Source organism: Nicotiana sylvestris, chromosome 6 (assembly GCF_000393655.2).
Source record: "Nicotiana sylvestris chromosome 6, ASM39365v2, whole genome shotgun sequence".
Classification (NCBI taxonomy): domain Eukaryota; kingdom Viridiplantae; phylum Streptophyta; class Magnoliopsida; order Solanales; family Solanaceae; genus Nicotiana; species Nicotiana sylvestris.
In genome coordinates, this window is record NC_091062.1 from 29,195,651 (window position 1) to 29,267,739 (window position 72,089).

At 37.8% G+C, this 72,089-nt stretch overlaps 3 protein-coding genes across 4 annotated transcripts; all 3 read right to left on the bottom strand.

Moving 5' to 3' along the window:
- Positions 1-11,459: 11,459 nt before the first annotated feature.
- LOC104221908 (G-type lectin S-receptor-like serine/threonine-protein kinase SD2-5) lies at positions 11,460-21,380 on the bottom strand. The gene is made up of 3 exons (XM_070149990.1): positions 20,889-21,380; position 19,910; positions 11,460-13,372 (listed from the first exon to the last, which is right to left on the bottom strand). Exons 1-3 carry the CDS (start codon positions 21,366-21,368, stop codon positions 11,460-11,462), a joined length of 2,394 nt encoding a protein of 797 aa, XP_070006091.1. The 5' UTR covers positions 21,369-21,380.
- A 2,384-nt stretch (positions 21,381-23,764) lies between these two features.
- Positions 23,765-30,598, bottom strand: LOC104240483 (probable sugar phosphate/phosphate translocator At1g06470). 2 transcript variants are annotated; one of them, XM_009795329.2, is made up of 11 exons: positions 29,698-30,598; positions 29,174-29,343; positions 28,301-28,386; positions 27,897-27,946; positions 27,566-27,633; positions 26,153-26,253; positions 26,013-26,025; positions 25,698-25,882; positions 25,411-25,497; positions 25,092-25,186; positions 23,765-24,171 (listed from the first exon to the last, which is right to left on the bottom strand). In XM_009795329.2, exons 1-11 carry the CDS (start codon positions 30,210-30,212, stop codon positions 24,048-24,050), a joined length of 1,494 nt encoding a protein of 497 aa, XP_009793631.1. In that variant the 5' UTR covers positions 30,213-30,598; the 3' UTR covers positions 23,765-24,047. The 2 variants fall into 2 exon arrangements, with proteins under 2 accessions (XP_009793631.1, XP_070006129.1); XM_070150028.1 differs by lacking the exon at positions 23,765-24,171 and adding an exon at positions 24,624-24,969.
- A 1,578-nt stretch (positions 30,599-32,176) lies between these two features.
- LOC138870416 (putative F-box protein At1g53550) lies at positions 32,177-32,836 on the bottom strand. Its single transcript, XM_070148220.1, has one exon. The coding sequence runs from the start codon at positions 32,834-32,836 to the stop codon at positions 32,177-32,179; it is 660 nt and encodes a 219-aa protein (XP_070004321.1).
- Positions 32,837-72,089: the final 39,253 nt, after the last annotated feature.

The following is a 72,089-nucleotide window of genomic DNA, read 5'->3' on the forward strand; positions in this document are numbered from 1 at the left end:
AACTATCAAATATAGTGCACGACATCACCCTTCGTGCTTTTCCTCACATAACTCTCACATCAAGGCACGGAATGACCCTTCGTGCTCAAATAATTAAAGACATGGCACGGAAAGACCCTTCGTGCATAATTATCAAAACATGGCACGGAAAGACCCTTCGTGCATAATCGCTCTTCCTCACCCAGTCATCAGTCACAACCAACCGGGGAAGGGAATATACAACAATATTAAACATCCCGGCAAGGGAGAACAAATCAACAATAAGTCCCGGCAAGGGAAAAATACCACACTTCCTTGTTTAACTCATCTGCTTCTCAACTATCACTTCATAATTATATTAGCAAGTAATTAGCTCAACTGTTTCACATCTTTCGAATTTAAAAGCAACTACGACTCACGGTCATGCTAGACTCTGGTGCATAGATAACCGTCACCATGCCTATACACCGTACTCCACAGTTATCACGTAGCAAATAACATCCAAATCCTAATCCCTCAAGCCAAAGTTAGAACAAACACTTACCTCGAATGCTCCAAACTCAACTCGCGCTTCTAGTATAGCTTTACCTCTTGATTCCACCACCAATCCCCTCAAATCTAGTCATAAGTTACTTAATCACATTAATATTACTAAATGAATCACTCCCCATGCATGAAAATAAATTTTACAAGGTTTTTCCCAAAATGATCAAAAATACCCCCGGACCCACGTGGTCGAAACTCGAGGTTCAGACCAAAACTCGATTACCCATTCCCCCATGAATCCAAATATATGATTTGGTTTTAAATCAGACCCCAAATTGAGGTCCAACTTCTCAATTTGTAGAAAACTAGGTTCTACTCAAAACACCCAATTTCACCCCTGAAAATCTTTGATTTGAAGTTGAAATTATGTTAAAAGATGTTAAGGAAAAAAGAAATTAAGTTAGAAATCATTTACCAATCGTTTTAGAGAAGAAAAGCTATTTGGAAAATCGCCTCTTAGGTTTTGGGTTTTTGAAAAGTGAAAAATGACTGAGATTTTCCGAACTTGTATACCTTTCTGAGGACTTGGCATGGACCGCACAAAAATGTGTTGCGGCCGCGCCGAGTGGGAGAAAAATTGGGGCTTTTCTGAACCCTTCCATCGCGGACCACACTGTTTTGGTGCGCGGCCGCGCTGGTTAACCTGAAACCCTAGCCCTCAGACTAAGCCACGCGGAACACACAGAAAGGCATCGCGGCCGCGCGGCTCCAGCGCGGACCGCGGCCGCACTGGTGTCTGCAACACCTGAACCTGCATTTTCTTAAGTCCAAGACCTCCCGGGCCCCATTCAAAACTCACCCGAGCCCTTGGGGCTCCAAACCAAACATTCATATAATCTCGAAAATACCTTACGGACTTACTCGTGCGATCAAATCGCCAAAATAACATCATATACATAGGATCAAGCCTCATAATACATGATTTTCTTTCAACTTTCATAAAAACTCAAATTCCCCATTTTAAGTCCGAAACACGTCATATGACGTCCGTTTTTAGCCAAACTTTATAGATAGTGCTTAAAACATATTTAAGAGTCGTACCGGGCGTCGGAACCAAAATACGAGTCCGATACCACAGTTTTCTGATCAATTTTCTTCTTCATTTTCCTTAATTAATTTCAGAAAACAATTTCACACAAAAATTCATTTCTCAGGTTTGGGACCTCGGAATTTAATTCCGGGCACACGCCCAAGTCCCATATTTTTCTACGGACCCTCTGGGACTGTCGAATCACAGGTCCAGGTCCGTTTACCCAAAATGTTGACCGAAGTCAATATTATGCTTATTAAATATCAAAATTCATCAAATTTCTCACAAAGAGTGCATATTTAGGTAATTGTTGAACAACACCACTCCCAGAGTATATGAGGGATCAATAACCGAGGGTTTAAAGGCGGGATTAGGGATAACGAAGCCTTGGGTGCGATCTGAAGTGAGCTGTATCAAAAGCCAGCTAGCGTAGCTCGGGAGAGTGCGTCTAGTAAATTGTCGTGATTACTCGGGAGAGATTTACGGTAATAAGAGTGCTCATGATCGGTAGAGAATACTTAGGCGAAATTATAGAAGACATAGCGGGAAGGATTCCGACAATTGGGGAAATCATAACTCTAGACCTCCTTAATCTTGTCTCTAACTCTTAGTATCTTTAGTTGTTAATTTATTATTTTAATTTGTTAATCAATTAGTTAAACACAAGAATCTAAATATCTATAAGTTAGGAATTGTTCAAGCTTGTCTTCTTGGTGATAGTGAACAGCTGTAGCTAAGCCTTAGTTCTCTGTGGGCTTCGACTCCGGACTTGTAAACCGGATTATATTTGCAACGACCGCATTGTCCTTTTTATAAGGCATAGTTGGGCGTGATCAAATTTTGGTGCCGTTGCCGGGGAACTAACGGTGTAGCTGTAGGTGTAAATATTACTAGGTTTCAAGTTTGAACTTTTATTTTTATTTTTTTGTATTTGATTTTTTTTCTTTTATTTTTTCTTTTACTTGTTGATTATAAAAAAAACATGGCATCATGGAATTATGAAAGTTTTGATATTGGTAATTCTACTTTTAATCCTCCTTATGCATATTGTGATGAAAACCACCCTTGGCAAAATTATCAAAATATTTTCGAGAGCGAGTTTTGTGCACCAACTCAATCTTATGTGTGGAATGTGTGTGATATGTGTGGTGGTCAAGATGGTCACTTTCATGGTTGTGCCTATATTTCTTATTTTCCCCCAACCCCTTATTATGATGATTCTATGTTTTCTTGTGAGGATAATAGGAGCAAAGAACCTAGGTATGAGGACCTGAAAGAGATCGAGGATATGTTAAAGTGCCTTACGAAACAATATGATGAGATACAACTGCGGGTACAAAGGCAAGGGGCAACTATTCACAACTTGGAGGCTTAAGCGAATAAATTAATTGAACCTGGTAGAGCGCAACAAGTTGACATTGTGGATAGTAGCCAATATGAGCAAGAACGGGCTGTAGAAATTGCCATATCACTGGAGGATTTAAAAAAATACGAGGATGAGCTAGAGGAGGAGGCTAGAGTAGAACACCAACAATCAATCGAACTAGATTTTGAGGATGCCGATGTCGTAGAGGAGATACTAGAGTCAACCAAGGATATTGAAGATACATATTTAGTTGACTCTATTGTCATTAGTGTTGAGAATGTAGACTGTCCCAATGTTCATGTAGTTGAGCGCATTGGTCCTCACTCCAAGCATTTTTCCACATTGTGTTTAGATGATGATATGAAAATAGAGTCGTCCGAGCCACTTGAGGAGTCAAGGAATGAGGAACAAAGTGCTTACATTCTGGAATTCTTCTTTCCAGAAAGTCGGGATTACACACCTCATCTAAAGGCCAAGAAGTGCAGAATACTACATTATTTTATTGGGCCAGTCAGATTCGTTCCACCGCCCCATGACCATAATCATAAGCTTGAATCAAAACTTGGGGTTCAATTCATAAGCTCGAGGTGGAGGCAAAAAGTGATCCGCGTCGTGCCGCGACGTTAAATCAAGCGCTTGTTGGGAGGCAACCTAACTTTATTGCTTTCTTTTATTTGTTTTTTATTTTTTTAATTGTATTATTTTTGTAGTGTCAATTTTTTATTTTCTAGGAGCATGGAAAGCAAAAGTATTGGAAGGATGCAACAACAAACCAAATGGTTGGAACTAAGTGTGATGTACCCGCATAAAGGACCAAGCTTGGGGGAAGTCTGAGTACCCCATGAGCTGTTAATGCTTCGGCCTTTGGCCTACCAGGGAGTTTCTTTTACCCTCTTATTAGTATGGTGTGCATTGGGGACAATGCACAATTTTAAGTGTGGGGTGAGGAGATTGTCTGGGTGACTTTCTATGCTATTTTAGTTGTGTTAGTTTAATTGAATAATTTTTTTTAAATAGAAAAGATTATACTTTTCCCGACGATGGATCTATTAGACAATTTTCTTGAGGGATTTAAGTCTAAAGAAAAAGTACAAAAAGATTTTCTTTTGTTAGGTAGTGTAATAATTCCCCCTTGGTTTTTCTTTAAACCACAGTTCTTTTCCAAGGGTTTTATTTGAACCGAGTGTAGTTAGTTTATTTTTGGGAGTAGGAGCCATTATGTTGTGTTTTGAAGTGAAGCAATATCTCTTGACTTTGTTATGCCTTGAGAATAGTGAGTACTTTGGTTGTGACGCTTAGGCTCAGTTTTTGACTCTTGTAGAAGTACCTTAAATTGTATGATCTTAACTTTGCTTAACTGCTTTGACTAGAGTGTCTTGATGATCCAATCTTGAGTGAGTCATGTGCCATGTGTGTGTAAGAATTTGTTATATTTTGTGCATTGCATTTGATGCCTAGAACTTGTCCCGTGTGTTTGCAAAGCGAAATAGTAGTTTTATTCAGTCTAGGAAGTGATATAGGCATTTCTTTGTTGAGCCAAATATGTAAATTTTACCCACCTAATTGTTATGTATCGTAGTTAACCCCTTTGAACCTGTAATCTTGTTTCTTTGGCAACCACATTACAAGCCTTACCCATTTGTTTGAACTAACCATCTATTGAACCATTGAAACCTTTCATGAGCACTTGAATTGTTTATAAACTTTGTAAAAGTTAAAGTGTGGGGTGGTTGGTTTGGCTTTTGAGTGGAACTAATGAAATAAGGATAAAGGGTGCACTGATTTGAAAAGCAAGAGCCTCTTGAATTGAAAAAGAAAAAAAAGTTGTATTGCTGTAAAAAAAATATATTCTTTGATAGTGGTGACTCTTGATATAATTGGGCTTAAATAATTTGGGAGTTGATGTATATTGATGTGAAGGTGGAGTTTGGCTTGACATAAGTATGGGGTTTGAATGTTAAAGTATATGTATTAAAGTGCTTAGGGAGGTGTAGTTACTCTTATATCTAAATGTATCCTACCCGTCCCGTAGCCTACATTACAACCAAATAAAGTCCTAATTGATCCTAGATTGAATGAGCTCCATTAGTAGAGTAGTACACTACGGGCAAGCTTATGGTGCATCTTTTGTGGCATATGAATGTTATTTCTGAGAGTGAGTGAATTCTTTCTATCTTGAGTTCCTAAGTGTTCTTAAATTTTATTGTGTGGAACTACTCTCTTTTGTTGTGTGAGGGCACTTGATTCATGAAGGAAAGGTAATGTCAGTGACCTCTATGTTAGAGTAAGTAGGTGAATTGTGAATAATGCGTGGTACTTATGAGTCAAATCTTGAGGTGAAGATGTTATGCTTTTGTGCTTAGCCTATTTTAAATACTCTTGGTGTGATGAGTTAGGAGAATTTGTTTAAAAAGGTCGTGTCTATAAAAAAAAGTGTAGTTTGATTGCTCGAGGACGAGCAATGGTTTAAGTGTGGGGTAATGATGATAGGCTATAATTACGTATTTTAGTCAATTATTACACTCTAATTTACTGCACTTTAGTTGAGTTTGCGCTTTAATCGCTAGTGTTTTGCACTAATTGTGTGTTTTATGCCTTGTATGTGTGATTCCGAGCTATATAGATGTTATGGAATAAATTTAAGTGGTTTGGAGCTTTGAAGTCTTAGTAAGAGCTCAAGGAATTAAGCCGGTATCACGTTCGGGGATCAACGGATGATAAAACAACAAAACGAAAACTCGAAGAGGCATATTGCGCACTGTCTAGTAAAATAGACATAACTTTTTGCTCAGAACTCCATTTGGGCTCCATAATATATGGTTGGAAAGATAACTAAAGGGCTACAACTTTCATGTTTATGTTTTTCCAAATTCCAAACGGAACAGGGTAAAAAACCGCGGTTACGGTAGGACCGCGGTAGAACCACGGCAGAAGGCAGTCGCGGACAAATGAAGAACCTGAGAGGGTGTTTGGCCGCAGTTCCGGCGTAACCGCGGCAGGATGCGTAAATTTCAGGGACCAAAGTGCAAAACACGGGATTTTAAGCCTTAAACCCTATTTTAAACCAAGGAGGCCGGACAAGAAAAGGAATTGGACATATTTTTGACATAGGTTTGACCTAAGGAGGCAGAGACACAATAGGAGCAAGGCTTGGGAATTCTTCTACAAGTTTTTTCTTTCCTCTTCCTATTTTTCATTGTTGGTTATGACTTTTAGTATTGTAGTTTTACATACTATTATGAATAGCTAATTTGTTATCTAGAGTTTTGATAGAACCTTTTGTAGGATAAATTCTTGTTATGTTTTTATATAATTGAGCCGTAGTATAATCTCTATTTGTTCAACTACGTTCTTATTGTAGTTAATTGAAGAGCTCTCAATTAGCTGTGCCTATTTAGTATGCATAACTCGGGAGAGAGTGCATATTTAGGTAATTGTTGAACAACACCACTCCCAGAGTATATGAGGGATCAATAACCGAGGGTTTAAAGGCGGGATTAGGGATAACGAAGCCTTGGGTGCGATCTGAAGTGAGCTGTATCAAAAGCCAGCTAGCGTAGCTCGGGAGAGTGCGTCTAGTAAATTGTCGTGATTACTCGGGAGAGATTTACGGTAATAAGAGTGCTCATGATCGGTCGAGAATACTTAGGCGAAATTATAGAAGACATAGCGGGAATGATTCCGACAATTGGGAAAATCATAACTCTAAACCTCCTTAATCTTGTCTCTAACTCTTAGTATCTTTAGTTGTTAATTTATTATTTTAATTTGTTAATCAATTAGTTAAACACAAGAATCTAAATATCTATAAGTTAGGAATTGTTCAAGCTTGTCTTCTTGGTGATAGTGAATAGCTGTAGCTAAGCCTTAGTTCTCTGTGGGATTCGACTCCGGACTTGTAAACCGGATTATATTTGCAACGACCGCATTGTCCTTTTTATAAGGCATAGTTGGGCATGATCACTAAGCAATGTAGAGAAGCCAAACCTAAATAAAAGTTGCTTAAATAAAGATTTTTAAGGAAAGACTATCGTAGTAAATCAATTTTAAGGCATCTGAAATCTTAATTTTTAAAAAAAGTATGTGTAAATCAATATGTAAGAGCGAGTGCGCTCAAGAAATGACACAGATCTTCATTTTTTAGCTTTGGGCTTTTTGAATTTTTAACCTTCGTTTATTTTTTTTATTAAACACCAAGCTTTAATTTTTCTTGTCTTTTTCCTTTGTCCTCTTATTAATAATATTATTCCCTTTAACATAATATAGATGTAAGATACAAAATATTTATTTAATTAATTTTTTCTTAAAAAAGAATATATACCATAACTGAATTATACACAAAATTTAATTAAAAATATCTATTAATGTATATTGTTCACAAATAAGGTCAAATACAAAGCTTGTACTAAATAAAAATTATTATTTCAAAATAAAATTAATGTATAAGATACAAAATGAAATTAACAAAATTTAATTAATTCTTTCTTAAAAAAGGATACCTACCATAACTGAATTATACACAAAATTTAATTAAAAATACCTATAGTAATGTATATGATACCTATAGTAATGTGTATTGTTCACAAATAAGGTCAGATACAAAGCTTGCACTAAATAAAAAATTATTATTTCAACTTAAAATAAATGTGTAATATACAAAACAAAATTAACGAAATTTTAATTAATTCTTTCTCAAAAAAAGATACTTATCATAACTGAATTATACATAAATTTAATTAAAAATACCTATAGTAATTTATATTGTCCACAAATAAGGTCAAATATAAAGCTTGTACTAAATAAAGAATTATTATTTTAATTTAAAATTAATGTGTAAGATACAATGATTCTTTCTCAAAAAAGGATTCATACCATTACTGAATTATACACAAAATCTATATTATAGATACCTATAGTTATAATATATTGGTTTGCTTAATGAAAATTGCATCCTTTTTTTGGTGTACGTCTTTGGTCATTAAAAAGAGAACATTTTTATTTTTAGTTTAAATCTTAAAATAATTGGCTTTGATTAATTAAAGAATGAAATTCAACTTACAGAAAATCTTGGACTACTATTTCCATTAAATATGTTTCCATTTATTATTTAAATTTTTTATGTTGTTTTTAAATTGCCAAATGGCTTCATTTTAGCTTGCCACTTGGCTTAACCACATGCTTCACTACTCTCCTTTTAATATAATTAGTATTAGTACCCGCGCGATGCGCGGACAAAAAACATGTCAAATTGTGATGTAAGTTGTTTGAATCATGTGCGAATAACCTTAAAATATAAACCTTTGAGATAAAAATTATATAACATTAGATATTAATTATGAAGAAAGATATGAAATTATTGTTTAAATTTCGTAGTGGACAACCTATTTTTTTAATATATATTTGTAGTAGCATAACCCTTATTTTTAGTACTTGCATTTCGTTTTGCTATCAATATTAAAGAATACTAAACATGTCATGTTATGATCTGTCTTGTTTGAGCACATTAGATAATATTATTTTAATAAAATTCTTACTACCACTTTGTTTTTATCTAAAAGTCAAATATGTCTTATTTATCAGATCATTTTTATACAAATTCTTTTTTTTTGGTTCTTTCCTTATAGTTATTGTATTATTTATTATTTAATATTATTATACTATTATATAATTTTCTATTAGCTTAATAATTAAATTAATGTGTTGCTTATTATCCTTTAATAGTTTTTAATAAATATAATATTTTATTCTTGAAATTTGATATATTTTTACGCTTGTAACCTCTTATTCGGAATTTAATAAAAACATTTCTCAAAAATTTTAAATTATTTAAAATTTAATAATATTTTAATGTATTGTATATTTATTTTATTTTATTTTCTAAACTTATGAATTATAAATGTCCTTACATTATCTCTAATTTATTTTGTTCAATTTTTTTAATTTTTGATTTTAACTATTAGACTTGAGTTATGTGGACTTATATTATAACTTTTCTTAGTATAATATAAAAAACTTTCTCATCTCAAATTTAAATAAGTTTTACCCTTATTCCTATGATAAAAATCTGAATTTTTATTTTTTCTCTATTTATTCTTTATTTTTGATTTTATATTATTCAATACCTAATATTATTACATTGTCATGTGAATTTTTATTAGCCTGTTTGAATTTAGTATCTATTTTTACTACACTCATTCTAATATAATATAGATAAACATTTAAAAACTTTCTCATCTCAAATTCAAATAATTTTTATAATTCTATTTTCTTAATTGGACTATATTTCAAAATATTATGTTATGCTTTCAAATTTAAACTAACTGAACTTAATTCAAATATAATCATAGAAAAATATTTTCTTAATTGTTCGAACACATTATATCTAAATGTTTTAGTAATATTTATGTATAAAATATTCGTTTGCACGAGTTATCAGTACTAATATGAATTTATTATTCTTGTTATTAAAATATCTTTTGTTAATTATTTAATTTTTCTCTTACCTTGTAAATAATTTGTATACTTTATGTAAGATCTTATTTTGCTGCTTGAAATTATTTAATTTTTAAACTCAATAAATCTTTAATATCTTAAGTAAATTTTACTTTTATTTTATATTTTAACTTACTCCAAAGTATAAATAGTTATAGGTTATCTCAATTTACGTCTTTATATATTTTTATTTTTTTATTATAGTTTTTAATTAATTTTTCACCTCCATATTTCTAGCTAATATAGAAAAAAATCTATGAGTAGATCAATATATAAATATAAATATAGATATAGATATAGATACAAATATACATATAAATTTAATTATAGATATATAGATAGATTTGTCTAAGATCTATTTAGATTATGTATAAGATTCATTAAACTACTTCCATAATTATGTTTCTATATATAATTTTTAGTTATTAATGTTGTCCTAAAATTGCCAAGTGGCTTTATTTTAGCTTGCCACTTGGCGTAACCACAATGCATACTACTCTCCTTTTAATATAATATAGATTTATTAATTATTCGAACACATTTTATTTAAATATTTTAGTAATATTTACGTATAAAATATTCGTTTGCACGATTTATCAGTATTAATATGAATTTATTATTCTTGTTATTAAAATATCTTTTGTTAATTATTTAATTTTTCTCTTACCTTATAAATAATTTGTATACTTTATGTAAGATCTTATTTTGCTGCTTGAAATTATTTAATTTTTAAACTCAATAAATCCTTAATATCTTAAGTAAATTTTAGTTTTATTTTATATTTTAACTTACTCCAAAGTATAAATAGTTATAGGTTATCTCAATTTACGTCTTTATATATTTTTATTTTTTTCTATTATAGTTTTTAATTAATTTTCACCTCCATATTTCTAGCTAATATAGAAAAAAATCTATGAGTATATCAATATATAAATATAAATATATATATATATATAGAGAGAGATAGATAGATAGATAGATAGATAGATAGATAGATAGATAGATAGATAGATAGATACAAATATACATATAAATTTAATTATAGATATATAGATTAGATTTGTCTAAGATCTATTTAGATTATGTATAAGATTCATTAAACTACTTCCATTAATTATGTTTCTATATATAATTTTTAGTTATTAATGTTGTACTAAAATTGCCAAGTGGCTTTATTTTAGCTTGCCACTTGGCTTAATCACAACGCATACTACTCTCCTTTTAATATAATATAGATAGATATAGAAAATATGTCCTTGCATTGGAGCTCATAAACCTTAGGTCTTTATATATACGTCAATATATGTGTGAATATAAAGGTTAGGTCTTTCTACTTGCATTGCATTGCATTCAATTGAGTTGCGCAATAAAGTGTTTGATTGATTTTATTTTGTAGATGGATGATTCCTGTATTTCAAACTGGAATAATTGTTTGGTGGTAATTAATGCAAGTAGAAAGTCTATGGAAGTACACATTGTAGTAGGTAATGTGTGGGTTAGGCGCACATCAAGTGTTTAAACCTTGCCGCAGACAATCAGTGGCGGGGCCACCTTATCCAAAGGGGTGTCAATTAACACCCCTTCGTATGGAAAATTACATTATGTAGTTCAGTGATTTTTATTTTATATATATATATATTATATGTTGACTTCCCTTGACTTTTTCGTGTATTTAGTTATTTATATCTTGACACCCCCTAATAAAAATTCTGGCTCCGTCACTGTAGACAATAGCCTTGGATTTAAGGGGTAAAGTGTAACCATGGTCCACCGAGTTTGAACCATGCGCTACTAGCCCTCGTGGATTTCTGGCTCAGCAAAGAAAATATTTCCTATCATTTTGAGTGAGAGCAGAGAGGAAGTTGCAAGTACAAATATAGTCTTCTTCCTGACACTTGATATATATATTGAATAAATATGCATGACTAGTGCAAGAAAACAAACTAGTACAACTTTATGATATGGCGAAGAAACTTAAACAGCAGCCAGCATGCTGCACTTTATAGTAGAGCTTGAAATTAGCAATGTTTAAGAACAAATTTCCTCTCACCTTGGGCCTGATAGGATTGAGGGAAGTAATGGAGCAGAATCTATTATATTGATATCTGATACGGTTTGTGGCACAAGGAAGTTGTAGTCCAGACTCTTTTCAACATCCACCGCGCCCTCAATGACCATGACAACTGTTGACATTGATGGTCTCTTGGTGTAATCGCGTTGTAGACACCACGCAGCAACTTGCATTGTATCTACTACTTCTTCCTTATAAAGCTGCATATCTTCACTGCGCTTATCAATCAGATCCATTAATCGCCCTTCCTCTGCCTTTCTCTTGAGAAGACTCATCAATAGCCTTTGCTCCTCGGGCTCAGATGGCTCGAAATTTTTCCTTCCACACAAGATCTCCAAGACTACTACGCCAAAGCTATAGACATCTACCTTTTCTGTTATAACTGCACTAAGCCATTCAGGAGCTAGATAGCCAGGAGTACCTCTCATGGTAGTCACAACTTTGCTCTGAGTCCGATCAATTAGCTTGGAAAGTCCGAAGTCAGAGAGCTTAGCATCATACTTCTCATCTAATAGAATGTTTTGAGGCTTAATATCCAAATGTAGAATTTTTTGCCTGCATTCATCGTGGAGGTAGGCTAATCCTTTGTCTATGTCATGAATAATCTTCTTCCTGCATTTCCAATCTAGAACGATTTCTTGATTTCCAGAGTAGATCCATTTGTCTAGCGATCCATTGCTCATAAACTCATATACTAGAAGCCTGTGAGATTTCTGAGCACAGAAACCAATTAATTGGACCAAGCTGAGATGATGTATGCTGCCAATGGTTTCAACCTCAGATAGGAATGATTTCTTGGCTTTGCCTATTCCATCAAGGCATTTCACTGCTATCTTTGTGTCGTCTTTTAAGGTCCCTCCGAACACTGATCCAAATCCCCCTTCACCAAGCTTTTTGCTAAAGTTCTCAGCTGCAGACTTTAGATCGTCGTAAGAAAATCTAACAGGCATTCCTGGCATGTTATCTAGATAATGCTCTTCCACTTCATCTTCCTTTCTCTTTTTCCAGAATGTGAAAATTATGCATCCAATTATGATACCAAGAATGGAAATTCCTGTAACAGATCCCACTATAGCACCATTCACGTGCCTCTTCCGTTGAGTTTCATTCTGTACTTTCAGAAACGCATAGGAATTATACCTTGTCTTGTCCTTCTCATTATTCATCAACGAAAAGATCTCGGATGGAAGGTGGCACTCCCCTTTAGAAGAATTTGAAGCATAACCAAAAATAGCAGCTTTACAAGAACAATTCCTCAAACATGCATTTTTACAGGTAGTCATGTCTGTATCAATAATATCTGCACCAAATGCGAAATAATTCATATCATTGAGCTTCAAATATCTATGGTTTTTTGAGTCATTACAAGTCATTTTTGTGATCTCAGAACAACCAAGATTAGGCTGCCTGTCATTTATCTGTCTAAAATAGTTTGTTGAATCAGAACTTGATTTGGGACAACTACACTGTCCATTTGAGCAAATGCCATATCTTCCACATACCATTGGATAACCACATTCACCAATAGAAAAAGTAAAAATGTCATTGACCTCTTTCCACTGGTCTTGCCACTCATACACTTTCAAGTGCCCATCAAATTCCAGTTTCATAAATTGAGCTGAAGATACAGGAGCAACGGAAACCAGTATCTCGGAGTCGTTGGAATTTGTGAATAAAGATAAGCTTCCATTCAAATACATGACATAGTTGGATGCTTTACTATCAGTTAGGTTAGTAATGGATCTCTTAAAATATGTTTGTGGTGGACTCGACTCAACGAGAGCAATCAAACCACTATTTGTGGCAGAGAAAGAATACAAACCTCCCTCAGTCCAGTTTGTTGCTGAGACACTTGCTGTTAGCTTCTGCCCTGGTATTAACTTCTGTCCTGGTTGATGGATTATTATATGCAGCGGAAGCAATCCCAGTATCAAAATCACATGTAATTTAGACAACTAGCATAAACGAGATTTCACGGGTTACCTCTTGAAGCGTGAACATATCTCTTCTACCACGTGAGCCTTCAGTTCCATAACTTCTCAATGGAATCTCCATCACCCGCACAATCGTGATCCTCGAACGTTTCACGGTCTTCTACTGTGTTACCCAAATAATACCCGAAAATAGCAATTTCGTGTGAGCGAAATTTCTAGGAAAACTTGGCTGAAAATTTCAGCCACCATATACTCATCCCTCTAGATGGAAAACCTTATGTATTTATAACACAAATTTTAAGGGTTAAGACCCTTTTCCAAAACCTGTTGGGTTTTCTTTTCCACCAGAAAAATGATTCCTTTATTTCCTATTATTTAGGCACAGTAGGGACCACAGAATTTAATTAACAAGGCTTCAATTATGGAATTAATTTCTAATTTTCGAAATTAATATCTACCATAATTAATTACGAATTATTCCACTAAAAATCCGTAATTGCACTCCTTATCCAATTTCGAAATTCATCCATTAAATCTTATTTAACTCCCCATATTAAGATTCAGATACTAATCAAGTAAATTAAATTACTGACGATTTAATTTATTGATTATTTCCTTTAGACTTTCGCTTAACTTATTTCATGTGTCGGATACAAAATCCACCGGCCGGGTTTACACATGCAAACTTATAAGCTTTCATAAAGGTATATCATCAATCTCTAAACCGAGACATGGATTCCATCAACTAACTATTACTTCGCCAATGTATATTATTATTATCCAATTTACCAGGCATATTGACCCACGAAAGAATCTCGCCTTTTAATAAATCAAAACAATAATAATATACACAGCTAATAATAATTATATCAAGATTAAGAGTATAAGTACATTTAATGGCTAGAGAGTTTATTTTATTAAGTCAGTATAAAATACTTATCTCTACCTGGTCCGTTCAATACATACAAAATGTACTAGCACAAGAAGTTGGAATTAAACCATTCCCATAATCAAGATTAATTATATTTAATCTTGTGCTACAATCATTCCTGATGGTTTGTCCAATTCCATCATTAGATTGTGAACTCAAACTTTATACTTATAAGAACCGATGATTTAATCTTCCGTGTATAAGCTAAACTCTATACACTAAATCATCTACTATATAAGCAAAGGACACAGACTATTATATGATCTATTTAAAACTTTATTAAAACTGAATAAACAATTATTTCATAATAAATACTATATCTAAACCAAACTCATGGTTAATAGTATATATCCCAACAATCTCCCACTTAGACTTTTAACCATGATAATTATTAGAATATACTATATCCAAATGCATGGTTAATAGTATATGCCCCAACAATCTCCCACTTAGACCTCATAACCATGCATCTACAACTTTCTCAGGCATTCTTTTACATGACTATTAAAAGTCTTCACCAAATAAGGTTTTGTTAAAGAATCTTGCCAAGTTATATCTGATGCAATATTTGTCCAGTAGTACTTTGTCGTAATTATCTAGTTTGGTATTAAACTCTTCAGAGATCCTGTTACCGAAACTATCCCAAGAATGAACACCGAACTATAATTTTCTTTAGCTTTCTCCCACTAAGACGAAGTACCACTAATATTACCTTCGTTACCTCACGACATTGAAATATTAGTGACTTCTTACTATAGTGTTCAATGTTCAAACATCACTCCCACTCGATAAAGGCATATTATGTCTATTAACGTTCTCCCACTACTTAAATGCAATGGAACGTCAATTCTGACGTGTGGGTTTTGATGTTCTTGAACATCTAGTTATTTCTTTGCCCAGTTCCTGTAAAAATAGTTTACTTCTAGGAACATGTTTTATTAAACAGTCCTTATCTAGAAAAATGCATTTGTTTTAACAATTGCCTTATTTTCTTTAGGACAATAAAATAAAGCTTCATTCGTTTTCTTGGATATTCGATAAACATGCACCTATCCATCCTTAGTTCCAACTTACATATCTGCTTTCCCTTTCAGCACATATGCGGGATAATCCTATATCTGAACATGCCACAGACCAAGCTTACATTCAGTCCACAGTTCTATAGATGTCCCAGGTACTAGCTTAGAAGGAACTAAATTCAGAATGTAATTTGAAGTTTCCAGGAAATATTCCAAAAATAAATAAGGCAAATCTGAATAACACGTCATTAGTCTATCCATATCCAAAAGAGACTTATTTCTTCTTTCTACTACACGACTCTATTATGGAGTTTACGGTGTAGTCAATTGAGATGTAATCCCTATTCTGATATGTAACTAAAAAACTCTTTAGAGAGATGCTCGCCACTACAATCAAATTGTAGTAACTTAATATATTTCTTTGGTGCTTCTCTATTTCAAGTCTTAAAAACCTTGAATTACTTAATTCATTAAGACTTACAGTGCATCAAATAAATATATTAATATTTTGAGTAATCATTTATGAACGTCATAAAATACTCAAAATCTATCTCTTACGAGTATGTTCATTTAACCATACAAATCAGAAAGGATTCATTCTAGCTTATCACTAGTTTTATTTCCTTTTAAAGGGAAACATCTTTTAGTCAAATTTCCTTCCAAACAGGATCCACAAGTTGGTAGTGCCTCTACTTTCAATGAACCTTAAGGTCCATACTTGACCAACTTGAAATCCTATCCAGATTAATATGACTTAGATAAAAGTGCACAGATAAGTTTTACTCAATTTTGAAGAACATATTCTCTTATGAGGTAGACTAATATTGTTCTGTTCAGGAGAGACATCAATATATAATAACAAGGTCATGCATTCATGTACCACAAGAGATAAAGTGTTTATTAAGCTCAATAACTCAAGAGTTATTCGAAAAATAAAACAAATATCCATCTCTTATTTTGCCCAGAAACCGGAATTAAATTCCTTCTAACAAAAGTACATATATTGCATCCTTAAAATTAATGCCTTATCACTAAAAGAAAATTTTAACAAGTAATACGACAAATTGCATAAAATCATTGTGGAGTTGAGATAAAAATATTAAATAGATCATAATAAGTCAAAACACTGAATAGTAAAATTCAGACTGCATTCAATATTTATATACATACATGCATCTGGAATAATAAATTTCGATGGGAAAAGAATTATTCATGCAAAGTATATTATATAATGCAAGAATTATACAATCCAAAAATAAATAGAACCAACTCAGATGGAGAGCATACTATTATTTTCAGTCAATTGTATATAACTTTTTAATACAAAAATTTTAAAACACACTACACATATATGTCATGCATCTTGAATAGCAATTTCGATGGGAAAGAACTACTCATGCAACATACATATGCAATGCCAGATTATTCACTCCAATAATTAAAACAGACCCAACTCAGATGGAGAGTATACTGTTAATTTAAGTCAAGTGAACATCATTTTTAATAGCTCTAGTTTCATTGATCCAACATGTATACTCAGATGGAGAGTAAGTACACGATATCAATTACTAGTATTTCACCTAGTGAGCTTACAATAAATTTATCCGATATGGAGGAAGACCTAAAGTCAACGCATAAATTTATTACTCACTTGAAATTAATAGTGGAAGACCATAGAAATATATTTCTATCACCACTTAATCATGATTGTATTGTAGTTACAAAATTGATTCAACCCTTTAAGCTCAGATGGAGAGTTAATACTGGTTATCAATAACTAGTAACTATAGCCAGTGAGTTCATAATAAATTTATCCGATATGGAGGAAGACCTAATGTCAACGCATAAATTTATTATCTCACTATAAATAAAAAAAATGAAGACCATAGGGGTTTATTCCCATCACCACTTTATCACAACCACGAACTTTTCTCTGAGGATTAAGTTCCATATTAAAAAAAATGCTCAATACCCATTTAAACAGTCTTAAAATACTAAAATTAATATTTCACACTGTATAGTGGTGATTATTGTTGACTGGACTATTTCTGATAAATCTACCAAATTTCATATCAATCAAAAATTGCGACCAAATTTGGAAAATTATCATTTTAAGCATTTTTTTAAGAATTTAAAATATGACCTACATTTTTTTTATCATATACCAATTCATGTCAAATCAACATGTGTTATCATGTTCCAGATTAGACATATAAAATGATAGAAAGAATGACTTTTCGTATGTAAATCACATTTTAATCCGTCAAACCTCCAAAAAACTCACCTAAACGATCCCAAATCGTCAAAATACGATGTGATTCACTGCATAGCAGTGAGTTCTTCTTAAATGATCGTTTCCAATGATCCTACCGAATTTCAGGTCATTCGGAGATCGTGAAATTCATGATCGCCAAAAACTAGACCAAATTCGAATAAATTATTTTTTTGGCGTAGTCAGGATTAAATCCATGTGATTTGCATTCTTGCTATATATCATATCAAGTTAAATCATCATGTTTCAGATTTAACACAAATATAGCCGATATATAAAGAATAATTTTTCATATTTATAACAAATTCAATTTAATAAACTGCTTGAAAACCCATCTAAACGACCTCAAAATGCCAAAAAAACAACATGATTCACTGCATAGCAAGGAGTTTTTTTTTCACTAGATCGTTTTCGATGAACCCACCAAGTTTCAGGTTAATCGGAGTCCGTCAAATTCATGACCACTAGCCTGTAACCAAACTCGGAGAATAACCGTTTTAAGTAGTTTCATGAATTAAAATAAATATGATATTGATTTCCATTCTCCTTATAATTACACTATGAGCTGAAGGCATATATTATTTTCTTCCTATTTCTAGGATATATAATATCTCCTTTTGCAATAAATTATCCTTTTATTAAATACATAAGAACCTGAGATATTATATTTTCTCCCGTTCAGTGAAAACCCCAATATCTCTTCTCATGGGTGGAGTTAGTTTCACTAGTACCCAAAGATAAATACTCTTTTTCTAGTTATGAACCTCCACCATTAATGTAGATTTCTCAAGGATAATTTTCACATGGTATATTAAACATATTTCAATGACTCAAATAAATAGACCATTTTGTGGATCCTACTTATTAATCATAATGCTCAATCCATGAATAGATATAATTTCACATGTACAAATTTACTAAGAATTTTTCATGAGTTCAAATAAACAAACCACTTCAGTGGTAACTATTTATTACTCATAAAATTCTCAATTTACAAGTGAATATATATTTAGCTCATAAAATTATTTTATGGTAGACCATAGCTTAAAAGTCATACCAACATTATAAAACTCATACAACATACCGTCATATTTCACTTAATTAGAACCTCCAATCAGAGAACAAAATTCTTCATCGAAAATCCAAACTAGTAATCACGTAGGGCATGAAAATATAAACTTAAATTTGAGAAATTTTTTATGCACAAACATGCCAAACGCTCCAATCATTAGTCATCCAGGATATCAAATAGAGAATTTTACTTTCTTACAAAATAATTATATCATTACACAATATGAATTATACCTTGTAAGACCTAGTCAATAAAATCTTACACCTCTATTATTGAATTTAATACAACAACACGTTTATTTGCTAATAGTCAATGTGTAAACCTATTATATGACTAGTATTTAATCATGGGGACCATGGGGAGTCATCCCCAACACCATTGAATTAAAAAAGAATTAAAAAATAATTTCCAGAAAATAGAAAAACATCCAAAACACAGTCCAAACGACCTCAAAACGCCGAAAAATACCATGATTCACTGCATAGCAGTGAGTTTTTCTCACCACGGCGTTTCCGATGGACCCACCAAATTTCAGCTCAATCGGAGTCCGTCAAGTTCGCTGACCTCCAAAAATTCCGGCTATTCGGTCAAAAACAGGTTTTGCGTTTTTCTAGGGTTTACCCCAAAAAATTCAGATAATCTCAATCAAATATCAATAAGAAAACATATATCTCATGATTATAAGAATAATCCATAAATTATGCACAGTTAATTCACAAAACAGCAGTGCAGTTTTTCAGAAAACCACATATATATGTAATTCAAAAAATGCACATAAACACCATATTCTTGTTTCATGAAAAACTTAGTTATCTAATTAGATGTGAGTGAGCTCTGATACCAATTGATGGATTATTATATGCAGCGGAAGCAATCCCAGTATCAAAATCACATGTAATTTAGACAACTAGCATAAACGGGATTTCACGGGTTACCTCTTGAAGCGTGAACATATCTCTTCTACCACGTGAGCCTTCAGTTCCATAACTTCTCAATGGAATCTCCATCACCCGCACAATCGTGATCCTCGAACGTTCCACGGTCTTCTACTGTGTTACCCAAATAATACCCGAAAATAGCAATTTCGTGTGGGCGAAATTTCTAGGAAAACTTGGCTGAAAATTTCAGCCACCATCTACTCATCCCTCTAGATGGAAAACCTTATGTATTTATAGCACAAATTTTAAGGGTTAAGACCCTTTTCCAAAACCTGTTGGGTTTTCTTTTCCACCAGAAAAATGATTCCTTTATTTCCTATTATTTAGGCACAGTAGGGACCACAGAATTTAATTAACAAGGCTTCAATTATGGAATTAATTTCTAATTTTCGAAATTAATATCTACCATAATTAATTACGAATTATTCCACTAAAAATCCGTAATTGCACTCCTTATCCAATTTCGAAATTCATCCATTAAATCTTATTTAACTCCCCATATTAAGATTCAGATACTAATCAAGTAAATTAAATTACTGACGATTTAATTTATTGATTATTTCCTTTAGACTTTCGCTTAACTTATTTCATGTGTCGGATACAAAATCCACCGGCCGGGTTTACACATGCAAACTTATAAGCTTTCATAAAGGTATATCATCAATCTCTAAACCGAGACATGGATTCCATCAACTAACTATTACTTCGCCAATGTATATTATTATTATCCAATTTACCAGGCATATTGACCCACGAAAGAATCTCGCCTTTTAATAAATCAAAACAATAATAATATACACAGCTAATAATAATTATATCAAGATTAAGAGTATAAGTACATTTAATGGCTAGAGAGTTTATTTTATTAAGTCAGTATAAAATACTTATCTCTACCTGGTCCGTTCAATACATACAAAATGTACTAGCACAAGAAGTTGGAATTAAACCATTCCCATAATCAAGATTAATTATATTTAATCTTGTGCTACAATCATTCCTGATGGTTTGTCCAATTCCATCATTAGATTGTGAACTCAAACTTTATACTTATAAGAACCGATGATTTAATCTTCCGTCTATAAGCTAAACTCTATACACTAAATCATCTACTATATAAGCAAAGGACACAGACTATTATATGATCTATTTAAAACTTTATTAAAACTGAATAAACAATTATTTCATAATAAATATTATATCTAAACCAAACTCATGGTTAATAGTATATATCCCAACACTGGTACCAAAGAATCAGTTGGATGATCAAAAGATTGCCAAACGGTAACATTGTTGACATCAAAGAGAACAAGATTTCCCAAATGAGTGAACTTTAAGCCAGCAACAGATTTGTCAGTAGTATTTGTTGACCAAACCAAAGTACCATCAGCATCTCTAAGTACCAAGTTTCCTCCTAATGTGAGCTGCAAAGTTGCATTGATTCTAACTGGATTGTTACGATTAGCAGACCAAACAACTGCTGGATCATCATATGTAGACACAATGAAGATGGCAAAGATGTAAGTCTCACAATTGCCATTACAGTAGAATCCACAAGCATAACTTGGACCAAAGCTTTCTTTGACAAGTATAGGCGTTACTATAGAACCATCAGAGAAGTTCACTGAATGTGGTGGTGAATAACTGTTGATCCAAGTTGTAGAAAGATTTGCAGTTGAAAAAAGAGGGAACAGGAAAGGGAAAATCCAGCTTACAGCCATAAAAAAGAAATTTGGATGATAATTGTAAGATTGTGAAGTGGCTTGGTTAAACCAATTTAATTTAATATACATTCATGGACTTAAATTCTCAGAAAGGCGCATTGAACTATCAATAACATCTTGACTTCGGTCAACCGCTACTATTTCATTTTTAACTTACAAGATGGTTTGGCGGAAAAAAAGGGACCTGCTTAACTTATTGCAAACTTGGAAAGACTAATTAAGTGGACTGCCAAAGGAGTCAAATAAAAAACATTGACCTTCCCACTTCATCCAACTTCCTTGCTCCTTCCAAAAAGGCAGTCCGGTACACTATGTTTTGCTATCGGAAAAAGGTTGTATCACATTAGTTTTATATATGTAGTTGTTTACCCGTAAAACGATACAGTTGAATTTATAATATGGTTTATAAATACGTGAATCAAATTGATCCGAAAAAATAAAGTAATGAAAAACAAAATTAAATAAAATAAGAATAATTGAAGAAAAGACAAGCCTAAACCTTGAATTGAACTATTCCGGAAAGAAGAACAATACCAAGAACTAAGTACCAGCAGGATAATGTTTAGCAGAATAAGAGAGTAATATTAGCATTTCTTCATACAAGTTCTTCAGTGAGTACAAATTTTAAGATCCCCGAATCAAACTCCTCTTTAAGGTAAATAAAGACCCATCTTGATAGTTGCATAACGGTTGAGTATAAATGCTAGGATTCTCTGTAAAAGCTGCTCCTTTAATACTGCCTTCTTCAACCGGTACCTTACTTTCAAATTCTCCTCCTCGGTTTTAATGTCTTTGGAGCTCATACAATACCTGTCTCATGCTTGTACCCTATGTCAGCTATTTGCTGAATCATTTCCTATCCGTCTTTATTGCTACGTGGCAACTCCACGAACGTCCACCTGTCATTCGTTAATTTTACTACATACAACAGCCTTACCTTGTATTTCTACTAGAAGTTATTTCTGCGAATTGAACCTATAATCTCCTGGCTACACAACGGTAATTTTTATCATTGCGCCAATACTTCCCTTCAGCTTCTTCCTCAAATTCTTTTTTGTATAATTTTTTGTTTGGATATAGTGAAACTGCATGATTATTTCGTCTAAAAGTTTAAACTGAAATGTCATTTTTTGTTTTATTTTATATATCTTGCGTTTTCAACCCATCTTCATAGAGATTTGATTCTTTCTCTTGGATCATACGCATAAAGATTTGTAGATTTAAAGTGCCAATTCTTGAGCTTAAGTCTTCAAGGAGCGGGGAAGGGAGGGGTAAGAATCACCGAGAGTATAAGAAAACTTGGTACATATTTAATTTTGCATATATCTCTTTTGACATGAAGTGTTTAATTTCTTTTAATACTTTTTTCTCATTGCAGTTAAGTACATAGTATAAAATATTTATACATTCAAGTTAACTAAAAAATAATTACAAATAATTTTATATAATAAACATTGATTCATATCCTGCAATAAATGGTACATAAATTGCTGTAACATATTAAATTACCATAACAATGTAATAATTCTTCGTATTTTTAGTGGATATAACTTAAAAACTTTCCGAATTTAAGTTCAATGCTGACAAATTATAAATCTTTTGTATCATCAAAATAAATTGACCCATAACATGTACTTTTTCATAACAAGCCTAATAAGGTCTTTAGAATAGAATACTAACCTACTATTTGCAATTTAATTGCATTGATAGAGTACAGCAATCAATATGGTCGTATATATCTCCGTAAAATATTTTCCCCTCTGGACGTAAGGATATGAAGGATCAAAATAAACTGCCCTAATACATTAAGGACCACATTTTGATCATTTTTCTCTTCCCTTGAAACAAAAGACATTTGAAAAGATCAGTCATTCGCATGCTAGAATAACAATTGACATGAAATTATAACAACAAACCTAGTGAATTTCCATAAGTGGGGTATGAGGAGGGTAGTGTATATGCAGACCTTATTCCTACCTAAAAAGGCAAAGATGTTGTTTCTGATAGACCCTCGGTTAAAAAATAAATGAAAAGAAGCAGTGACAACAAATAGTAACAAAATCAAAGATATTAAGAAAACCGAAGCGAAAGATAGCAACCAAACAGTAAGTAGTAATAGCAATCTAAGAATAAAAAGATATAGTTCTAACTAATACTACAGATATGGGATTGAAATTGGAAAACGCTCGACTAACTACTAACCTTCTACCCTAATCCTCGACCTCCACACCCTCCTATCAAGGGTCATGTACTCGGTAAGCTGAAGCTGTGTCATATCCATTGATATGAAATTGATGGAAATAAAAGCAAAGCAATCTGATACTGCAAGTTCAAATTTTACATGCTAAATGACCGAAAGCATGACAAGAAACCTTCAGGAAAATCCCATTACATTACGATAACTAAACAAAGAAACAATTCAAGATGGTCATGGGGACTTTCAGTTCATCTAATTAGAAGCCCATTTAATGAGTTTTAAGTCCAAGAAAGACGCATCCGCGGATGCTTACACTTTAGAGTTTAGTCCCATTTGCAAATATGGCCATTGTTCCTCTTTGAGGAAGATAGTGGTGATAACCTCTAATTGCCCAATTTAGTTATTTCAAGACTTCATCAGAGCATTGTAATTAGAAGCTTGCTACACTCGTAAATTGCAGATAATATTGTATAGAAATTTCAAGGACGACCATGATCTTGATCTTCCATTTCTTCAAGTATAACATACTTAGCAGCTCCATTTCCTAAGGGTGATCCAGGCATTTCGTCTTCACCTGTGCTACCTCTTTGTAATTTGTCGTACCTGAGGCGTGAAAGTGTAAAACGACTTCATTACATGGCGTACCACCATCTCAACAATTCAAAAGTTCCACGGTATAGCAGAAAGCAAAAAAAAATTCTCTGGCTACCAAAGTACAGATATGTATGCTGTGTTTGGTAGTCTAATTACAACAACAACAACAACAACAACAACCCAGTGTAATCCCACAAGTGGGGGCTTGGGAGGGTAATATGTACGCAGAACTTACCTCTACCCCGAGGGGCAGAGAGGCTGTTTCCAGGAGACCCTCGGCTCAAAGAGGCAACAAGAGACACTATATTAGTACTATCCATAGACTCATAATAAAATAACATAAAATACCATAAAATCCATAACATAACATAAATACCATAAAAAACAAAGTAACAGCAATATAAGAGATATAAGAAATACGAGAAAGATGTAAGGTATTAATACACGGAAGATAAAACCCATCATCAGTAGTTGATCAATATCATCCTAAGACTAATTCCTAACTGGCTAGTCTCACTCTAGTGCGCTGTAAAAAAGACATCACAATTTCCCCTAACCTATAACCTTAATGCTCGATCTCCACAATTCCCTGTTTAGGGCCATGTACTCAGTAACCCTAAGTCGCACCATATTCTGCCTGATCACCTCTCCCCAATACTTCTTAGGTCTCCCTCTACCTCTCCTCGTACCCACCACCGCCAGTCGTTCACACCTTCTCACCGGTGCATCAGTGTTCCTCCTCTGAATGTGCCCGAACCATCTGAATCTTGCTTCCCGCATCTTGTCCTCCATGGGGGCCACACCCACCTTCTCTCGAATTTTGGTAGTCTAATTAGAAAGGACTAAATACTAATCTAACTTTAACGTCAGCGCAAAGCCAGAAATCACGAAATACCTCTTGCTAAAATATGAAGGATTCAGTCACTTACTTGTACCAGTTAAACAAACTGACACCAAACATTATCGTCATGAGACCGAGTCCTTTCATCCAGGTAAACTCATCATGGAAGTAAAATACAGCAACCTGAACAGGCAGCAGACATAATAATCTTAAAAACTACTTATGATTGAAGCAACCCACATTGTATTTCAGTCTAATGTATTCGAAGAGTACTATCTGCTTGAAAAAGGTATATAAAATACAAGTAAGTTCCATCATCAGTACATTACTTGTAGTCTCTTTTTTCAAAGGTCGGTCAGTTACATTAATTTTATATTCTTGAAAATAACTTAGTTTATAGTTCATACCAAGATAGTGACCGCCTCCTTTACAACTCCTGCTATTGTTACTGTTACTGCACTTGTGATAGAAACAAGAATATATTCTGTCAACACCTGCAGTTAACAAATATTGCCAGGTAAGCAGGAAAAATAGTCCTCGCTGTGTACATCCAAGTTCTTTAAGAACTGATAATCGCTTCTAAATCGTCTAGCCTATTAGAAGGCATCATTTTCTCCAGAAAAAAAGAGGAAAAATGAAACAGGAAATCCGCAATAAATTAAAATGACACCGGTCACCCTAGACAAATACATACCATAAAGAAAGCCAAAGTTCCACCAAAGAGCATCAGCAAACAACTTCTAGCTATATGCCATGAGCTGTCAAAGTATTTGGTGCTTCCGAATTCATACCACGGATCAAAAATAAGGGACAGCACAGCAGTTGAAAGAGCCATTACTGGCGTAACATAGCTCATTAGCGTGAGTGGATTTTTTAAACCTGGAAATAATCAAAGCATGCATGTCATGCACAAATTATTCACAATCTATATATGAAGCAAATACTGAATCGACAACTATCAATTTATTAAGAATGTTGAAGATTGGTAGAAGTTATTGATTGTTCTTACCATAGACTTCTTTCTTTATGCCAGTTTTATGCCAGCACGACCAGTTGGATATGGGAGATTGGAGAACAAACACAAATTAGACAAAGTAAGCAGACATACAATTGAGGAAACAATGAAAGAGAAATCACTGATAATACTACCTGCAGAAGAATCTGAGTCATAGTCCAGCGAAACCCAGACATAACTGCAGCAAGCATAACAAAGACGAATCCCCAAAACTGAAATTCTGTCTCCTTTGCAACTGCATTGTCAGACAATAAAGGTCAGACTTGTCTATCAAACAGATCCAATTTAACAGACACCACATTATCCACACGGTGATAGAGTTAGTGAAACACTCGTGTAAGAAAATTACCTACGTTGGTAAAAATTGATAATGTTGTCAAAAGAACAATACCTTATGCAATCAGTTGAGTTCAGCTACAACTATTCCTTTTTCTAGATGTAAATATATCTACAGCAATACTCATGGTTAAAACCTTAAGTTGCTACATCTCTTACAATAACCTTGCTCGATCTCAGTTGTCATTGTTCTGTCTACTTTTGACTATAGTATTGCCCCTTCCAATAGGCTGCACCTTTGAGGCATTTTGGAAAGATTGAAAATTGTTTAATCCATTCCTTCCTTGACTGTCTCCGTGTGACCTACAGGTCACGGGTTCGAGCTGTGGAATTAGCCCCTGATGCTTGCATCAGGGTAGGCTGCCTACATCACACCCCCTTGGGGTGCGACCCTTCCTCAGTCCTGCGTAAACTCGGGATGCTTCGTGCACCGAGCTGCCCATCCTTCCTTGACAATCTTCTGTAGGCGGTACTCTCATCACTTCCCTCATCAGCTTTAGTTCCTTTAATTATATTTCTTAGTCCTTTCTTCGTAAATTAAGTATCCATCTTAACTTTCTCATGTCGGCTGTGTCGACATACTTTCATCTAACCTTCTAAATGAAATGAGAATGTACCATGAAAAAAATGAGACTGGACAAACAGAAATAAGAATGACCAACAGTTTTCTTGAGTCTCCAGAGCCCTAGGATACTCTTTTTAAAATAAAGCAATAGTTTACACCGGAAGGGGAGCCTTGGCGTAGCTGGTAAAGTTGCTGTCATGTGACCAGGAGGTCATGAGTTTGAGCCGTAGAAACAACCTCTTGCGGAAATGCAGCGTAAAGCTGCGTACAATAAACTCTTGTGGTCCAGCGGACCTCGCGCATAGCGGCAGCTTAGTACACCGGGCTGCCCTTTTTCAACACAACAACAAAAATGTGATCGGTATGGGCTCAAATCGAGAGAGTCTTTGAAACAACTAACAGTTCAAAGGAGAGCCACAGCATCTTCAATCCATCCTTATTGTATCTAAACAAGAATTTTAGTGGCCTACAAGAAATACTGTACTAAAAAAGTAAATCTTTTTAGCAGTGCACAAGTGAAGGCTATTGATTTTTCATTTAAGAATGACAGATAAAGAATGAAGATCATTAATTTTATATGCAGGTAACGGAATAAATACTACAAAAACATATGCAGACAACTACATGCAAGTAAGTGTCAATGTACCTGTAAATAGTATCCCAACAGAAATGATCAAGATGACCCCCAGCAGCTTTAAACTTGGAGACTCCAACCTTCCAAAAATAGTTGACGTTAAAAGCAAGGGCATCAGACAAAATATATGCAGGTTAGATAAGAGCCCCAGTCAAATGTATCATATTCATCAAAGATAATTGTTGCAAAGATACTTTCAGACTATTATGTTGACGAATAATATGGTTGGATATAGATCTATCACACAGCGTAAAAGATTAACCAGAAATACAGATTCTTCTCTCCCCAACCACCCCCCAAAGAAGCACTATAAAACAACAGAGATCACTGAATAAAGTAGTACCTGAAAGCAAAGGCGAAGAACAGGAGAAAGATGGGAGATGCAGATTTACACTGTAATAAGATAAATTGGCTTTAGGAGTCCAGAATTTTTATTCAGGTAAGGGTAGGAGAAAACAAAAGTAAGAAATGCATTATTCTAATCGATAGTAGACGGTTATTTCGCTGGCCCTTGAAGTCTTTGACAATCGCAATTACTTTAGTGGCAGAGATTCGCGACTGTCAGTAGTGGATTATTAAAATTTCAAGGTACATACATGCAAATTTCTAGAGATCTCAGTGAAAGTTATGGTTGTGAGTTTCACTACTATGCTTTCTGAGAGCTCAATTTTTTGAAGAAATTTGCAGTCTATCGGTATTGACGGAAAAAGTCTGATAAAAACAAATTAAGGAGAAAGAGTTACACACCATGGTGGCAAATGTAACAGAGATGAAAACAAGGGATGCATTGCTGAGGTTGACATCCATTGCCGTTGTGAGAGCTGTCGGTACGACTGCGAAAGGCAAAATCCATCTAGTATTAGTTGTTAGAGAAAGTGACCAAGAGAATTAGCAGGTCAAAAGTGGAACTTTATAGTTGACATTAAGAGATCATGGCAATAGATTCCAAGGTAAAGATTGATTAAAAAAATTCCAAATAAAGGTTAATAAGAGATTATGTCTTAAACTTATGAAGAACTAAAATAACTTTAAGTAGATGTGCAAATTTGAACGAATAGTGAGATTCTAGTACATAGCAGGAACTGCCTCATTTTGTGTACAAACATCAGTTCAATAGAAGCCATTGTCGATATATCAGTTATAACCTTACAAGTGTAGCATATGGCTTAGCTAAGTCACACGCTGTGCCAAGCCGAGATTAGTTTTTAGCTAACTGAAGCTGTGAACTCGTGAGATGCAAAAATTAGACACTGAGAACTGCGGATATCATTCAAGCCCATTAGTAATTCGTAGTCTCGTCTTTGTTACATTTTGTAAATAACCCAACTGGCAAAGTATATAAACAAATTATACCCATATCTCCTACTCTACGATATCATAAACGTTTCAGATACTCGTAACTTCCAACTCTACCCTGTCTTCCTCTTTCTCTCTCCGTGTCTTTTCAATGTCAGAAAAGTCATCGAATACAATATAAGACATTTATAATCGCATCGTAGTACACAGAAAAAATATCGTTAAAAAATCTATACTAATCTATGATAACCCGTGTGATACTCTTCTTCAACAAATCATGCTGTAATATACTTGAAAGAAACAGAATTATAGTCATAAAGTTACCTCTCAAAGAATAGTCTCTCCAGGACATCATTACTGTAGGTTGAAATCTATGGGACCAGAAGCCAGTAATGGCCTTGGACAAGACGGCTTGCATCGCAAAGTGGACAGTGTTCATCAGTAAAGGAGCAGGGAACTTCCCTAGATGATCACCGAGAAGAGTTTTATTGTACCTATCCCACAAGTCAATATATGAGACGAACAAAAACATCCTTGAAGCTTGAATATACAAATTCAACTACAGCTACGCTTCAATCCCAAACAAGTTGGCGTCGGCTATATGAATCCTCACTGATCATGTTCCCTATTTAAATTCATCTCCGGCCACATTTTACAAAATAAAAATAAAAATTATAAGTACTAGAAGTTCTCTATATTTCCTACTAGCATAAGAATTTCTAATAGGGCTAAGAGACTACTAGAGTGCATAGGACCTAAAGTAAATGTATAAACATGACTAAAATATTTGACATTTGAATACACCTCAATGAGAAAAAGACAAGAATACAATGAAATTCAATACTTACAATGTCAAGAACAAACTGACACTATACCACACAAGTATGAAGAAAAATGTCTTCAACATATCAACTTCTGAAATGGCAGCATTGTTTGAAATTGACTGCGGCGTATCATGGTAATCCGAGAACACTGAGTGATCGTCATCATCATCGCCATCATTACCATCACCAACATCGACAGATCCTCGATGACTCGAGGAACCATTCTCTACATCAAATGGAACATACCTATCTTCTCCACTCCCTACAGAGTTACTACCAAAATCACCACCACCCCTCATTCTATGCTTAAAATTACTACTACTTTGGTTTGTCTCAGTGCCTATAGATACAAAATCAAAGTCCTCTACACCAACATTATGTCTATTGACTAATTGAGCTGAATGAAGAGTGCCATTCTCATCAAACCAACCTGAAAAAGAAGGGTCCCTATGACAACTTGAAGCTGAATCTTTACTCCATAAGTTGTCACTTCTACTACTCTCCTCAATATTCTCTTTACTCAAATCACTCTCCACCATCTCTATATAACATGTTTTTTCAATGGTCTATTTGGCATTATCATGTTAATTCAGTCATAAAGGCAAGGCTATATATTCTTGAAATATCACATTAACGTTTAAAATCTTTTAATAGTATAAATGAGGAATTTAAATTCTTGAAATTGTTAAAAATTGTATAAAATGGAATTTGCAACAGTAAATTCACAACATGATGATGGAATTTCACATTGAATCTAAACGAAGAATTCCCATTTTATGCACAAGATTTGCAGAATGTAAGTCTTATCGATCCAAAAAAAAAAAAGAGATCAAACGTCATGCATGTTAAAGAATGCAATTAAACAAAACGTTAATGAAGATTAAAGGCGAAGAGATGCAAAGAAGATCATAATCAGAAAATAAAGCTTGCGATTTGATCCGTTAATTTCCGTTAGGTGGAAGATATATATATATATATATATATATATATATATATATATATATATATATATATGTGTGTGTGTGTGTGTGTGTGTGTGGGTCTTGTATTTTAATTTCTCTTAATGATTTTTTTTTTTTTTTTTAACATGTATGAGCTACACGCCTAAAACTAAAAGAAAGAGACTTCCAAGTATTTTTTTTATATTCCCAACTTTAACATTTATTTCCGACTTCAATCAAATATTATCTAAAGGCCTAATAAATTGAAACGGAGAAAGTAATACTTAAGATTTGTGTCTGAAATTTCAAAAGGCATCTAAACGACATTTGCTACCACTGGTACTTCTGTCTTGTATTTACAAAATGGAGCATCCAAAATTATAGTATAATTTTTACAACTAAACGATTGTTTCTAACCATCAAAATTTCAAATAAAATGTTTAACAATGTTATTTTTGAGTGAAACGACATTTTTCACCTAGAGAATTTTGAAATGCCAGTGTGCAATTGCATGAATTGGAACATCACATGGACATTCTTTAGTATAGAACTCATGCAGCGACTACAATAGTGCCAAAGAAAAATTAATCTTGTATTCTAAAAGTTTTGGTATTCTTATTTCTTTAATTATTAGTTCGTTGTAAAATTGATCTCTTTTCTCAAATAGAAAACAAAATACTTCTCTCAAGCATCCATATTAATATAAACTACTGCTCCCTCTATTTCAAATTAGATGAGGTACTCTCTTTTTTAGTCGGTTCCAAAAGAAATGACACATTTCTAAATTTGGAAATAATTCAACTTTAAACTCTTCATTTTATACTTAATGAGAAGTTTTTATAATCACACAAATACCATGGCCCCACAAAGCTTTTGCCTCTTAAGTTTTTAAGACCACAAGTTTCAAAAGTCTTTTTTTTTCCATAAACTCTGTGCCAAGTCAAACTACATCATCTAAATTGAAACGAAGGGAGTACAACTTTGATTGACTTAGCTAATGTATTATTTACATGTTCTATTTTATATGGTAGTTTTCTTTTCTAGTTAGTTCCAAAGAAAATATGACACCTTCTTATATTTGAAAATTCGTTTGTTTTAAATTTTTAATTGATATGCTTTTGTAGCAATAGAAATACTATAATATATATGTTTAACACCACAGATCTCATGGTACATTTTCTCTCTCCTTCTTTCTTTCTTTCTTATCACTATAGAAAGTGAACAAATGGAATAATTAACCTTGAAGTCTACATATATATATATATATATATATATGTGAGATAAATAATTTCCACGGATGAGTAAAAGACATAAAAGTGTATACTAATGCATCATCTTTTTTGTGCAGTCTATAAGTTCAAGACAAGATATTTCGTAATGCTAAAATTAAAGAAGGCTACATTTTTGTGATAAATACTTTCCTTGAAAGAGTAACAAGCATTTTATAAAACGGAGAAATAAAAGTCATATATACTAAAGCATCTGCGGAGCCTATATGTTAATCAAGACAAGATTCTCTCAAGAAAAAATTATCGGCTAATTTATCTCAAGGACCAAATACTCTACACAAAGTTTAGCAAAACAGCAATCCGATTCATCCCAAGGAGTTCTTGGTCATAACTTCGATTTATCGCGACTTCTCTCCATTTTTTCTTTGCAATGTCATATAAGAATATGTCCAAAATCGTACTAGGAGTACTAGTACTGCGTGTAATTAATACAATCTCTCCCTTAGAATTGGTCTTAAATAAAGGCCATATACTTGTCCCTCTTAAATTTGATGGTAGCTTAATTATGTGCTTCACCCATCTCTCAGTTTCATCAATACCCTTGAGAACATACAAACTGACCTTGACATCGCCTTCAAAAAAATTTTGATCTAGAACTGCAATTTGTCCCTTTATTTCTGTTATTTTTTGTGGAAGTATTGATGTCAATGCCTGATCAGGCAATGTGATCCTTCTCATGAACTTTTCATTTCCAGCACTGAATGCAACTATATTATACGGCATTCCAATTAGTCGATTTACAAAATAAAAGACTCCGCCAATACAAACAAAATTGCTTCCAGGAATAGATTTAGCGCAATCAAAAATCTCTCTCCACGATTTGTCCACTCCTATGGTGAAAATCCAGTATCTCGCTTCATAATTCCTAACGTGTGCCTTGAATACTTTAGGTTTCTTGGTGATGGGATCAAAACCAATGGAGCAACAAATCATAGAACCGTAAGGTTTCCCCTTAGGTTTGTTTAACCAGAAATTAAGAATTTTGGTCAAAGCTTACTTTTTAGAAGAACTCGGGTTATTGATATTCAAATATGAAATAAATAAGAAGAATTGACTTAGACAATAACTGAACAAGTAAAAGAAAGCAAAGTAAATCAGTGTTTCCGATAATATTCTGTGTCCTTACAAATGTTATTTCTCTACTTTTATAGCTATTTCTAAGTAATACATTTCTTTCCTCTCATAACAGAGCCATTATGAGCATTTAATGACATTAATGTAACGTTATAATTGACAATCGTAACTATTTCGTGAAGATTCTATAACGTTTTCCATCATTGATGCTCATTAATCACGAATAATACGTCTCTGTACTTTTTGCTATCCAGGTTCACTTCTCCGATGTCTCTTCAAATTATCAAGATGTTCGAATAACCGTTCCTTCTTGTTTTCTTGAATCTTTACCCGCGCCTGTTAAGGTTCGTGCCTCTTCGACTATTCTTTACCAGCTGTCATTCTTTTATTGATCCATGTGTCTTGACGTGTCAGCACTTAATTAATTCCAAATGTTAACTTGGTTTTTCCCAATACAGATAGTCCCCCCAATTGCCATTTATTCATCAATTGAATATTTGGGAAGTGGATCTGATTAAAGATGGAATTTTTGCCGCCATTCTTCGTATCATTATAACTTCTCCAAAACTGACGCTTCGCATGTCACTTCCATTTAATGCTCGTTACACGTGGTGGATTTTGATTGGTTCTACAACCCTTCAGCGCCTTTTGAGGCTTTTTCAGACTTGCATCAATCACGAAGTGACAGTTCTCATTATGACGCTCCCATCATTACCTTTTTTGTTTGACGATTGCTTTTGAGTATAAATATAACCTTTGTCTTTTCTTTTCCATAAAAGTTTTCCATCTTTGAATATTCGTTCTTGTCTTCTTCCTCGTACAACTATGTCTTCTTCGAACCCTAATCCCCGAAGAGTTTCTATTGTTAATGAACTTCCCATTGCTCCTGTTAGAAGCAGAAGAGGGGGAAGACTACGCAGTTTAGGATCATCATCTATTCGAGGTGCTTCTTTGCCTCCACTTAGTTCTACCCCTCATTCTTCTTCTAGAACTAGGGGTTTTCTTCCACATAGATCTTCTGCCAGAAGTAGGGATTCCAATGAGCCAATCCGTGAACCTACAGTTGACGAGATTATCCCTTCTGAACTTTCCTTTTATACCGATAGAGAATCAATTAGGAACCAGGTTTCCTCTATGTCCTCTCATGATCGTGCTGATCTTTACCCTTCTCAGATTACTGAAGGTTTAATCTCTATTGTCCGTAGAGATTGCCATTGGAAATTTGACTTCCTAATCATAATTCCTAATGCAAACCATAGAATCACATCCTACATGACTGGATTTTCTTTCGTGTATACATATCCTTTTACACTGAATTTTAGACCCCCCATTGATCCTGTTATCATCGAGTTCTGTCGTTCTTTCAATGTTTGTTTAGGACAAATTGGTCCTATTATGTGGAGGGTTGTTGCTTGTTTAAGGTACTTGGCGAACTTGGCTCAGTTGCCGTTTACCCTTTTTCATGTAATCCACCTCTACTCCCCTAAATTGTTCCGACATGGGATCTTTACTTTGGTGGCGAGGAGTAAGAGGGTTTTAGTCAGCCCTGAGGATGACAAGGACCATGGCTGGTATGCCAGATTTGCTGCTCCTACTGTAGGATTAGTAGGCGAAGAAAATACTCCATTCCCTGAAAAGTGGAATTTTGCACGTAAGTTTTCTTTACAATTTTCTTTTTCCTCTTTTTCCCTTTCCTTTTTTTTTAGAAAAGTTTTGTTCTTCCTGTGACTATTTCGCTTTTTCTTTTTCAGCAACCATGTTGAAGAGATTCCCAATTTCCGTGGTTGGGTAGAGAAATTATTGACCATTGCTCCGATGGAAACTAGATCTTGGAAATACCTTTCGAACAGGTTTGGTTGGAAAGTTAAAATTCACGGTAAAAACTTTACTCTTTCCCTTTCTATTTTTGTCTATCTTTTATTTAGAATGTATTTGACCCGTCTTTTTATCAGGGTTTTCTATTCGCTGTGTTAGTGCCGAGTCAATCGTAGCTTCCAAGTTTTTTTTGGCAAGAGCTCAAGAGATAATTTTGAGTTCTTCATCGAAAAGGAAAGCTGATGCATCCTAGGATTCTGAGAAGGAAGAGGAACGAGATGGAAGTTCCTTGATTAGAAGGTCGCGTGCTAGAATACGTGTCATTTCGGATGACGAAGCTACTCCTCCCCGTTCTATTCCTGTGACCGAGCCTGTTGAAGCCACCTTAGTGAGTTCTGATGATGATGCTCCTATGGCTGCTTGTGACTCTGATGAACAACTTTTTTCCATGGGTTTGATAGTGAAAGTTTTGATTTGGTGTCTGATGAAGTACCTCTTGTCTCTTTCCCCGTGTCTGTCCCGGTGGAATGCTCTTTACTAGTTTCTACTGTTGCTGCTTCTGCCCCGTTTCAAGCTATTATGACTTCCTCTACAGTCCCCACTACTATTGTTCCTCACTTTGAAGTTGGTTCTTCAAGTGGAAGTAGAGTGATGAAGCAGATTACCATTGAAGTCCTTGCTAATGGTAGTCTTTTGAAAAAGTCAGGTCGGGCTGACGTATGGTTGAGACCCTTGATTGGTCCGGTTGAGAAATCCAAACTAGAAAGTCATAGTTCTCTAACTTGGATGAATGATATTGTGCAGTCATTACTGAAGGTATTAATTTCTTTTCATGCTTTATTTTATTCTCCTTTTGCCAAGATTCTTACCCTTTTTAGATCAATCTCATCGGTACGGAGATGATAAAAAGGGTTTCCCATACAGAGCAGTTAATGCATGATTACCAAATTGAGGCAGACAAATGGAAAGAACAATATGAAAGTCTTCAGCTTGATATGGAAGTTTTAGAAGAGAGCAAATGTACCTTAGAGCAACAGTTGAAGGTCATGGCTTCGGGATTAGTAGTTGAAAAAGCTTCTTCCAACCAGGCAGGTAAGGATAAAACTCTCCTTGAGTCATCATTTGCCGAACAACTCTCCAAAGCCACCAAGGAGATCAGAGGTTTGAAGGCTTTGTTGAACGAGAAAGAAATATATGCAGGAGAACTTGTTCAAACACTCACCTAGACCCAAGAAGATCTTCGTATATCTTCTGATAAGGTCAAATTTTTGGAGAGTTCGCTTGCCCCTTTACAATCTTCTTATGATGTTGTTTTGGCTGAAGGGAGGAGCTCAAGAGTGAAATTGACCATTGGGAAAGAGACTACGAGGCTCTTGAGGACAAAGCTGCTGTTGAAGTAAGTTGGGCTATACTGAACACACGCCATGATACCCTTACGGAGGTTAGCCAAGAAGGCTTTAACTTGGATGCTGAGTTAGCAAAGATCAAAGAGACTATTGAAAAAAGTCAACAAGGTCAAAGTTTCTCTTCTCCCATGGCTTATACTCCTGAGTACGTTGAAGCTGACTCTAGTTCGGTGGATGTCCCAACTCCTTCAGATCAAGTCGAGCCTTCAGTTGCTGATGATACTGTCTTGAACCCTTCTCCTGCTCCACAGTGAAAGTTTATTGGTGAAGTTTAACTTTTTTTTTCCTTTTTGGTGGAATATGTGGTGGTTTTACCCCTGGTCCTATTTTGAGGGGTTAAGTTTTTGGTGATAACTAGTCCCCAGGTCCTTTCGGGGATTTTTGTAAAAAAAACAATCAGTTTATAACTAAGTTCATACTTAGTTTTAACTTAATATTTTAAAGTTTCTGTTTTAACTCAATTCTCTCGAGTTTTTGTTATACTCCTTTTGCCTTGTTTTTTTATATCAGTCCAAGGTCTTGTTTTTAGTTCGCGGATTTTTGGTCTAACCCTTTTTGACTTTTAGCACTTTTAGAAATGCTTTATTAATTTCATGGATCTTTGAATCAAACATAAATTTGTAAAAGAGGGCCCTTTTATATACGATACTTAATGAAGAAGACGTCTCAACTTCATAATGATGTAAACATACGAAAGGAGAAATAGGAACACACATGTTTCTTGAAATAACTTTGATAAAGTTTTCATTCAAACTTTGTCAAGTTTAGATAACATCTTACATGTATTTAAATATCTTCTATTACTCTTCCGTAACTGTTTTCTTTACAATAGATTTGCAAAAAAGAAAATCCAAGGGTTTATTTATGACCCATGGCTAAATACGGGTTTCTTTATGACCCATGGCTAAATACGGGTTTCTTTATGACCCATGGCTAAATACGGGTTTCTTTATGACCCATGGCTAAATACTTCCTTTAACTTAAACACTGTAAGATTTTGAAATCTATATCCACGAGTGTACTCTTCACAGGTTTTTTTATCAGGCTTGTGTTATTGGCTCGTGACTTTGCTCTGAACTTGATATTTGATGAGTAGACTTTTATGCTTGACTTGAAATTTAATTGTTTTCAGTCTTCTTTGCCTTCCTTAAACATATATATGTATATTATATAGTCCCCCAAGTGTTTGAGCTTTGATGTATGAAATCTCGAGCACTTGATTATTCCTTCCATGCAGTCCTTTTCCTGAAAAGGAAAAACATACGGGATTCGGAGGTACAATTTTAGATGAAGACTGCTTAACCCGTTTAAATTTCCATCAGAATAGTTGTAACCCTAGACCGGGAATTATGTTCTTTCCACGTGTCTTTTAGGTCGTAATTCATCATTTAGTGTAGGCTAGATTTTTGCCTATCATCTAAAACCATTAGTAAAATTTTAATAATTCAAAAATAAAAATTGTTAGTGAGGATACCTGCCCGTTGGTATTTTCTTCCCTTAGAAGTAGTATCTCTTCAAGTGAACAACATTCCAATTTGAAGGTAGAATCTTGCCATCCAACGTTTCAAGCTCATCTGCTCCTTTCCTACGATACCATGAACCTTATAAGGCCCTTCCCAAGTTGGACTTAACTTTCCTGCATTGGTTGTCCTCGTGGATTGGAAAACTTTCTTGAATACGTAGTCCCCAATCTTGAAGTATCTGAGACGAGCTTTTCGATTGTAATACCGCTCAATAACTTGTTTTTGTGCTGCCATCCTTATTAGTGCATTTTCCCTTCTTTCTTCAAGAAAATCCAGGTTTACCTGCATCTCTTCTTCGTTCGATTCCTCGGTAACTTAAATATATCTCGTACTTGGTTCCCCTATCTCGAATAGAATTAAGGCTTTAGCTCCGTACACAAGCGAAAACCGTGTTTCTTCCGTACTTGTTTTTACTGTTTTTCGGTAAGCTCATAAGACCCCAGGTAGTACCTCTGGCCAATTGCCTTTAGATTCTTCCAGTCTTTTCTTCAAGTTATTTATAATGACTTTATTTGTGGATTCATCTTGTCCATTACCCAACGGATGGTAAGGAGTTGAAGTAATCCTTTTAATTTGCCAACTCTGGAAAAATTCTATGATTTGTGCACCTATAAATTGCGGGCCGTTATCACATATGATTTCCTTTGGTACCCCGAATCGGCATATGATCTTCTGCCGTATGAATTCTCTGGCCTCTTTTTCTCGTACCTGTTTGAAAGCTCCCGATTCTACCCACTTAGTAAAATAGTCAGTGAGCACTAATAAAAATCTTACCTTGCCTTTGGCTTGTGGTAGTGGACCTACGATATCCATCCCCCACTTCATAAAAGGCCATGGTGTAACGACCGGATGTAATAATTCAGCTGGTCGATGCATATTGTTACCATATCTTTGGCACTTGTCACATTTTGCCACAAAATTTTCCACGTCTTCTTCCATTTTCGGTCAATAATAGCCGGCTCTAATCATGGTTTTTACCAAAGATCTTCCTCCAGCATGATTTCCACAATGTCCCTCGTGTATTTCCCTCATCACGTACTATGTTTGAGAAGGCCCGAGACATCTTGCTAGAGGACCACCGAATATTTTTCGATAAAGATTGCCTTGCTTTAAACAGTAGCGAGCAGTTTTTGCGAAGTGCTTGAGTTTTTTTCTTATCCTTAGGTAAAATTCCATGCTGCAAAAAATTGACAATCTCGTTCCTCTAATCCCAAGTTAGATTATTTTAATTTACCTCATTTTTGTCTTGATCGAGTACTGAATGAAACAAATGAATTACGGAAGCATTCTCTTCATTTGTCACTTCTGCAGCAGATGCAAGATTAGCTAGGGTGTTTGCCTCAACATTTTCTTCCCTTGGTATTTGCATGACTTTCCAAGTTTGAAATTGCCTGACCAAATCCCGTGCCTTTTACCTGTATTGCTGCATCCTCACCTCTCTGGCTGTATAAGTCCCCTGCATCTGGTTAACAACAAGTTGCGAATCGCTTTTGATTACTATCTGCTCTATTCCAAGCTCTCGTGCCAACTCTAAAACTGCAATCACAACTTCATACTCTGCCTCATTATTAATGATTGGATGGCACTTTATTGCTTATCTTATGGTTTCACCCGTAGGTGGTACCAGGACAATGCCCAAACCTGCTCCTTTTACATTTGATGAACCGTCAGTAAATAAGGTCCATGTACCTAGATTAGATCCGTTAAATACCTGCAGTTCTTTTTCTGCTTCTAACTGTATCCCTTGGCTAAAATCTGCCACAAAATCTGCTAAAACTTGTGATTTTATTACAGTTCTAGGTTGATATGTAATGTCATATTCACTTAGTTCTATAGACCATTTGGCTAATCTACCAGATAACTCTTGTTTATGCAATATATTACGTAAGAGGTAGGCGGTTACCACTGAAATAGGATGACATTGGAAATAAGGTCTTAATTTCCTAGATGCCATAATTAAAGCTAATGCAAGTTTTTCTAAATGAGGATATTGGGTCTCAGCATCTAGAAAAGATTTGCTAACGTAATAGATTAGTGATTGTCTACCTTGATCTTCTCGAACTAATACGGCACTTACAACCACTTCTGAAATTGAAAGGTAGGCAAGCAATTTCTCCCTATCTTTTGGTTTGGCTAGCAATGGTAGATTTGATAGGTACGCCTTTAAATTCATAAGCGTTTGTTGACATTCTTTAGACCATTCAAATTGATTTTGCTTTTTTAAAGCTAAAAAGAATTTGAAGCATTTTTCTGATGACTTGGAAATAAACCTGCCTAAGGCTGCTATTATTCCTGTCAGTCTTTGAACTTCTTTTTTACTCGTGAGTATGTCTGGAATCTCTTCGATAGCTTTAATTTGTACAGGATTTACTTCAATGCCACAGTTAGAAAAAAGAAATCCCAAGAACTTACCTAATGAGATGCCAAATGCACTTTTATTAGGATTTAACTTCATGTTGAATTTGTGAAGAATCTAAAATATATCAGTCAAGTGTTGAATATGGTCCCCTGTTTGTTGTGATTTAACCAACATATTATCTATATACACTTCCATGGTTTTGCCTAAATGTTCTTGGAACATTTTGGTCACTAGCCTTTGGTATGTGGTCCCGACATTCTTTAAACCGAATGGCATGATTTTGTAACAGTAAGTCCCCCTGTCCATGATGTAAGAAGTTTTTTCTTCATCTAGAGAATCCATTTTATTCTGATTATACCCTGAATAGGCATCTAAAAAATTTAACAATTCATGCCCTGCAGTAGCATCAATTAGTTGATCTATATGCGGTAATGGAAAAGAATCTTTAGAGCAAGATTTATTCAGATCAGTATAATCTACACAAACTCGTCACTTACCATTATTCTTAGGTACTACCACAGTATTAGCTAACCAATCTGGATACTTTACCTCGTGGATAGACCCAATTTTTAAAAGTTTCTGCACCTCATCTTGAATCACCTGGTTTTTGAAGGAGCCTTGCTTCCTTTTATTTTGTTTGACAGGTGGGTACGATGGATCTTCATTTAATTTGTGGGTCATTACCTCCGGTGGTATACCTGTCATGTCTGAATGGGACCAAGCAAAACAATCTGCATTAGCTTTTAAAAATTCAATCAACTTACGTTTCATTTCCGGGCTGAGGTTGGTTCCAATGTAGACTTTTCTGTCTGGCCAATGTACAAACAACACCACAGCTTCTAGTTCCTCGATCGTTGTCTTGATATTTTCATTTTCTTCTGGTTCCTGAATAGTATCGGGCCTTGAATCTACATTTGTTTGCCCATCTTCAGTTGAGGTTCGTGTTGATGTATCCTTAACTATATTCTGTGATTGCTATTTTTCATCACTTTTTACGTTTGAATCTGCCATGGAATTAATGCTTCGTGAAGCTTGTCGATCACCATGGATTTGTCGTATACCCCATTATGATGGAAACCTGATAACTTGATATAGAGTAGATGGAACAATGTCCATTTCGTGAATCCATGGTCTACCGAGAATCATATTGTAAGCCATATCCATTTCTACCACTTGAAATTTCGTATCTTTGACGACTCCTTCTGTGAATGTAGTGAGTATTACCTCCCCTTTTGTTATGACGGTCGAGTTTTCAAAACCAGATAAGGTGTGTGCCTTGGGTATCAGCTTATCATCAGCTTGCATCTTGTTTACCACTCTTAACATAATGATATTCACAGAACTACCTGGATATATCAAAACTCATTTTAAATTAGTGTCATGTACAAGTAAAGAGATTACCAGTGCATCATTATGCGGGGTTAGCACGCCATCTGCATCTGCATCATCAAATGTAATACTTTCTTCTTCCAAAACCTGTCAAACTCACTTTCCGTGTGTGACTGTAATTTTTGAAACTTTCTTTGATGTCGTATACGTTACGCCATTAATCTCCTCTCCTCCGCTTATGACATTAACCGTCCTTTTTGGTGAAGGGGGTTTAGGGGGCTCCTGCCTATTCTTCATATATGCTTGCTTCCCCTTTTAACTAAACAATTCGGTTAGATTGCCTTGCAACAATCTACAATCCACTATTTTGTGACTGTGATCATTGTAAAACTCGCACCAAAAATTAGGATTTTACCTATTCGAGTTTGATCTCATTTCCTTTGTCCATCGTACCTTGTCTCCCATGCTCCATAAAACAGCCACCAACTCAGATGTACTAACATTAAAACTGTAACCGTCGATCTTTGCCTTTGAGCTTCTGTCATCATCTCGCGGCTCTCGTGTGTTTCGTACTTTTCAGAACCTTGATGATGAACCTGACTCCCTATCTCATGATCTATGATCGTACCTCGGGTTTTCTTGTTTTGAACAAGAGTCTCTTTCTGATGGTCCCATGTAAGGCTCGTACCTATCTTTTTTTCAGTTTCAGCTTGTCTTGTACTTACCCTTTCCTCTTTTCGAGACTGAGTGATGGTATCCTCTTATATCTGCAGCTTCGTATTGTATCTATTATAAACATCATTCCAAGTTGTTCCTGGAAATTCTCGTAGACTTTCCTTAAGTTTTCTCGTGGCTTCTGAACTTTTCTTATTTAGATTTCTAGCAAACGCCATAGCTGCCCAGTTATAAGGTACACGTGGCAACATCATCCTCTCACGCTGTAATCTGTCTACGAATTCCCTGAGCAGCTCCGTATCTCCTTGTTTTATTTTGAAAATGTCCTCATTCGTTTTTCAACTTTTTGAGCTCCCGAATGTGCTTCGATAAATGAATCTGCAAGCTCAACAAAAGAATCTATAGAATTTTCAGGTAAAAGAGAGTACCATGTTAATGCTCCCTTAGTGAGTGTTTCACCGAATATTTTGACCAATACTGATTCAATTTCTTGCTTGGTCAAGTTGTTTCCCTTTAAACCAGTTGTGAATGCAGTTACGTGATCTCGTAGATCAGTTGTTCCATCATATTTCAGAATATCAGGCATCTTGAATTTCTTCGGAATTGGTAGAGGAGCAACACTTGGCTTCCAAGGTTGTTGTGAGTTTTTGTCCATATCTATTCCCTTGATTACATGTGGCACTCCAGGTATTTTCTCTATGCGGTCGCTCTGCTCCTTGAGCTGTTTCTGCAAAGTTAATACTAAAATTTATAAATCAGAATTAACTGGGTTACCTAGTTCTCCATCACGAGATTCGCTGGGAGTTCCGCCACTGCATGAGTTAACGAGTCTAGGATGTTGTTGTTTGGAGTTGGTATTGGCGGTACAACTGGCAACTGGCTAGTAAAAGCCTGAAGAGCATTGCTGACCTGTTGAGTGATTAATTTCTTCAGAGCTTCATCAATAGCTTGATCATTTGCAAGTCTATCATTTTCATTCGATTCAGATCTGTCAGGAGACCTCTCTCGTGATTGCCGCTGAGAATGTTGTGGCGAAGGAGAGGGAGTTCTGTCACCTTGTTGGTTTAGCTGTTGTGGATCTCCTTAGAGTGGTAAATTTTGTTGGTTATTGTTGTTGACATTCGACATGATTGTTTTCGATAAAGAATCGATTTGGAAAGCAGAAGATTATCAGATTCCCGGCAACAGAACCAATTTATTTAACCAGAAAATAGAAATTTTTGTCAAAGCTTACTTTTTAGAAGAACTCGGGTTACTGATAATCAAATATGGAATAAATAAGAAGAATTGACTTAGACAATAACTGAATAAGTAAAAGAAAGCGAAGAAAATCAGTGAATTTCGATAATATTCTTTGTCCTTACAAATGTTATTTCTCTCCTTTTATAGCTAATTCTAAGTAATACATTTATTTCCTCTCATAACAGAGCCATTATGAGCATTTAATGGCATTAATGTAACGTTTTCCATCATTGATGCTCATTAATCACGGATAATACGTATCTGTACTTTTCGCTATCCAGGTTCACTCCTCCGATGTCTCTTCAAATTATCAAGATGTTCGAATAACCGTTCCTTCTTGTTTTCTTGAATATTTACCCGCGCCTGTTAAGGTTCGTGCCTCTTTGACTATTCTTTATCAGCTTTCATTCTGTTAGTGATCCACGTATCTTGACGTGTCTGCACTTAATTAATTCCAAATGTTAACTTGATTTTTCCCAATACAAGATTGACAAGGAAGAAAGACATGTTGTTTTATTAAAGGATTGCAAATAACAACAACTCCATCAAAATTCCATAGACAAACTAGACCATTGGTGGAAGCTAGAGAGTGAAGCTTACGGAAACACGATTGATTCAGGTACTGAGTGACATCTTCCCGAGTCGTCAAAGATTAGCAACTTACATGAAATTGACCCACAGAACCATTTTGATGTGCTTCAATGAATAATAAGGGTTCTGATATAAGGGAGAAAAAGAATTTCGAAACGCACTTAAAACACATTAAAGACTTTACAAGAAGACGTTTCAAAATTTCAAAGACAATGTCGCGCTGAATGCATGAATTACCAGCGGCGGCAATCTTCTTTTTCCCCGTGTGAAAAGTGATAGTATAAAGGTGTATTGTATACTATTTAGGTTACTACATTTATATTGGCCGAAGGTGTGTTGTGTACTGTTTAGGTTACTACCTTTGTATTTGCTGGCAGCCATTAGTCTATGCGTAGGGTTCAATATCTATTGGGAACATATGTAAATATGGAAAATATGGAAATTGTATCTTTGTATTGTAGGGTACAGAATATATCACGAATATAACTATAACGTCCAAATCCACTACTAAAAAGTAAATGGACACGGTTGTATGCAATATAATATACCCAACTATGAGTCGTGATCGAATCCCACAGAGAACAATATGTAGGCGATTAGGAATGTAAGAGAATTATCACTTATTATGCAATGCCAAACACTTAGAATTGGTTTTAGAAAATATTTGTACCTAAATGCGGAAATGTAAACTAACCTTGAAAGCAAGTAAAATTATCAATGGCTACAAGGATGGATGCATCAGGAATTACACTCAAGTAACTATCCAATGTATTTCATGATTTTACAAATATGAGCAAGTTTATGTTAATTAGCCATGGGTAATAATTCTATATTAGCTTCTTCCAAAGACTGACAAGGCTTCCTAATTGAATTATCCCTAAAATAATTGAGAGAGTAAGCACACCCGAATATTGCTACAAGTGATTCAATCCTATCCCTAGGTAGAATCTATAAAATGAGGGTTAACGCCTCAAATTCTTGTTAATTAATCTTTCGCAACCCCAAATTATCTTTTCCAAAATTAATTCGGAGTTAATGGGAGAGTCCTAGGGTTAGCTAATCCCTTTGGAAACATTAAAGAACAAGACTAATTAAAGAAACAATAACTCACTTCATAATAATTGAAAATCATTCAATACATAAACACAACAAGGTATTTAATCCACACTTTAAATATGAATATTTCCATAAACAAGATTCAAATGTTGGAAATAAATACTACACACTTAAATATTCAATACAAAGCAAGAAAATGAAGAAATAAACATAAATGGGTAAGAAATCTTTACCCACAAGCTTGAAATCTTCAAAACCCAAGTGTGTGTGCAAAACCATAACTTCTACCTTGTTCTCTCTAGTCTTTAGAACTGAAAATATGCCAAAGATCCTCAAAATATCTGCTAGGGTGTGTATTAAATGGCTTGGGGGACGACAGTGTGAAATTCCAAAACTGCCCAAAACTGCCCAGGATTTACTCTATGCGTTAGCAACAGTGCAACCGCGATCGTAGAGAATAAGTTCTCCCATGTATGCGATCACATATGGTCCTCTGCGTTCGCACAAGTCTATTGACCAGCCGCTGACTGGGCTTTCCTTTATGCGTTCGCATGTATTCATACGCGTTCGCATTGGTTCATATGCTTAAGTTTATGCGATTGCATTAAGTAACACGCGATCGCATAGGGTAAAAACTGGCAACCTTCCATTTCTCACAATTTTGACACATTTTGACTTGTTTTTCACACAATTTCTTCACCATCAATTCTAAATCACTTGACACCTCAAATATGCCAATAAACATCAATAAATGCCTTAGTTTCTCAATAAAATTATACAAAAGTCTAAGTATTAAGAGGAGATAAGTTGGTAAAATACCAACTTATCAATCCCCCAAACTTAAACTATTACTTGTCCTTAAGCAATTCAAAAACTAAGTACATCCTTCCATAAAATCATGTCACGACCCTAAACCCGAACCCGGTCGTGATGGTGCCTCTCGTGAAGAAAAGGCCAATAGACACTTCCCATTTCAGATATTAACAGTTAAACCATAAGAAATAAGTCTAAAGCATAATAAATAAAATCTCAAAGTAGCAGATAATAGCATAATTTGTGAAATACAACCCAGCACAACCCGATACCGGGGTGTCACTAGTCATGAACATCTATAAGTCCTAAAACAAGTCTGAAAAGTCTATAAGCTATTACAAAAATGTCTAATAAAGAGATAGAAATGATAAAGGGGGAGAAACACGGGACTGCAGATGCCAAGCAGCTACCTCGTGGACTCCGAAGTCTACCAGGAGCTCTCAACTCGCATTGGCAGGATCAGCAATGCCTGAATCTGCACACGGGGTGCAGGGAGTAAAGTGAGTACTCCAACTCAGTGAGTAATAATCATAAATAAAGACTGAAAGCAAGAAATCACGTAAGGTACATTACAAGCTATAACGAAGCAGTAAAACCAGTAAAAATAATAAATCAGTAAAGATATATGAAAAGTTATTTTAGTTCAACTTAAACTGCATGAAAAGCCTTTTTCAACAATTAAGCAGGTAAAAGGACAGGAGATTAAGAAGAATAAACACATAATGGTTCGCCCCTCGGACAATATCTCAGAACAATACCAACCCCTCGGGCTACATCTCACATCACATGGTACCCGCGCTCACTGGGGGAGTGCAGACTCCTGGAGGGACCCCTTACATCCCAAGCGCAATATCAAGCCATCTCGTGGCATCATCACTAGGCTCTCGGATTCATATCAACAAGCAACCTCGTGGTGTACATATCTCAGGCCCTCGGCCTCAAATCATGATTAGTGTTTCCTCACAACATAGGCCCTCGGCCTTACTCAGTCAAAGATCATCACAAGCCACTCGGCAGTAGTAAAACATGATTCTCTACCCAATTATCATTTAAGATGTCAAAACAGAGTAAATATGGCTGATCATGAAAACAGTGAAATATAACATGACTGAGTTCAAGTATAAAGTCAAAACAGTGAGGAAATATCAATAAAAATCACCGAAGGGTTCAAATAGTTGGCACGAAGCCCTAATATGGCATTCAACCCAAATAATGATGATAGCAAATAGATTTCAGTCAAATACACGGTAAAATAGTCATTCTGGACGGACTAAGTCACAATCCCCAATAGTGCACGACCCCACACTCGTCATCAAGCGTGTGTGTCACCTCAATATAGCACAACGATGTGCAATCCGGGGTTTCATACCCTCAGAACATCATTTACAATTATTACTCACCTCAATCAGGTCAAATCTCTAGCCCGCGATGCCATTGCCCCTCGAATCGTCCTCCACTCGCGTCGAATCAATCCAAAATCAGGATCACGGCGTCAAAATATGCTAAGGGAACGAAGCCCAAACAAAAATAATCAATATACTACACAAATCCCGAAATTACCAAAACCTGACCCCTGGGCCCATATCTCGGATTTCGATAAAATTCACATCAATAGGTTCCTTCCCCCGAGTTCATACATAATAAAAGCATCAAAATCCATCCACAAATGTCCCCTCAAATCCCAAATTTTAGGTCTCCAATTTCAAGCCCTAGTTCCTCAATTTTAGGCTTAGATTCCATGATTTATTAGGTAGATTTCACATTAAAATCGAGTTTTAAGTCCATGAATCTTACCTACAAGTGATTCCCCTTGAATCCCTCTTCAATCCTATTCAGAAATCTCTAAAAACGATCAACAATGGAAGAAATAAACCCCAAAATTGCGGACAAGACGACTATTTAAACCTTCTGCCCAGGCCTGAAATCCTTCTTCGCGAACGCGGTCAAAGCCTCGCGTTCGCGAAGCACAAAATAAATTTGACCACTATTCCTCTTTCGCGATCACGACCTTCCCATCGCAAACGCGATGCTTTACTCAGACCACCCTTCACGATCGCGTTACCCCTCTCGCGAATGCGATGAATAATATACCTCAAACCCAACTGACCACTTTTCCTTTACGCGAACGCGATCCACCTCACGCGAACGCGATGATCAAATGCCCAGCCCTTCACGAACGCGTAGCCTTCCTCGCGAACACGAAGGCTTAAATCCCAGCTTCATCAACTGACCCTTCGCGAACGCGAGGACCCACTCGCAAACGCGAAGGTCATTTCTCTGCAGCACTGACCTGCAATTTTCTGCAATTCCAAACTTCATGGAATGGTTCGATTGACCACCCGAAATTCACACGAGGCCCCCGGGACCTCAACCAAACATGCCAACATATCCCAAAACCTTATTCAAACTTGTACCAATCTTCAAAACACCTCTAGCAACATCGAATCAACCAAAACATATCGGATTCAAGCCTAAGTTTCCAAAAATCTTTCAAATTCCGCTTTCGATAAAAAATCCAACCAAACCATGTCCGAATGACCTGAAATTTTGCGCACACATCCCAAATGACACAACGGAACTACTACAACTCTCGGAATTCCATTATGACCCCTATATTAAAATCTCACCTACCAACCGGAAATCGCCAAAATATCAACTTCGCCAATTCAAGCCTAAATCTACTCCGAACCTCCAAAACTCATTTCGATCACGCTCCTAAGACCCAAATCACCTTCTGAAGCTATCCGAACCATCAGAACTCACATCCGATCCCTCTAACACATAAGTCAAAATCCGATTGACTTTTCCAACTTAAGCTTCCTCAAAAGAGACTAAGTGTCTCAAACCTTACCAAATCCTTTCCGAACCCGAGCCAACCAACCCGATCACACATAGAACCAATAGACAAAGAAATAAGAAGCAGAAATGGGGGAAACAGAGTGGTAACTCATGAGATGATTGGCCGGGTCGTCACATCCTCCCCAACTTAAACAAACGTTCGTCCTCGAACGAGTTAAGAAACATACCTGAAGCCTCAAACAGGTGGGGATATCTGCTCCGCATCTCCTGCTCGGTCTCCTAGGTAGCCTCCTCCATGGGCCGACCTCTCCACTGCACTTTCACTGAAGCTATATCCTTTGACCTCAACTTTCGAACCTGACGCTCCAAAATAGCTACTGGATCCACATCATAAGTCAAATCACCACCCAACTGAACCGTGCTGAAATCCAGAACATGAGACAGATCCCCAATATACTTTCGGAGCATAGAAACATGAAATACCGGATGCATACTCGACAAGCTGGGTGGCAAAGCAAGCTCATAAGCCACCTCCCCAATCCTCCGAAGTACCTCAAAAGGCCCAATGAACCGCAAACTCAATTTCCCTTTCTTCCCAGATCTCATAACACCCTTTATGGGCGAAACCTTCAACAAAACCTTCTCACCAACCATGTCGGACACATCTCGAACCTTCCTGTCAGCATAACTCTTCTATCTCGACTGCGCTGTACGAAGCCTCTCCTGAATCACCTTCACCTTTTCTAAGGCATCCTGCACCAAGTCTGTCCCCAATAGCCTAGCCTCACCTGGCTCAAACCAACCATCTGGAGATCTACACCGTCTCCCAAACAAAGCCTCATATGTAGCTATCTGAATACTCGATTGGTAGCTGTTGTTATAAGCAAACTCTACAAATAGTAGAAACTGATCCCATGACCCTCCAAAATCAATGACACAAGCATGAAAAATGTCCTCCAATATCTGAATAGTGCGCTCGGACTGCCCGTCCATCTGAGGGTGAAAAGTTGTGCTCAACTCAACCTGAGTACCTAACTCACACTGCACAGATCTCTAATACTGCGAAGTAAACTGAGTGCCCCTATCTGAAATGATGGAAACTGGGATACCATGCTAATGAACAATCTACCGAATATAGATATCTGCCAACCGCTCTGAAGAATAGGTAGTACACACAGGAATGAAGTGCGCGGACTTGGTCAGCCGATCCACAATCATCCAAATAGCATCAAACTTCTTCAAAGTCCGTGGAAGCCCAACTACAAAGTTCATATTGATCCTCTCTCACTTCCACTCTGGAATATTCATCCGCTGAAGCAAGCCACCCGGTCTCTGATGCTCATATTTCACCTGTTGACAGTTGAGACACCGAGCTACAAATCCCACAATGTCTTTCTTCATTCTACTCCACCAATAATGCTGCCTTAAATCCTGATACATCTTCGCGGCACCCGGATGAATGGAATACCGCGAGCTATGGGCCTCCTCCAGAATCAACTCCCGAAGCCCATCCATATTGGGCACACAAATCCGGCCCTACATCCTCAACACCCCATCATCACCAATAGTCACATCTCTGGCATCATCATGATGAAGGTCGAAGGCTGAAGTCTACCAAACCTCTCCAACCTATGTCGCTCATCCTCTGGCATGGCAGGAACTACATAGTCTAGAGCAGCTGCAACCGGCTGGGCTGGATGTGTCCCCGGTATCTGAAGTCCCTGCACCACCTGCTCAGGTGTGCGAGCGGCGGGAGTCTGATTGCCTCCCCTGGCCTGAGAAGTAGCTGCGACTGTAGTAGCTGAGACCGCCTGAGCTAGGCCAGTGCAAACTGATAGAATCTGAGCCAAGGCCTCCTGAAGACTCAGAATCACAATGGGCATAGCTGGTGCCTGAGCTGGTGTTACTGGAGCATCCATAACTAGGATTTGATCCTGGACTAGGGCTGTTGGTGGATCTGCAGGTGCTGCCCTAGCTATTGTGCGGGCCATACCTCTGCCCCTACCGCGACCACGACCGCGTGCTCGGCCTCTCGTGGCCACAACTGGTGGTATTGGTGGTCGTCCATCCTAACTGGTAGCTCGTGTCCTCACCATCTGTGAGAGAATAGAATAACAGAAGTTTAGTACTCGAATCAACAAATTCGCACGACAAGAATTTCAAGAATATGAAGTTTTCCTAAAGGTTTTGCAGCCTCTCGAGGATAAATACAGACGTCTCCGTACCAATCCGCGAAACTCTACTAAACCTACTCATGACTCGTAAGACCTATGTAACCTAGGCTCTGATACCAACTTATCACGACCCCAAACCCGGACCCGGTCGTGATGGCACCTCTCGTGAAGACAAGGCCAGCCGACACTTTCCATTTCAGATTTTAACAGTTAAACCATAAGAAATAAGTCTAAAGCATAATAAATAAAATCACAAAGTAGCAGATAATAGCATAATTTACGGAATACAACCCAACACAGCCCAATATCGGGGTGTCACTAGTCATAAGCATCTATAAGTCTTAAAACAAGTTTGAAAAGTCTATAAGCTATTACAAAATTTCTAATAAAGAGATAGAAATGATAAAGGGGGAGAAACACGGGACTGCAGATGCCAAGCAGCTACCTCGTGGACTCCGAAGTCTACTGGGAGCTCTCAACTCGCACTGGCAGAATCAACAACGCCTGAATCTGCACATGGGGTGCAAGGAGTAAAGTGAGTACTCCAACTCAGTGAGTAACAATCATAAATAAAGACTGAAAGCAGGAAATCACGTAAGGAAAATTACAGGCTATAACGAAACAGTAAAACCAGTAAAAACAATAAATCAGTAAAGATATGTGAAAAGTCATTTTAGTTCAACTTAAACTGCATGAAAAGCCTTTTTCAACAATTAAGCTGGTAAAAGGACAGGAGATTAAGAAGAATAAACAGATAAAGGTTCGCCCCTCGGGCAATATCTCAGAACAATACCAGCCCCTCGGGCTACATCTCACATCACATGGTACCCGCGCTCACTGGGGGAGTGTAGACTTTTGGAGGGACCCCTTACGGCCCAAGCGCAATATCAAGCCATCTCGTGGCATCATCACTAGGCTCTCGGCTTCATATCAACAAGCCACCTCATGATGTACATATCTCAGGCCCTCGGCCTCAAATCATGATCTGTGTTTCCTCACAACATAGGCCCTCGGCCTTACTCAGTCAAAGATCCTCACAAGCCACTCGACAGTAGTAAAACATGATTCTCTACCCAATTATCATTTAAGATGTCAAAACAGAGTAAATATGGCTAAGTATGAACAATGAAATATACATGACTAAGTTCAAGTATAATGTCAAAATAGTGAGGAAATATCAATAAAAATCCCCGAAGGGTTCAAATAGTTGGCACGAAGCCCTAATATGGCATTCAACCCAAATAATGATGATAACAAATAGATTTCAGTCAAATACGCGGTAAAATAGTCATCCGGGGCGGACTAAGTCACAATCCCCAATAGTGCACAACCCCACACTCGTCATCAAACGCGTGTCACCACAATATAGCACAACGATGTGCAATCCGGGGTTTCATACCCTCAGAACATCATTTACAATCATTACTCACCTGAATCCGGTCAAATCTCTAGCCTGCGATGCCATTGCCCCTCGAATTGGCCTCCACTCACGTCAAATCTATCCAAAATCAGAATCACGACGTCAAAATATGCTAAGGGAATAAAGCCCAAGCAAAAATAATCAATATACGACTCAAATCCCGACATTACCAAAACCCGACCCATGGGCCCACGTCTCGGATTCCAATAAAATTCACATCAATACGTTCCTTATTTTTCCAGGGGTTTGTACATACCAAAAGCTTCAAAATCCATCCACAAATGACCCCTAAAATCCCAAATTTTAAGTCTCCAATTTCAAGCCCTAGTTCCTCAATTTTGTCTCCAATTTCAAGCCCTAGTTCCTCAATTTTAGGCTTAGATTCCATTATTTATTAGGTAGATTTCACATTAGAATCAAGTTTTAAGTCCATGATTCTTACCTCCAAGTGATTCCCCTTGAATCCCTCTTCAAAAAGCTCTAAAAACGATCAACAATGGAAGAAATAAACCCCAAAATCGCGGACAAGACGAGTATTTAAACCTTCTGCCCAGGCCTGAAATCCTTCTTCGCGAACGCGGTCAAAGCCTCGCGTTCGCGAAGCACAAAATAAATTTGACCACTATTCCTCTTTCGTGATCGTGACCTTCCCATCGTGAACGCGATGCTTTACTCAGACCACCCTTCGCGATCGCATTACCCCTCACGCGAATGCGATGAATAATATACTTTAAACCTAGCTGACCATTTTTCCTCTACGCGAGCACGGTCTACCTCACGCGAACGCGATGACCAAACGCCCAGCCCTTCGCGAATGCGTAGCCTTCCGTGAAGGCCTAAATCCCAGCTTCATCAACTGACCCTTCGCGAACGCGAAGGTTATTTCTCTATTGCACTGACCTGCAATTTTCTGCAATTCCAAACTTCATGGAATGGTCCGATTGACCAGTCGAAACTCACTCGAGGCTCCCGGGACCTCAACCAAACATGTAAACATATCCTAAAACCTTATTCAAACTTTGTACAAATCTTCAAAACACCTCAAACAACATCGAATCAACCAAAACACATCAGATTCAACCCTAAGTTTCCAAAAATCTTCCGAATTCTGCTTTTGATCAAACACCCAACCAAACCACGTCCGAATGACCTTAAATTTTGCACACACATACCAAATGACACAACGGAACTACTACAACCCTCAAAATTCCATTCCGACCCCTATGTCAAAATCTCGCCAACCAACCGAAAATCGCCAAAATATCAATTTCGCCAATTCAAGCCTAAATCTACTCTGAACCTCCAAAACTCATTCCGATCATGCTCCTAATTCCCAAATCACCTCCCGAAGCTATCCAAACCATCAGAACTCACATACGAGCCTTTTAACACATAAGTCAATATCCGGTTGACTTTTTCAACTTAAGTTTCCTCAAAAAAGACTAAGTGTCTCAAACCTTACCAAATCCTTTCCGAACCCGAGCCAACCAACCCGATCACACATAGAGCTGATAGACAAAACAATAAGAAACAGAAATGGGGGAAACAAAGAGGTAACTCATGAGACGACTGGCTGGGTCGTCACAAATCATCACTTAATCTCAATGACATACCAAACATCATTTCAAGTCAAGAAGGATCAATTTAAGCACAATCTAATGACTTCGGTTGGTACCATCAATTAATCCAATGCATATGAATCACCAACTTTTCACACATTTTATTTCAATTCAAAAGCTCAAACACCACATTAACCAAAGTAGCAACCAAGTCATGACACTAAAAATTCAAAATTTGCCTCTCTATCACAATTGCCTTCCCTCACTCATTCCTCCCAATTGAAAATGGTATTAAATTCACAACTCGAATCTCATGTGCCTCACACTTTAAGAGAGAATTCCAAACTCATAAATTGCAATTCAAAACATAAATGGGATGTCAAATGGAAAGACTCAACTCTCCCTCTCACAAAGATATTCAAATGCACACAAGTAGTACCATAGGCTTGCCATTCATGTATTTCTCTACTAATGTAGACATACTTGGTTCAAAATCAATTAGAACTTAAAGGATTGTAGTTTAGGCTTTTGGTTAAAGTAGGACACAATTTTGGGTAAGAGTGACTCAAAACCTCCCTACGCACTACACTTTTTCAACAATCAAAGTCCACTTCCTTTAAGAATGTTTCCACCCTTTATTCTTTTTTTTATATATCACCTAGTCTTCCATTTATTCATACTTCCTTATTTTGCTTTTCATTTCATCATTTTTTTAACACTTTTCACTTTTTGAGAAACCTCCATATCACAACTTTTCCAACCTCCACGCTTTTAGCCTATATTCATACTTTAAATTACTTAGGGAGGTATGGTTCCACAAGAACATCAATAAGATGATAGTTGTAACATGGTTGTAAAAAAAAAGTAAAAAGTAAAAAAAAAAAGCTCAAAAGGGTTGACTAGGGAAAAAAATTCATGGGTAGGAAATTTAGGCACAATAATGGTACAAGGAAGGCCTAATATCATTTTTCAAACCAAGTTAATCTAGGATTTCACCTTGAAGCACATTCCGGGCAAGTTCTAGACTACAACTGATGCAAAAGAACTTTCACAAATAAAGCTCACCACACATGGCACATGAAAACTCAAATGGAATACAAATCCAAAATCCAATTTAAACCAATGGATCTCAAGGAAGTCATTTGTAGCCTAAGAAGCTATTTAGTGAATCAAAGAGCCAAAATTAGAATCTAAGAGTTACAACAAGGAATCTTACCTTAATCATTCATTTTCATCATATATATATATATATATTTATTTTAAAGATCAAAAACTTCATATGCCAAGGTTTAAATCATATTGGTACCAAACAAGTCACTCATTGGCTGGGCACAAGATTACACCCAATAACCACATTATTCACCCAATATATATATTGGGTGAATATATATATTGGGTGAATAATGTGGTTATTGGGTGTAATCCTGTGCCCATAAACCAATGGGTGACTTGTTTGATACCAATATGATTTAAACCTTGGCATATGAAGTTTTTGATCTTTAATATATATATATAGATATATATATGCACACACATGTATACAACGAAATCAGAAGGTTTAATTTCTCGCTATCAAGCCACTTCGGAAGAATACCTCGAGACCCCGAGGACGTGGAGTTGCGACCGAGTCCCCTCCCTCGGGGCTTGTCGAGGCCCAACTCAAAGAAGACGAAGACCGAGGCTAGAGCAAAGGGGGAAACTCCCAAGGCATGCGGCTCAGTCTAACCAAGCCGGCCTATCCAGAGCCTATGTCAAAGCATCACATCTAGCCGTCCTATCTCCATACTTTACAATTAATGTATGTTGTACTATAACCGGATTCCCCCCTATATAAAGGGAACCCCCAATAGTTTGTAATGGGGCTGACGTTGCTCCAACTACTCTCCACAAGATCAATAATATCTCTCTCTCTTTCTTCTCTCTAATTTACTCGCTCAAGGACACTTTAGCATTTATCATTTTCTTACTTGTTCTTCATTTATTGCTTGGTCTTGGCCATAGAGAGCCTTGTCTGATCATATCTTAACTATTATCCCATTCCCGACTACCCCCGATACCTCGAGATCGAGCCAGATATTGACCCCGAGGCTTCTTCATCGACCAGTCTGAGGCACGGGAGGTAAGTCCCTGGGTTTGATCACTGCCCCATATTAGCTTGTATCTCTTCGTTAAACTGCATATTCTTAGCATCAACTGCTCTAACAACTAGCATAACAATAGATCACGTATTTTTAGAATCCCATTTACAAATCTAATTATTGTTACCATATTCACGGTAAACAGTTTGGCGCCCACCGTGGGGCTAAAAATAATAGTGATTATTTTCTTGCTAGTTCCATTACACAAACACAAGTTATCTTTCACACTTTTTCTAGTCCAAGATCTCTTGACTTCAGGTCAAAATGTCTGGCTTGGTAAACGGGGTTAAGAACGCTACCTTAAAAATCACGGAGAAAATGGTGTGGCTATTCCAGTCATTGGCACGCCACCGCAGAACCCTGATAACGCACCTGGACCGATTCCAGCGGATGCGGGTTCTCAAGACACATAGCGAGTCGACAAAACCTTGCACACCGATGGAAGCATACAACATGGCAACCAACAGGAAGCCCAAAAGACCCCATCCCAAGAAGAATAGGAAGTTCTTCTTCATGTTATTTTTGAAATGTTGCAGGAACAACAGTTGGCCATTGCTTAGTTACAAAGCCATCCGAAGACACCCAGCACAACAGTGACGGAAACAGCTCCCCCCGCCGAACAAGTACCCAAGAGATCGAGCAATAACGGATCGGTAGTCAACCCTGCCATATCAATGATGCTTGGGAATCTCACCAAAAGGATTAAATCAGGTGAGAAATTGATAGCAGCCAACGATAAGAAGGTCGAAACCTACAACTCTAGGGTCGACCAAATCCCGGGCTCTCCCCCGATCCTGAAACGTGTAGATTCAAGGAAGTTCATGCAATGGGTTCCCCGAGGAAGCGGCTTCAGAACCCATTTCAAAGAAGTTCAGAATGCCAGAACTCCCTAAGTACAACGAGACCTCAGATCCGAACGGATATCACTGCTCATGCGTGCACGGAAAAAGGCAATGACCCAAAATATGATAATATCGAGTCCATCTTATTGAAAGAGTTCAGGGAAACACTCCCGAAAAGGACCACAATGAGGCGTCATAACCTAGTGCCCAACCCCATAAACCCACTAACCATACCGGTGGATTCCTCTATAAAGGTGCACGCCGATGCCATCGAAGCAACGATGAAAAAACCCGACACATCCAGGGCCGAACAAAGGGAGAATGAAATACCACAGGAATTCACACCTCATTCCCTGATGGAACGAACGGGATTACCCCTTGTCTCGGATGACTGGGCGATACAGGCTTTCACTCAAAGACTAAACAGACCAAGCCCGACGATTTTAGGGCAGTTCAAACAAAACTTGATTGGGTACCCCGCCAAAATCTGGTTAGATGCCTGTACCCGGCATTGGTCGCAAATCAGGGTCATGGATGACCACCCCGGAAGCCCCTCAGGCTCAGTATACCCAAGAAGGCTCATGGCGGAAAAACCTATGCCTAACAGATAAAGGTATCACCCGTACGCCGGAGATAGGAGGAATGCCCCGAGACACAACCTACCTTGCAACGATTGGAGAATGAATCGAGGAAGATATCCTCGAGGAATCATTAATTGAGATAGATTCAATGGGTACACAGCGCTAGCGAGGGCTCCTCGCCCATCAGAGTACAATTTCAACATCGTTATACCAAACATCATGTTCACCGTAAGCGAAACCAGGGACGTCAAATGGCTCGGACCAATTCAGCAGAATCTCTCTCAGGGGAATCACAACTTGGTGTGTGAACTGTATAATGTGCACAACCACGGAGGAAAAAAAGTTATCACCTAAGGAGGAAAACAGTCGTGCTACCCAATAAAAATCACCATCGAGAATTGTTGAGTGATCAGGCTCGAGTTCAGTTCCGAGTGAGGAAGGCAGTCAGGAAGAGTGAAGCAAATGAGCCGCGATGTATTGCCACGATAGTGGAGGAGCGGTGACACCCTCCAAGGACTCATAAAAGGGAGAGTAAAAATGCTCGTCACTAGAGGGAAACAGATCCGGGGATACATTCCCGAGGACTCCCTCACATTCAGTAAAAAAGAAGTCAAAACCTTGTCTCGGCCTCACACTGACGCATTGGTAACCTTCTTCGTCATTTGATCCATTTCAAATAAAATATATGCTCATTAATTCAGGTGGTTCGATTAACATATCAACATTGTTGGACCGAGGTTGATAGGGCGGTTCGGACCGCCGGGTCAATACAACAACCACCTCTTGAATCTTTGGCAAATTCCAAACAGCGATCGCTACGACAAGGAGAAAGACCATTCTCTCAGCACAACGTGGCTATCCCGGTATGGAATTCCAAGTTCCATATCATCAAAGGAGGCACAAGGCACGAACGTCTTATTCAGACGACCACGGGCACACCGTCCGAAGACAGTGTGGTCCCCATTTCGCCAAAAGAATGAAACCTTCAGCGAAGGATGAGATTGAAACCATCTGCGGGGAGCGACACACAGCAAGGGGAAAGTCCACATCACATAACGCGTCACTGGCACTAATATCTCCACTCTCGAAAGAGCCAAAGGGTAAGCGAACCACATCTTCGACCAAGCCCGATTAAACACAGCGGAGGGCTGTACTAGAGTCCTCACCTCGAAACAGTAGGAACCTATCAAACCTCGGAACATCACTTGCACATCCCGCGGTAAAGAAAAACTACCTGCCTTCTTCGTTATTTTTCACTAACCTGTATGCAGACACCCGACCAGGGCGTTCGGAAGTGCTAACTCTACCCAAAGATCCCGAGGCCTTAACGGAAGTTGCCGCGCTCTTTCCCCTCGGCCAGACTTCCGCCCCGAAGAGGGTCTCACCAGCAGTGTTCTTAGTAGAGCAACATACCCCCCTAGGAGGATCTGACAAGATTGCAGGCTTTCTCTTGCAATCAAGCGATGAAGGGCACCCCCCCTCTTGAAGGCGCCATCTGCTCGGAAGGACCGGGGAACGGTGGACTGAGTTTCAATAGGGAATCATGTACCAGAACAAATGGTCCAAGGGGCCGCGCCTGCACGGGCCAAGCTCGCAACAACGAAACGACATGTATTTACGCCAAGCAATAAAAGAATATCTTTCAGCATCTCGTACTCCAAAAAAATAAAATTTCAGCATGCTCGCGGCAGGGGTCCCTCCGCCGAATGCGTCCCGAAATACTCAGAGACTTAGCGTTAATAATTTGGCACCCGCACGACCCCAGGATCGGAACTCCAGGCTCATAAGGCCCCAACAAGGCAACTCTGAGCTCACAAGTAACGGCCTTCGAGCCTAAGCAAACTCAATGACCTTGAGACTGTCGTCAATCGCCATATACTGGAAAACCCGAGGCCATAAGACCCCGAGCGGGAAAACTCGGTCTAGCTAGATCTATTTTACATAGCAACAAACAGTGTAAGACCTCAACAGGCATGACAAACTGTAAGACCACAACATGCATGACAAACTGTAAGACCTCAACAGGCATGACAAACTATAAGAGCTCAACAGGCATGAAAATTTTGTAAGACCTTATTATAAGCATAAAACTCAATCCCAAAGTTTAGGCTATACATTGCATTTGTAAGAATCCCGAAAGGGCATACCCTCGGTGTAGATGCCTAAACTATCACTCGGGATCAAAAATGGCTCCGGCCAAACACATATGACTACGGTAAAAATGGCTGCACCAGCCATTAACGCGACTCGGGGACGCCCGACCATCGCTAATAAAATCACAGGCCATTACTTCAAATCTACTTCAAAAAGAACCGATTAAACTAGGCTTCCCTCAATAGGCAAACGAGCTTCGACAACGTCAGCGCCAAATCACAAGGCTTCGAGCAACTCAACCTATGAGCTAAATCTTCCGAGGTGCTCGAACATCGCCGCTAACAACTTGAAATCGAGGTTCTTCCCGAACCGACGATAGGTCAGGAAAAATTATTTCAAAAAGACCTTAACGAGAGGAAAACAAAGCCTACAATATGCCCACGGGCAAAAGCGTAAGAGCCATTGTTGCCAGCCAAATGAGCCTCCAGACTGCACACTAAAAGACCGCAATGACCAAATAGCGTAAGAGCCACTGTCTCTAGCTTGAAAATTGAAAACTTGAGGATTAAAATGAGCTCGAGTCGTAACCCGATTCGGAGACCGGATCCAAAATAGTTAACTACAATATGTCCACAGGCAAAAGCGTAAGATCAATTATTGCCAGCCAAACGAGCCTCCGGGCCACACACTTAAAAGGTCACTCCGACCTGAGGTGCAAGAGCCATCGTTATCCGCCCATGCAGGCACGAAAAAACTTAAGGGCCAATTAAAGCTTGAGTCATGACACGACTGGGAGACTGAACCCAAAATAGTTAAAATACGAATGCCCAAGGGCGGGGAATAAAAACCATCATCATCCACCCGTGCATGGACAGGAGATTGAAGGTCGGGTAAACTCGATTCAAAGCCTGACTCGAAGACTAAACACAAAATAGTTGGGCAAAGCACGAAATCTCTAACGCCTACCCTCGTCGAAGATTGCACTTGAGAGCCTCCGGGCCTGTCTAGTGAGCTCCGGATCCACAGGGCTCCCGCCAGACACCGAAACCAGCCCGCCTGGTCAAAAGAAATGCGGAAAGAGATAAAGCTTCAAGTTCTCTATTATCACACACAAAAGGTGTGTTCTCCATATACAAACATGCTTCGCGAATGACAAATACAAAATGACAAAATAGCGAAATTAACGCTCTACTCCAGAAGGTTACGGCATACCAGCCACAGCTTCACTCTTCGTGATGTTGGCAAGAAGTGACCGAGCCTCACGCTCATCCGCCCTTGCACGTACTAACTCCTCCGAGAGAACGAAACCCCTGGCGCCGATCTCTACAAGTACCTCTCTTCGGGATCTGCAACGGACATATTCCTCGATCCTCTTCTCACGATTGAGGGCCTGCTTCAACTCGGCTTGGGCATCGACAATGTCTTTTAAATGAATCGCCATCTCTTGATCAGCCTTTGTCTGACTCAATGCTACTTCAGCCCGAGCATCGATTATCTCAGCCCTAATCTTTGAGAGATCGGACTCGAGCTTCGCGATCATATCCGCTTGAACTGAAGCATTGTCACGAGCCAAGAGGAGTTGGGAATTGAAGGCAGGAACCTTGGCCAAAGCGCCCCTCTCCTCTAGAGCTTAAGCCTGCACCTGAGCCCTCAGTTCACCACATGCATTCCTGACTCGGTCGGCTTCACCCCCAAGGTACTCCAAAGCCTCCGTCTTTTTCTGTAGCTAAGATAGGCAAAAGGAGTAACTTAAGGGTCAAAAGAGCAAAATGCATACTATGAAAGGTTATCTGCTCTATCAAATATCTCTCGTAATTCGAGATCCGGTATACCTCATACCGCCAATGCATCAACTCAACCTCCTTCTCCTCGCTAGGGGGCCTAAGGGACTCACCCTCATCCAAAGCTTTCCAAAGTCTAGCCCCATGACGGAGCAGCTTAGATCTGAGCCTATCAAAGGCCTGCAGAAGGAAAACTCAATAAAGAAAGGGAGACGCGAAATACAGAAGGACTAAGGCGAAACTCACCGTGAAGTGAAGCCGGTGGACTCCCTCGAAGTCCAAGCACACTCCTGTTGATCCAGCCCCTTTGAGCCCGGTAGAACCACCCTCGATCGAGGTATATTCACTCGGAGGAACTACCGTTCCGGATCCAAATGCTTCGGGAACAGCGGGATAGGGCGATGTACTCTCCTTGAAGATACAGGCTCGTTTAGCTGTATTAAAAGCTCCATCGCACTGCGAGTGTAAGTCCCCTTCACCGCCATCATCCCTTGGCTCAGAGGCCGACAACTCCTCTCCCTCTCCGGAGGAACACCCGATACATGCGGCGGCAAAACTAGTAGAAATGAGAAAATGTCATATACGAAGACTAAGGTGAAAACAGCGTACGCGCGTACCTTGGTATTTTGCTTCCCATCTGCCATGGGACACAACTCGCTACCTACGCTTGTCGCAAGTCGAATGGGTCGCCAACCTCCGGATCCAGTCGGGCAGATCGGTAACTTCAGCCGGCGTCCATGAAGTTGCTGCAGAAGAGGAGGAAACACAATTACTCAACTGGTTTTCGCTATAAGCAAATCTGAGAAAGCACGAGAGACTCCACTCAAGCACATAATTTTATCCCTCGGTAAATGGCATGAGCTCCCCGGCAATAATGTCAGCTGTCCAAACCCGGACGAATTGACTGACCCACTCTTGATCCTCATCTTTCTCATCATCACAACAAAGGGCGTGGAGGAACGACACCGTAGGGTTTGCAGGCCTCGATGATGAAAGGGCCGGTACAGCCTGACGAGGTGGCTAAGCGTGAATTCAAGCCTAGCCTTCTCCACAAAGAATCTCACCATCAACATCACTCGCCAAAACGACAGATGTATTTGCGCCAAAGTAACCCGATACTTCAAGCAGAAGTCAAGCACGACCCTATCAAGGGGGCCTAATGCAAAAGGGTACATGTATACGTTCAAGAATCCATCAGCAGAGTCTGTAATACTCTCATCCGGGGAAAGCACCTGTAGCGCTATCCCCTCGCCCCATCCGTAGTATCTCCTCACCATCTCCAGATGTTCCCCTCTTATCAAAGACATAGTCTTTAGAGTGAACTCCCGCGGATCCTGAACACTGGGAGTGGAACTCTCCCCTCCCCGCCGGGTCGGGCCCGAAGTAGCTTTCTTGGCTATGGTAGAATTAACTGGCTAAAGCAGGGACGTACGCCAACACTTTTTTGTACCTGAATAAACGAAGGGCCCGATGCCAAGATAGAGGGATAGCTGTCCAAAATAATGAGATCTTCCAAAAGAAGCAAAAGCCACCCCACATATATGTGGGAAACAACAACGATTCACCTTTCCAGAGTAAGCCGTGGGAGGCCAATGGCCTTGGTATAGACCCCGAGGTGCTACCCGACCCCCGAGACCTCCATCGACAAGAAATTAAGCTATAATAAGCCAAATACATCATCTCCAGCCCCGATGTGGCGCCAGATCGCGTGGTTTTCCTTTCTAAAAAGAAAAGTAAGCACTTAAAGCTCCGCCTATGAAGACTCAAAGAGGGCTCAATGCATATCCTAAATATAGGCAACTCCTTGACGGAAGTCTATCCACTACGCTTTAAAAGGATATCTACATAAAGTTTAGAGTAGACCCCCAGGTACCCGAAGCTGCCCTTCGCTCAAGATACCACTCTCAAAAACGTCAAAACTTAGCGTACTATCTCCATGCAACTCGAAGGGCCCGACGACCCGAGTCTATCAGACCGATGCAGGCTTGGTCCGAGTATGACGATGGGCTCGAAAAAGAGCAATGTCAATCGGTAGAGGATCGGAAAGAACGCTCACATCTGAATTAGATATCAATGGTCAACAACAAAGGAAAACATTTAAAGCATCGAAGCGCACAAGAACATACAATAGTAGGGCAAGCATCAATAATAGGAATCAAGGAAGTATCTTTATATTCATGTATACTCATGTACAACAGCCCTCGAAGGGTCCCTACATACAATTACAAAAAGCCCGCAAAGGGTTCTTACACATAAAGGAAGAAACAAAAGGGTGCACACGCGTGATAAAAGCCTAGAGACTGGTCTACCTTCGAAGGTCCGCCTCCTGCAACAGGCACATCCGGGAACACATCCTCAGAAGACTCATCCCAGCCTTTCACACTGATATCCCCAAAGGGAGGGATGAAAAAATGCCTAACTCTCCAAAGGGAGGGACGATGCTAGAAGGGAGGGATGAAAAAATGCCTAGCTCTCCGAAGGTCGAGGACCCTCGCTGGCCAAGAGAACCTCGGAGAGACGGTTGACCGGGCGAGCCTCGGTCCCGCTTGCGCGGCTACTTATAGTCCACTTCTTGGAACATCTAGCCGTGCAAGCTACCAGCTCGGGGCAGAGCACCACGTCGAACCGGGGTATGAAGGTGAGCATTGGTGTATAATCTGAGCCCCCTTTTGAGTAGCGGCCTATAATCCGAAGAGATTTTTGCGAGCAAGGAAAGTTGACCCCCGTATGTCATCATCTCGAGCAAACAAGGGCAGCAACAGTAGACGTAACAACAACCACAGTAGCAACAGGATGACATGGTCATGCTTGACAAATGGAAGCTCCGGCAAGAGGCCACAACACAGCCTACGAGAGCTCTGCCAAACGACCTTGAGGCCACGAGCCCCAAACATGATGTTCAAAGATGGAGGAAGATAATAAGAAGAAATGAGAAAATGAGCTAATGAAGGCACTTGGATAGAAAAACAACGCCAAAGCGCCCCTACTTATAGGGTAATAACACGGTCATCGAGGCTTTGGAAGATTGATCGGCAGACGTAATTACTATATTCTTGAAAAATTGAATTAGTGGCGGTGCATTTATCTTGGAGAACGGGATCGATAGTGCATTGAATGATGTCAAATACACAAGTCTATGGGACACCCCGATTTCCACAAAAGCTCGCGCTGCAAGTTGCATCATTGGTATGATGTCACCGTGAGAAGCTCGTGGAGTTCGGTGTCAGAATAATTTTCTATCGCTTTGTTCCAGGAAACGCGAAAACTATCTGTATACAGCAAAATCAGAAGGTTTAATTTCTCGTTATCACGCCACTTCGAAAGAATACCTCGAGACCCCGAGGATGTGGAGTTGCGACCGAGTCCCCTTCTTCGGGGCTTGTCGAGGGCCGACTCAAAGAAGACGAAGACCGAGGCTAGAGCAAAGGGGGAAACTCCCAAGGCATGTGGCCCAGTCTGACAAAGCCAACCTATCCAAAGCCTATGTCGAAGTGTCATATCTAGCCGTCTCATCTCCATACTTTACAATTAATGTATGTTGTACTATAATCGGATCCCCCCTATATAAAAGGAACCTACAATACTTTGTAAAGGGGCTGGCGTTGCTCTAACTACTTTTCACAAGATCAATAATATCTCTCTCTCTATTTCTTCTCTCTAATTTACTCGCTCGAGGACACTTTAGCATTTATCGTTTTCTTACTTGTTCTTCATTTATTGCTTGGTCTTGGCCATAGAGAGCCTTGTCTGATCATATCTTAACTATTATCCCATTCTCGACTACCCTCGATAGCTAGAGATCGAGCCGAATATCGACCTAGAGGCTTCTTCATCGACCAATCCAAGGCTCGGATTGCAAGCCCCTGGGTTTGATCACTGCCCCATTTTAGCTTGTATCTCTTCGTTAAACTGCATATTCTTAGTATCAACTTCTCTAACAACTAGAATAAAAATAGATCAAGTATTTTTAGAATCCAATTTATAAATCTAATTGTTGTTACCATTTTTACGGTAAACAATACACTTTCTAAAAATAAAGAAAAACTAAACAAGACTAATCCCTTAAGAAAGTTGTCACGCCATCCATCATAGGCAAAAGTCACCCGATTCAACACAAATAAATTCCTTGGAAAATAACCATGGTAGAAAGAAAAACCAAGGAGTTTAATTAATACTACTATAAAAAAATAGAAACCAAAATAAACACAAATAAAAAACAAGAAAAATAACAGAGCCAATAAGAAAATGCTAATTCTACAAAATATTACCAATAAACTAACAATGTTAACCAATCCACATAAGTTCACAGAAAATGTTCATGCTCCACATAATGCTCTACAAATATACATCAAATATGAGCCACCCCCAACCTAAAATATTGCACTGCCCTCAATGCAACTAATCAAAACAAGATAAAATGAAGGAGGTGTTCCCTAAAGCTGCATCACTCGGAGCTGGAGGTGGTGGGAAATTTGAGCTCCAAATCCTCATCATCATCGTCCTCAGAATCATGTGATCCATAGAATGAACTCAGCTTGTGCATCATCCTTGACAGAAACTTGCTTTTCTTCTTCTCATGCTCTTTGAACTTCATCTGTCGCCTTTCAACTTTTCCTTGTCTCTGGCTCATGTCTTCTAATCTGATTTTGATTGCATTTTGCTCCAGCACTACATCACCCAAGGTCGCTGGCTTCTTACTAGACCTAGTCGAAGTGCCCTCACCAGATGGACCAGAGGGAAGATCTGCAACAAGCTGTCGAATATGAGCATCTACACCATAAATCTGATGGGAAATGTGGCGCATAGTGGGGGGTCCATAAGGAAGTGGAATCATGGGGTCATGTGATCCTGTTGTAGCTGTGGAGGCACCACCAGATCCCTCGGCCGACTCATCAAACTGCCCAAATGAAGGAGATAGCACATCAATCCTTCTCTTCTTCTTCTTGCCAGTTGGCCCTTTTCGAAGCACCTCAACATCATAACATAACTAAGTGATCAATGAGGGAAAGAATAGGCTTCTAGACCTTCCATTGCATGCTTCCTCAATTTCACTCACGATGTGCTGGCCCACGTTCACTGGCAAGCCATCCATAATGCCAACAATCATCAATGCCTTCTCAGGCGTCACTTCAGTCTCATTTCTAGATGGCACAATCCTGGCACAGTAATGGATAGCCAAAGCTTGGCTTCCATAGTGAAATCATAAGAATCAACCCCTTTATATATTCTTTCTCAAGTCGGTTGCACCCCGTCATGAAGCTTTTCCACCAACCACTGTGTTCCTTTGTCTCTTCCTCTGGCTCTGTATATCTCATTGTCAGCATTGGGAAGCCCGTAGTGTGCATTTATTACCTCGGGGCCAAAGTCGACCCGCTTGCCCCTGACAAAAGTGAATACATCCCCCTGGAAATTAGTCTTCACGGCGTTGGCATAAAACTCACAAACTATTGTGTAGTTCGCTTTGATTGGTTCAGGAGCAAAGAACATCCATCCATTGTCAGTCAATCTTCGGAAAAAATCCGGCATCTTAGCCTCAACGTTGTCCACACGGATGCCCCATTCTTTGACATGAGTTTGTCATAATTCCTTTCACATTCAGCAGCTATGAATCTGGTCTGATCAAAATATTCTTCTTCCACAGTTTGGGGAGCATGATCTTGTGCAATTTCGACGTTTTTCGAGGCCATTTGATGCTCAAAGTGCCTACATAAAGAGACCACATGTCAAATGCTTTTATGGGTACATAATAAATTGTATTATGATACACTTAGGCCAAAGAAAAAGATCAGAAAGCATCAGGGAAAATTTTTGCAGAGCTACTATTTTTGGACTGCTGAAGCTGAAGCTATGCGATCGCAAAGTGAAAATTTTAGTTCTCAGAATTTAAAGCTCTGCGATCGCGGAACAGTCAACGCGATCGCATAAGGCATTTTATTGACAGTGCATAATTAGACCTATGCGATCGCAGATTAGGAAACACGATCGCGAAGGTCTCCTGCCTCGCCCAGTTGAAGTTCTTTTGGGCATTTTCCCAAACACATGATGAGCATCAGGTTTTCATATCAAATTTAAAGAAATTAAGCACAGATCTAACCCTAAATTTTTCAACATTTAAGAACTCACTCTCTTAACCAACTTTACCCAGCAAGCAGACACACACTCAAACACAATATTCACAGCAAATACTAAAAAATTTCATCCCCATGAAGTAGAGAAGAAGAAGAAGGAAAAATGGCTGTTCATTCACATTTTTAGCAACAAGAATGGAACTTTAAGAGAGATTAGAGTGACGAAGTGTTACACCCCAAGTTTTCATACGTGAGAGTACATCATAAGTCATTGATGTAAGCTCGGAAATGAGATTATATTTGGAAGCAAATAAAGTAAGTTAATCATGTTACCTTGGAGGTTACAAATATTTAAGATCATGAATAACGAGTACCAAGAGGGTTGGAAATCTTAGAAGCTAAACCAATTGAAGAAAATAAGTTTCGTCAAAAGTCGACAAGTTTGGAATGTTATAACATGTACTTTGGGGTGAGACTAGGGTTCTTAACATGATAATGAGGTTATTATATGAGTTATTTTAGTCGTATGATATTCATTTTCTACATTTTGAAGGCAAGAAAGTTGTGAAACAAGAGTTGGCAAAGGTCATCACAAGTTACATTCATAAATTTTCTGAAATTTAGGTCAAATGTATCTGAGAATTTCTCTAAATATACTTGGAATCATGGGGTGTTCTACCTACCAAATTGAATATATACGAGTCTAGTTTCTAATGCATTAAACCGTTTGTCAATACGACATCGGAGTAGAGAGATATTCGTGTTTTCGCGAGACCGCGCAAGCAGCTCCCAATGGGACCCACTTAGGCGGTGGTTGACCTACTTCAATTTATAAACGATTTGGATGCCTATTTTTGCTCATTTTTCAACTAATATTCGTCTCCAAACTTCTCCTAACCCTCCTAAACATATACCACAAGGGTTTGAAGTGATTCCAAAGTGATTACACCATATTTCAACATCAAAACTTAGTTCTAGTGAAGAACAACACCTCTTTGAGGTTGTGTTGTCATTGAGGATTGTTGTGGGCTGTATTTGGATGAAATTCCAAGTTTTTGCTGCTGTCTAAGGTGAGTATAACAGCCTACTAATTGTGCTTAATCTTGCTTGTATGTTGGTTAAGTTGTTAGGATGATAAACTACAAGATAATACTTGGATTAGCTTAAGTCACTTCTATGGTGTTGTATTGCTATTAAGGGTTGTTGTAAACTGAATATAACTTGGATTTTGACTTGAAGTTACTGTATAAGGTATGTATATTGTGATCTTGCTTGTGCCTAAGGTTATCTTGATGTTGATTAAGTTAAATGGATGGGCTAGACATGAACTAGTGAATAAAGTTGCTAATTGAGGATAGTTGAAGTTGTGGATTATTTTCGTTGTTATAAATATATGGTTTAAGGCTGGAATCATTGATTAATGACTTCATTATCATGTTAATGATACTTTTATGTTGAAGTAAGAAGTCTATAAGGATTGATAAGGGGTATACGGATTCCAATCGGAGCTTGCCGCTCGTCGTAATGTAGTTGTGACTTGTTGTTGTTATATGGTGTCTTGATATTGATAATTATGTATTGATGGATTGCTCTGGTCATTGTTGTTTGTATATGGTATTGGAGGAGGCCCTTGTTACAAGGGAGATGCTTCCAAATTTACGTAAACGAGCTACTAGCTTAAGCTATAGACTTAGCCTTTGCTCAGCACTGATTTTGAATCTCCTTATACTATGATAGATTGAGTTGACTTGTTTGAAGAGTTGCTTGGAAGTGATTAAGGACTCAACGGGTTTAAGGTATGTTAAGGCACTTTCTTCTTTCTTTTGGCATGATCTAAAGTGAAATGAATACGCTACTTCATAACGGATCTACTCCTAGCAACTAAGGTTGTCCATGTTGTTCTTTCCTTATAAAATTATTCTAAGCAAGTGTGTATGATCCTTGAATCCTACTAAGGTTCATATTGAGGGTATGGATGTCCATAGTGCTCTTAAGTCACTCCAAAAGGTTTAGAAGGTGATTCCATGAGTTGAGCATGCATTATATATATGTATCTATTTTACTCTACCGAGCCGCGCTATAGTCGGCCGGGTACGGCACCTATTGTGCAACTACTGATCAGTTGGGTTTACCGAGCTCCATGTGGCCGGGTATGATTCTACCGAGCCTTATGATGGCCGGGTACGTTTTTACCGAGTCCTCTTTGAGGCCGGGTACGATATGATGTTGATGATGCCCACAGAGGCGAATGTTTTAAAAAGTTTATGTATATATATGTATTATGCATTCCATATCAGTAACCCCCAGAGGCACTCAGATGTTACAGGTTGTATCTCCTCTATCTCTCTCTTTACATTACTGTTCTTGCTTAAGCTTTCCTACCTAACATACTCGGTACTTTATTCGTACTGACATCCCTTTTGCCTGGGGACGCTGCATTTCATGCCCGCAGGTCTCGATTGATAGGTTGACAGTCCTCAAGTAGGCTATTAGCTCAGCGAAGGTGTTGGTACACTCCACTTACTCCGGAGTTGCCTATTTGGTCAGTATGCTTTGGATATGTATTGATTGGTATGGCGGGGCCCTGTCCCGACCTTTATGATTTTATGTACTCTTAGAGGCTTGTAGACAGATGTCAGGTGTATGGATACTTGTATGGCCTTGTCGGCCTATGTTTCGAGTTTACTAATGGTCATGTCGGCCTTATAGGCCCATATGTCACATATATTAGTTTGTATATCATGTTGGGTCTTCATATGTTGAGTATTCCCTTATGTTTTATTCTTGTTATCTCATGACGGGTTTTCTGGCTCATTTACTCATGATAACATGTTAAGAAAGATATGTTACGTTGGTACTTGGTTGAGTAAGGCACCGGGTGCCCGTCGCGGCCCTTCGGTTTGGGTCGTGATAGAAGTGGTATCAGAGCAGTTCTGTCCTAGGGAGTCTACAAGCCGTGTCTAGTAGAGTCTTGTTTATGGGTGTGTTGTGCACCACACTTATAAGCAGGAGGCTACATGACATTTAGGTCTGTCACTCTTTCTTCTTACTCTAGATCGTGCAGTAGAGCTCAGTTGTAAGAATTCAAACTTCTAAATTCGACTTTAGTCATAATACAACGATACCTACATCCACAAAGATAGTTGGTAAGAGATTACATATGGATGTGGAAGAGTTGAGTCAGAGGAACTCGATTTCACATCATGCTTATGATGAGTAAATATGAGGTCTTCAACAGATCATGTGTGTACTAAGATGTGTATGCTTCTTAATAAGGAGCCTTAAGGCACGGATATCTATTCACGAATATGGTGAAAATCTATGAGGAATTCAGAAGCTAGATACAAGTTTTAACAAGTAAAAGAAGTAAAGTGAAGGGGTACGAGGCACCCAGATAATGAAGATTATCAATATTTTCAAATCAGGCAGAGAAATATAAGCATTTTGGTACCTTCATCAATGACAGAGGTAAGTACAATTGGCCACACCCATCTCAGTTATGTTCTATGGGAGCTAACAGATATTATTTAAGAGAAAGATGGGATATCAGGATCCAGTTGGAGTTAGAGTAACCCAAAAATTGTGGATAGGTTGTTATCATTAACCAATGTTTCCGAAAGATGGTACAAATGTGGTAAAAGATATCCTTCTAAGACACCCAGATGGTGAACTCTAGAGTAGTACAATCAGATACGAATACTGGAATATTCAAAAATTTCAGAATATAGGCAGTGGGATCCTAGAAGGGACAAATATTTACCTTAGTATGACTCTAGCCCCGAGTAAAAAAAAAGAATGTTAGGCATTCTAATGAGATGAAGCTAGGGGAGCTTATAGGGAAAGAACTTTTTGTTGAAGTTTTCAGAATAAAGTGATAGACAAAAAGAATATTATCCGGAGAATAAGAAGAAAATAAATGAAGCATCATGAGTAAGATGTGATATAGGGGTGATAACAGTAAATCAAAATATGACACGATGACAGAGTCTATAGTCAAAGTGAAGGAAAATACAAGAGGTGACAAGCCTTAAGGCAATAAAAGAGTATAAGCCATAAAGTCATATTCTTATTTTGAGAAATGAGATGGTGACTTCAACGTGATTACCAGGAGGAAAGGTTAGACCCCAGAGTAATAAAAATCAGTATGGGCTGGTGAACAAGATAAAACCGAACATGAATTAGGGACCAGAGGATTTGATAATGGTCGACATCGTGAGAATTTCAAAGATCGTGCTCCAACAATAATAGAATAGATAACAGACGAATAAACTTTAAAGGTTATTTAGGAAGTTGCTTACCTAAAGCAAGCACTCTGAGCAGAGTTAATCTTAAGGGACTAAGTGTGCTAGTTACCGTAGGTGTCACCTTCGTGCGTAAGGAATTTAGTTATCCCTGGTACAGAAGGTTACCATAAGGTGATTAAGGTTTATTGATAATGTGAAAAGACGCCGAATATGAAAAGGTAAAACAACTATAGGTAGATCGTCGTAGTACTAAATCTTAGTACTCCCCTAAAGGGGGGAATATGGTGTGATATGATAATAAGTCGGAGTTAAGCGGTTCAGTTAACAATGGAATGGTAAAGAAAGAATGTGGTAAAAAGGAGAAAAGGATGATGTTGTATTTATTCAGTTCCTGCAGATATGTTGTGACTCCAGAACATTATACAAGCACGATACCGGAGAGAGGCAGTAAAAGTTTTCGGCCAGGATGTTATTGACAAATAAGTGTGAATGGACACTTGATACATCAGGAGCTAGTGGCAAGAGATAAGTTAAGACAAAGGATATATCCCAAGAGGGATTATGCAGAATATATATATATATATGAGAATGGACCAACGAGTA

Coding starts and splice junctions, on each gene's coding strand:
- LOC104240483 (XM_009795329.2), bottom strand. CDS start 30,212: ATGGTGGAGAGTGATTTGAGTAAAGAGAATATTGAGGAGAGTAGTAGA. Junction 28,387..29,173: donor GAGAGACTATTCTTTGAGAG/GTAACTTTATGA, acceptor TGCCTTTCGCAG/TCGTACCGACAGCTCTCACA. Junction 27,634..27,896: donor TTCTTCGCCTTTGCTTTCAG/GTACTACTTTAT, acceptor TATTTTTGGAAG/GTTGGAGTCTCCAAGTTTAA.
- LOC138870416 (XM_070148220.1), bottom strand. CDS start 32,836: ATGATTTGTTGCTCCATTGGTTTTGATCCCATCACCAAGAAACCTAAA.
- LOC104221908 (XM_070149990.1), bottom strand. CDS start 21,368: ATGGCTGTAAGCTGGATTTTCCCTTTCCTGTTCCCTCTTTTTTCAACT.